This window comes from Nycticebus coucang, chromosome 6, assembly GCF_027406575.1.
Source record: "Nycticebus coucang isolate mNycCou1 chromosome 6, mNycCou1.pri, whole genome shotgun sequence".
Taxonomy (NCBI): Eukaryota; Metazoa; Chordata; class Mammalia; order Primates; family Lorisidae; genus Nycticebus; species Nycticebus coucang.
In genome coordinates this window covers 107,702,526-107,774,614 of record NC_069785.1, presented here as the reverse complement: position 1 = coordinate 107,774,614, position 72,089 = coordinate 107,702,526, and positions in this window count along the sequence as shown.

The following is a 72,089-nucleotide window of genomic DNA, read 5'->3' as shown; positions in this document are numbered from 1 at the left end:
TATGGGCCTTCCTCAGTGCTGCCCGCCTGGCTGTTCCATCAGCAGGGCACACTCAAAAGGGAAAGGGCATTAACCTGCTCAAGCATTCCAGGGGAAGTGAGAATGAATGTGGGAGAACAGGGGACAGGCCCACAGGCCAGATCCCATACCCCTAAGACTCAGTTGATTATGTTGCTCAGGGAGACACAAGGGAGATTTGTAATTTAATTGGATTAATCAGTGTCATTATCAGTGAGCTCTGCTAATTTGGGCTTCTGCTTGTGGCTAGACATCAGAAGGATACCTCAGGACAAGGGATGTGGGAAAAGAGCGAAACCTACTCCCTGTGTGTCCCAGATGGCCCCCTCCCACACAAGCAGACTTTCTAGCTTGGTGGATCTGCTCCAGCCCCTCCCCTCATGCCTCTCCCCTGCAGTATCAGAGGTGACCCTTGATACCTGCTGAGATAGCTCCTGATGCCACCTTCATGGAGCCTGAAAGCAGGTTTTTCTGTCCTCTCTTAATCCAGGAGGGCTTTTTCTCAACATTAGCATTTATCTTAAAATAGTTTGTTAAACTTGTACTCATGTCTTATGTCCTTTCCTTTATGTATATTATGCATTAAATATTTAGTATTAAATATTAGTACTTTGAAGTATTTTCAAAATAATAGCAAAAGAAAAACAATAGAATTCTGGAACATTTACCATTTACTAGCTGTCAGGCATTCTGCCAAATACTTCACTGAATTCACTCTGTGATCATGTAACCCTACCATCCCCACCATTGATCCCAAGAAGTAGCTACTATAATTCTCTTTTATGAATTAAGAAGCTGCCATTCTGAATGACTAACTTTTTTAAGGTAACATGGCTAGTAAACACTATAACTCAAATGAACAAGTACATCTGTCTAATTCTGGTGCTCTTACCCATTATGCAATACCAACCTTTATTTTAATCATCTTGCTTATGTGAACTCTAGCTCCTACAATTATAAAGGAAAATAATAATTCTACCACCCTATGCTGCTTCTATTGATGAATTAAGACACATATTTATACCATTTCCCATTATATGGAAAATACATTATCATAAATACTTTTTGTGATCACTTTATACAGAGTTGATGAAGTGAGTACAGATGGAAGGTTTTGCTTCAAAATTGAAAATGGCATCAAAGTCTGAGAACCCCATGATGAACATGGATAGAAGAGCTCATGAGAAAAAAAAAACCTTGAACCAACCTTTAGCCACTCCTATTGGTCTTCACTACTTTGTTCTATAAGCTCCTCTCCCAGGAATTCATAAAGATACACATATCAGCTCATAGAGATCTGCTCAGTGACTACAATGGCACACAGTGGTCATAAATGTAGAGAAGTTAGTGAGATTTTGCATCTGCCTTCTCAGCCTAGTGGAAGGACAGACACTTTAAGGTACAATTATAAGGAAATGTGAGAAGGGCTATGAACAACTCCCAAACTCAGGCTTGAGAAATCAGAGATGTATTTCAAGGACAGCAATAACTTTGAAAATTAATAATACTCAGGTAATTTTTATCATTATTAAGTATAAATATATTAATATATCTTTCTTTGTGTGTATATTTGACAGATGCAGCAAGAATGGAAAATCCATACAGGGAAAACAGCATCAATAAAGGTGTAAACTTGAGGGAGGACACGGGGGAGAGTAGCAAGTAATAATGCTAGCCTAGGAGCGAGCACCAGAGCGTCAGAGAATTGTTTTCCAATGTCATATTGTTTAGTTATTTAAGGTTTGAAGAGATTTAAGTTTTTCATAATTCGGGAGAGTTTTTCTCTTTTGGAATATTTAGTGTATTTATTTATCACACAGTAGCAGTTCACTGAATGCACCACAATATGTTGTCTGTTCATCCATGAGTGGGCATTCAAATCATTCTCAATATTTAGCTGTTAAGAATCAAGGTACTCTTTAAAAAATGTGTTTGGATAAATTATACTATTAAGTAATACATAGGTTCAAAATGGATAAAAATTCAGATACACCAGGTCTGACAGTTAAGTTCATGAACTCATCCTAGAAAAAATACATTTCTCATTGTTGAGTATCACTTCGGTAACCTTCCAAGTGCTCCCCTTGGGAAGCTATGCACCAACACCAGTGCCTGGTCCACCCTGCAAAGGAATTTTAGACCTCTTTATCTGGTCTTAAATGGCCACCAGGGCTGTTCTTGTATTACCTTTGATGAACTGAATGTCATCAAAATATCTTCTGTTTGATATTTCCTTTATTTCCAGGCAAACAAAATTCATTGGGGGCCAGATCAGGTGAGCAGGGGGGGTGTTCCAACATGGCTATTTGTTTGCTGACTAAAACTTTCCTCAAAGTCAATGCCATGTGAGCCGGTGCACTGTCACAATGCAAGAGCCATAAGTTGTGGGCCAAGTCTTTCAGCTAATATTTTCCTATTTTTCTATTGATGTTTACTTGGTCTGCTATGCTTCTCAGTTAGCTGGCAATTTTTATGCACAGTTCAACAAATTCTTGCATTGTTTTCATCAGTTCTTCTTGTTACTGGCCACCCTGAACTCTTTTCATCAGTGATGCTTTCTTTCCCCTGAGAAAACCATTTAACCCATTTGTACTGTGCTGTTTTCTTCATGGCATTATCCCCATAAACATGGACAATATATCCCTGATTTCACTTCCATTCTTGCCAAATTCAACAAGAATTTTAATGTTTATTTTTGCTCTAATTTGACTCCCAACATTCTTATGATAGTACACAAAACACACAACAATAAGGAACACCACTCAGCAGGACATGGCCACACATTGACATGAACACAGTTGTAAGACACTGGTTTAGCAAGTTCACGGAAACTGACCAAGTTGTTTTACAGTGCTGCCAAAGTAAGCACACATTGGCAAGTTCATGAACTTAATTGTCAGACTTCCTTATAACTTTCATACAACATTCAAATTATAGGAGAGAAAAAAACAGGTTTATAACTTATAAAGCATAATTAGATATATAATTATAATAAAATGTATTTATTAAACAGATATTTATCAAGACTAGTTTGTATCAAGTACTGGGGAAAGTTGCCAAGGTGAATGAAGCAGACACGTTCCAATTCTCGTGTAGCTTATAGTCCAGTGTGGAAAATCATTCAACAAAGTCAAATCCTAAACATTTTACTGAAGCTTCTCTGTCATGAGTCCCTTGTGCCTCCCAAGTCAAGGTCCCTGAAGGTCAGGGCACACCCTGTGTTTGCAAATATCTCTCCATGCACGTTGACGTCCACCCACGTTGACAATCCCTCATCTAGGGCCACTCACACAGGAACTGAACCTCTGATTTTACACCCAAGGAGGAGCTATCATATGGGGCAATAATCCGTAAATATAAAGCTACATATCAACAACACAAGACTTTTTATGTGAATTTTTTTTATTTTGGGAATCAGAAAAATTAGCAAGAGTATTTAAGGAGTCACCTCATAAAAAAACTTACATATGTGTACTTTGAATTCCAGATAGCATAGGTTTTTATAAAGTAAGACAGTGTCTGTACTGAATTAATTAATATGCAAATTATTGACTTTCTTAAACCAGCGAGCCATCATTGAAAGCAGGTAAATTTCACAATGAGAAACTAATGACTAGCTATTATTACAAGGTACTTTCTCTTGTCTAGCCATTAAATAACAAGCTTTATGTTCATCATCTGATTTTATTCACAAACAAACCTATTAAATAAATAATCTCATATCTCCTTTGCAAATATGACAGCTGCAGCTCAGTGTTGTACAAGCCCACAACAAGTAAATGTTGGCACTGGGGTTTGAGCCATTTCAAAACCATTCTCTGCTTTCAGGTTTATGTTTTAGCTTACTTTTTATACCTCCTTAAAAAAGAAAAGAGCAAATGATCTTTTCCCAAATGTATTTCTTCTAAGTGACCCAGAAAAGACAAGTAAAATAAAAACTATGTTTTCCACATCTGGATATTATAATAAGGAATGAAGTAGAACCAAAAACGGTTACAAAATAGTTGTCTTGTTATTCATTTTAACATCTAGAATAAGAATACAACCATACAATGGCAATATTTACTTCCTTTATTTCTACAAATTTGCATTCAAAATATATTAATAATGTCATTATTCAAAAAATGCATTTAAAATTATTTGGTATTGTATGAATGTCTGAAATGATAATAAAAACAACATAAGAAACTTGAGATTTACATCATTATTAAAAAAACTTTGTTTTTTAATTTAAAAAGTGCATATTATATATAATTGAATTATGTGCATATTATATATAATTGAATTATGAACAGAGTTTAAAGAACTCGAAATAGGCTAGAAATTTCCCTTATGATAACCTACGACAAATCATATGAAATTTTAATTCATGCATTTCCCTCTTTCTTCTCCCACTGAAGTGTCCTCCTTTCATAGAGCGGAGATTTTGGAAAAATGAAGTCCCATCCCCATCTGAAATGCAGTGTGGCCCAGGGGTTATTCCCAGGAGAAAGGCCAGCCCCAGGACAGAATTCACGACTCTTTCAGAGGGGACTGACTTTATCTTGTACAGAGGAGAAAACCTCAGGCTTAACAGCCTTGTCGGAAACAAGGGAGAGCTCAGTGGAGAGCAATTAAGAGAAGGTCGACAGCTCCATGATTCAAGAAAAACAGCCAGGGTGGTGCCTGTGGCTCAAAGGAGTAGGGCACCAGCCCCATATGCCGGAGGTGGTGGGTTCAAAACCAGCCCCTGCCAGAAACTGCAAAAAAAAAAAAAAGAAAAGAAAAGAAAAACAGTCAGAGCGGCCAGAAGTTTAATAGCCAGAACCCAGGACAGAAGCCGCTGATAAGAGCTCTCCTGAGGTGGCAGTGGCTCTGTGCGTGGAGAAATCTGTGTGCACTCATGTACTCAGGAGAAATCAGAACAGGGTGCAGGGCAGACTCACACTTGTGCCAACTGCACATAAACCCATCAACACAAGATGAATGTCACAGGCACAGACCTCTCAAACGAAACTGGCAAATCACATTCACCCAAACCCATCTGGAAGACCATGTGCCTGTACCAAGTAGTGTCCTGCCAAGCACAGACAGAGAAAAGACCTTCAAACTGGGAATCCCTGGCTGGGAGTAGGCAAAAATAAACTCCCTGAAGTGTGATAGTAGGCTTCAAACTACACACACACAATGGTAGAAGGTAAAAGTCTAAGCTTTGACTTTGATAAGTGGCATGTCCAGGGGCAAAACTGAGTTTGCAAAAACCAAAACCTAAAAACTAAGGTAAAACAAATCTAAATAGGACCATTGGAGGCTACTGGGGGAAGGGTAGGAGGAAATCAGCATTCAGAGTTTCTACAAATCATCATCTACTTTTCAACAAAAAAATATTGGAGGCATAAAAAGAAACAGGAAAGTATGATCCACACACAGAAAATAAGCAGACAGCAGAAATCACTTCTGAAGGTACCCAGAGGTAAACACAGAGACAAAAACCTCAAAGCAGCCTCTATAAACATGTTCAAGAAAATAAAGGAAATCATAATTACAAAACTAAAGGAAGGTAAGGTGACAATGTGCCACCAACCAGAAAATTATAAACAAAGATGTATAAATTATCTTAAAAGGGACAAGTTTAAGTGCTGGAAAAATATGATAATCCGAAGGAAAAATTCACTACAGGGTTTAACAGCCGATCTGTGCTAACAAAATGATCAATAAGCATAAAGACAGATCAACAAGACTATGCAATAAAAGAAATAGAAGAAAAAACGTGAAGAGCTATGAACACAGCCTCAGAGAATGGGCATGTTAAGCCAGTGAATATGTGTGTCGTGGAGAAACAAAGAGAACAGAGTAGAAGAAATGTTTAAATAAACAGGGCTGAAATGCTCCAAATTGGATTAAAAGCCTTGATCTACAGATGAAAGAAACCCAATGCACTCCAAGTAGGAATAGATGCATAGGGATCCACAAGCACGTGATAAGACAAAATATTGAAAGCTGAATATGAAGAGAAAATCTTGAAATTAGCAAGAACAAAATGACTTATCAAGTATTAGGGAACCACAATAACTTCTAACATGCCTCCAAAAATAATGGGGGGGGGCAGAAGGGATGGGGAGAACATATTCAAAATGCTGAAAGCAAAAAACTGTCAGCCAGAATCTTATACTTAGCAAAAAGGAAAAGTTACATAAAGGCATCCCCAGATGAACAAAAACAGGATTCATTGCTAGCAAACCTGGCTTCCAAATAACAGAGTAAGCTCTTCAAGATGAAAGCAAGCAGAACTGAACAGCAACTTGAAACCACGTACAGAAAAAAGGAGTGCAAATTGTGGTAATTTGTCTAAGTAATTATCTTTCCCTTCCTAACTTACCCGATTTTAAAAGAAATTATATAGAACAATATGAAGGTAATTGTACTATCGGACCTACGACATATGAAAAAGTGGCTTACTTGATAGTAACAATGCCAAGGAGATGAGCAGCAGCAAAGCTTGTTAGAGTAAGGAAATGACAAGATGGCAACTTGTGGACGAATTGACAGAACTGTAAAGAGAGAATAAGAAGGTTAATAGAAAAAACATCGAGAATATATGCACTTGCTCTGTTTTCTCTCTCCAGTCTTTCAAAAGAGATAGTGTCATATGAAGGAATAATTATAATAAGGTATTTTAGATTATAACACACATCAATATGTATAAAATACTAACATTTAAAAAGTTACAGAAATGAAGAATTCTAAGATTAAATTGTTTATTTTCATTAGAACTAAGGGAATAAAAGCCTGAAGTCAATTCTGATAGATTACAGTGTGCATTGTGAGGGCTAGATCCACCAGTAAAAAATGACCAAAAATATAATTAAAGTTAGAAAAGAAATTAAAATAGGAAAGTAGAAAATATCCACTTAATAGAATAAGAAATGAAGAACCAAGAAAATAAAAATAAGACATACAAAACAAAGCAAAGGCAGATGCAAATGCAAATCTAATAATAACAATAATACCATCAAATTTGAATGGACTAAACAGTTCAAATATAAGAGGCTGATTATCATATTGGATTTAAAGGTACAGTATCTAAAGATGTGCTGTTTGCAGAGCACGCAGTCTAGGTACAAATATATAAATGTGTTTAAAGTAAAAGGATGAAAAGTGATACATCCTGAAATGGAACCATAAAAGATATATAACGACTGTACTAATATCAGCAAAAATAAACTTTTAAAAATGTCATTAGAGATAGTGAGATGTTTCATTATGATAAAAGTATCAATCCATCAAAATGATAGAGCAATTGGACATATGTAAAACTAACAGCAATCTAAAATAAAAGTGGGGCTTCAGTACTCCGTGTACAGTAATGAACAGAACACCCAGAAAAAGGTCAACAGCAAATCAGAGGATCCCACGGAGCTCTGCAGACTTGCAGAGCACCCACCCAGAGTAGCCCACACGTGTCGCTAGCGTACAGGTCGTGTCCAAAGAACACACTACACGCTCAACAAAATGAAATGACTCAATACAAAGTATGTTCTTTTACTGTAACAGAATGAAATTAGAAATCAATGGAACTGGAAATTTGGAAATCCACCAACATGTGGTTAATGACAACACACTACTTAATAACCAAGTGAAGAAAGAAAATACAAGAGCTTTTTTAAAAATTGATTTTTAAAAAATTCAAAAAAGTGACAAGCATTTATCTAGACTGATTGACAAAAAATATATAAGGGAAAGCATCAATCACTAAAACTATGAATGAAAGAGAAGACATTATTACCAACATTATAATGGATCATAAATGGATCCATCAAATCCAATTATAAATGGATCATAATACTATGAGCAACCAGGCCCCATCCCAACAAATTAGCTGATTAGGTGAAATGGATAATCACCTAGAAATACACAAATTACAAAAAGTGCCTCATGAATCAAAAGAAAAACCAAACGAGCCTATAATGAATAAATTTAGTTAATTTTATAACTTCACTAATTTTAAAACTCCCCTACAAAGATGGCCCAGGCCCAACTTGCCTAACTGGCAAATTCTACCAAATGGTCAAAGAAAAATGAATATCAAATTTTTGTAAAGACTTCCAAAATTTAAGAGAGTAGTAAACACTTTTCTAACTCATTTTATGAGACCAACATTATGCTAATCCTGAAATCAATGTCAGCACAAAAAAAGATGGACTATTAATGCAAACATTCTTCACAAAAAGCTAGCAAACCAAATGTAACAACATATGAAAAGAATGATACACAATTGCCACGTGGCTTAATCTCAGGGATGTGAGGTTACTTTTATGTTGATGATTAAGTAACGTAATACATCACTTTAATACAATAAAGGAAAATGTTATATAATCATAGACCCAGAAAACTAATTATAAAACAAAACATACTTTATGAAAATTAAAAAACATAACACTTAACAAATGTAAATAGAAGATAACTTCTTAAGGCATCTATTAAAAAAAAACAAAAAAACCCAGCAAACATTACACATAATAGTGAAGTTAGAACACTTCCATCTGCCCTAACATCAAAACATTAAGTCTATTCAACATTGTACTGGAGGTCTTATCCAAGGCAGTAAGTCAAGAAAAATAAGTAAAACACACATAAAGTAGGGAAAAACATAACTATATTTATTGGCAGATGGCATAATCTTATTATAGCTAAAAAAAAAATTTTCTTTTTGAGACAGAGTCTCACTATGTTGCCCTCGGTAGAGTGCTGTAGCATCACAGCTCACAGCAACCTTGGACTCTTGGTCTTATGCTATTCTCTTGTCTCAGCCTCCCAAGTAGCTGGGACTACAGGTGCTTGCCACAATGTCTGGCTATTTTTGTTGTTGTTGTTATTGTCATTGTTGCTTAGCAAGCCCCAGCCAGGTTCGAACCTGCCAGCCTCAGTGCATGCGGCTGGTGACCTAACCAGTGAGCTACAGGCACCGAGCTTACAGCTAAAAATTTTTAAAGAATTCACTACAGAATTAGAAATCTTGCAAAGTTGCAAGATAAAAGATCAATATGCAAAAATCATTTGTATTTCTAAGTAAGCTATAAAAATTCCAACTTACCAAAAATAAAAAAAAATTCTAACAAATACAATTTTAAAAGTAATTTTTCATAACATCAAAAAGAAACTTAGAAATAAATTTTGCACAACATATGAAAGACTTATGTACAGAAAGCTATAAAATACTGTCAAAAGGAATTAAAGTTTATTTAAAGGAATGTGAAAATACCCTGCATCATCCAAAGACTTACTATTGTTAGAATTGAATTATTTGTCAAATTGACATACAGATTCAATTTATTCTCTATCAAAATTCCAACTTTTTCCAGAAACTGACAAGCTGATTCTAAAATGTATTTGGAAATGCAAGGAACCCAGAATAGACAAACTTGACATAGAGAAATAAAGTTAGACAACTAAAACTTACCATAGAGCTACAGTAATCAAGACAGTATAATATCAGAATATGAAAAGCCATAGAGATCAGTGGAATAGAATTGATATTGTTGAAACAACCAGTGTATTTATAGTCAATTGATAGTCAACCAGTGTCAAGACTTCCCCTCTCCACATATGAAATTCCTTCACAATGTTCAGGGCTGAGCAGATCTTAAGACCGTCATACTGATGCAGGATACGGCAGCACCACAACCTGGTGCCTTAGCCCTGGAGGTGTTGATGCTCCTGGGGACAGAGGAACCAGCTTGCTGGAAGGGCCAGACACCTGCAGGGGAGATACTGGCACCTTGCTGTCTCCTCCACGTGGACTTCTGACTGGTCAGTTTCAGGGATGGCTGCCTTGCTGTCTCCTCCACTTGCACTTCTGACTAGAAACTCCTGTCAGTTTCCAAGGCCTGAGAATTCATTGGACAGTTGATTGTAACTGACAAGACTCACACCCTAGCAGAACAACCCCCCTGCCACTATATAAACCCCTGAGCAGAGAGCCCAAAGACAGACTGCAAAGAGGGAGCAGGAGAGTTTGTTCCCCTCCTGTGTTCTCTCTGCCAGGAGGTTTGGTTTTTGTAGTTGTTGTGATTTTTGGTTTCTATAAATAAATCCTAATTTACCACTGATCCTGTGGTCCATTGATTTATTCTTCAAATTACTGAGACCAAGAACCTGACATTCCGGTATCATATTTGGCGAGCCAGCCAGGAGAGAAGACAAAATTCCGGTAACATATTTGGTGGCCCGTTCGGGGATGGAAAGAAGACATCTGTGGTCAGCAATGAGACCTCTTACCTCTATCCTATTTTTCTCTGTAGCTATCCTACTGGAGATTAATAAATTCAATGCCCCCCAGCATGTAACTGGGCATAGTGTAGATGCTGACCTCCAGGTCACGGGCAAACTTTCTCATTCCCCTTGGCTTCAGGAAAGAGGCAAATGGTCTGTTGAAAGAATGTTGAACCTATTCTCTGTTTATTTCTTTTCCCTGGTGGAGAGCTGAGTAAGGAGGTTGCACCCAGAGGCCCTGGGGTCCCCAGCAATGGTTCTGACCCCAGGACTGGGGAGGGCCTTCGAAAACTCGTGCTCTCCCAGCTTTTCCTATCTTCTCTTCTCTTCCATGGTCCCAATTTTTTTCTATTGATTTCTGTAGACCTCTTCTCGTCCTCTCCCTATCCTTGATAGTATATATGCTTTGTTTGAATGTGGGCAAGATTTGTTTATATATTTAGTTACTTTTGTAAGGGTATTCTGTTTTTTTTTAGAAGTGTGTATTAGATGTTTTAAGGGGATTTTGAATGCTGTAGGTAGGTTGAGAGTTATTACTGTTCATTAGTGGTTTTATGTCCCTAAAAACACAAGGGCTGACCTTGTTAAAGAGAAGTCAGCCCCAAACAAGAGGCGATATGAATCTCCTCCACAGTTTGTCTGGGTAACTTCCTGTGAAGGGAAGCACTGGAAGACTCCCCAGGGTAGGACTAGCCCTGAACCTTGGCTACCGCTCAGACTCCTGAAAATAAAGAAGAGCAATGAGGATGACCCTGGGTATTTAATTTCTTCTGGTATGGGGAAATTTAAGATAATTCTAGGTTTGTCTAGGACCTCGGCTAAGTGCAACTAATTGCAATACAACAAGTTTCACAGGGTCACTCAATTCAATCCTGATTTATTGTTGCCTTGCTAACCTTTGGGAAAGGAAGGGAAGTTAGAAAAGCATAGCATTTAACACCAATACTACTCATGATGGAAAGCCTACTTTCCTTTTTGTTACAGGGAGTTTAGAAAAAGCTTGTACAGATTCTATAGAGTTAAATGTGCAAACATCACACAGCCATTTTCTCCAGGATGGGGCTCATCTCCCCTTTGATTGACACTTTGAGGCTAGTGTGGGGAAGGGGCAGAAAGGGGCAGAATATATGCATCAGGTGGGACCAAGGCTCCCTGATACCCAATTTTTTGGAGCTGTGCTGCCAGAACGTTATAGGCACAGGAGAACTAGTGGGCACTAAGTGCTACACTGGTAAGAGTGGCTAATTCCAGACAAGCGCAGGGCTGAGGAGGCTGGTACTCTTCCCCAAGCACTGGAAGGATGCTTCCTTTTGTTTGGTCAGAAGGCTTCTTGGGTTGGTCAGAAGATGCTCTGACGACTCAGGAATATGGGGTGGGATTCTCTGTCCACTGGGCTGTATTCTGGAGCACTGGGACATGTTTGATTCCCAGGTGCTGAAAAGAGAATGTATGGTTTTCTTCTGCACCCAGGCCTGGCCTCAGTATCAACTCTCGACTGGTGAACAATGGCCCCCAGAGGGTACTCTTAATTATGACACCATTTTTCAGCTAGATGCTTTTTGTAAATAGGAAGAAAAGTGGTCTGAGGTTCCCTATGTGCAAGTGTTCTTTTCCCTCAGGGACAACCCCCAACTATGTAAGACCTGTCAGATAGATTCTGCTCTCTTAGCTGCAGTAACTTCCCCAAATGGTCAGGGATTCTCAAGGAAGACACCATCACTCCCTAGTTCAAACCCTCCATCTACTTCTCCCACACCTTCCTCCATGTATTCAGAAAACCCCAGGAGGGAGGCTATCCCAAGAATTTTTACTGGTCCTATTGGGACCCCCAGAAGGCAACCATATCCTTCTTTGTGTCCCTTGGTGGAGACCGTGAGTGGCGAAGGGGGAAGTGTGTGAGTATACACTCCATTTTCTCTAGCAGATTTAAGGCAAATTAAAGTTGATTTAGGAAAATTTTCTGATGATCCCGATAAGTACATAGATGTTCTCCAAGGGTTAGGACAAAGCTTTGACCTCTCTTGGAGAGATATAATGTTACTATTAGATCAAACTTTAACATTTAATGAAAAAAAATGAAGTCCTGGATGAAGCTAGAAAGTGGGGTGATTTGTGGTTCATGTCACAGGGACAGATACCACACAGGAAAACAGGCAGTTCCCCTTCAGGATCCCGAATGAGACCCTGGGAAAGAAGGTGACTGGTGGCGTAAACATTTTCTAACGTGTATCCTAGAAGGTTTATGTCAGTCCAAGAAAAAGCCATTAATTATGCCAAGTTATCTACTATTTGCCAGGAGCAAAATGAGAGTCCCTCAGCCTTTCTTGAGAGGCTTAGGGAGGCAATGAGGAAACACACCCAATTGACACCCGACTCCATAGAGGGTCAAATTATTTTAAAAGACAAATTTATCACTCAAGCAGCTCCAGATATCCAAAGAAAACTCCGAAAATTGGCTCTAGGCCCAGATCATAATCTGTAGAATCTTCTTAAAACAGCCACTATGTTTTTTTATAACCAAGATCAGTAGAAAGAGGAAGAAAAAGAGAGAAGGGATCAAAAAAGAATAACAGCTCTAGTAATGCCACTCCAACAAACAAGCACCCTTCAGGGGCGGGGGAAGCCAGAGAAGCTAAGAATAAGTGCTTCCAATGTGGTTAGACTGGCCAAGAAAAATGTTAATATAGGTTTCTTTTAACATCACTAAATTTGTGCTTCTAACCTGACACTGCCCTACCTTTGCTTTGTACTGATTATACTAATCATATTTATATTTCCCAGAAATGTCATCAGGACACACACAATAAAGATGGTTCCTGTCCAAGACCTAATTCCATCGTGGACCCCTGGATCACTCTCCCTCCGGAAAAACCTAACTGTCCCCTGCTATCATCGCCCAATTCAGCAAGAAGCAGTTAGATAGAGTCTTGGGCCTTTTCCCTAACAGCAGTTAGAATTTCCACTCGGAGAGGGAGAATTGATGCAGGACAAGGCAGCACCATGACCTGGTACCTTAGCCCTGGAGGTGTTGATGCTCCTGGGGACAGAGGAACCAGCTTGCTGGAAGGGCCGAACACCTGCAGGGGAGATGCTGGTGCCTTGCTGTCTCCTCCACGTAGACTTCTGAGCAGATGGCACCTGCTGTCTCCTCCATGTGGACTTCTGACTGGTCAGTTTCATGGATGGCGCCTTGCTGTCTCCTCCACATGCACTTCTGACTGGTGGATTTCCTGTCAGTTTCCAAGGCCTAAGAGTTCATTGGACAGTTGGTTGTAACTGACAGACTCACACCATAGCAGACAACCCCCCTGTTACTATATAAACCCCTGAGCAGAGAGCCCAAGAACAGACCTCAAAGAGGGAGCAGGAGAACTTGTTCCCCTCCTGGGTTCTCTCTGCCAGGTGGTTTGGTTTTTGTAGTTGTTGTAATTTTTGGTTTCTGTAAATAAATCCTAACTTACCACTAATCCTGTGGTCTGTCAATTTATTTTTCAAATTGCTGAGACCAAGAACCTGAAATTCCAGTATCAATATCACCATTCCCAACCACTGCAACAGAAAGCAAATGGCCTGAATTTCCATTCTGTGTGCTGGAGAATCAGGACACCTGCTGCACACGTCTCACACGTGAACTTTCCTCATTTGTTTGTGTCTTCATGTAACTTCCTCAGTGCATAGGAAGCAAGAAGGAAGTGTGGTGTCTAACATACCTTTCATTAAATGGCTAATGGAAAGGTAATGTATAAAAATAAACCAACGAAAGGAGGCAAATATAGTTCTGGGGAAAAAGTTTTTACAAATAAATAAGCATGCATCATTGATATTGTACTTCTCACGAGACTAGGCAGCCCTCTAGTCTCTCTAGTCCTAAGAGTTCAGGACAGGTCACGGAGAGTCCTAGAGTATCACAAATGAAAGATCTTCTAGCTATTCCCTTTCTTTATGGTATATCTTCATTACAGAACCATCAGTCTGAAACAGAAATTCAGGTCTTTTATTTTCTTTCCATCACACTATTCTAGTTCACTACTTTCATAATAAACGTGGGCATTATAATTATACTTCAGTAAGTATCTACACAATGAACTAGGCTTTATTAAAACCCTAAACTTCGTTCATGTAAGTCTATACCTCACTGCTTGCTACTCATTTTGCATCCTTTCCAGCTCACAAATTAATGGGTCCTTCAAAATAATATTGCATGCCCCAAAGCAGTATTCACATTTTTCAGGACTTAAATTTGTTTGCTGGAAAATCCCAAACACTCATTAGAAAAATGATAAGTTTTACTAGGAAAAAAATTACAGGAGGATGCTGCAATCCAGAGTATAAATTGAAATCACTAATGACACAGCTGGATGACCCAAGTTTTAGAAACTTTCTATTTTTTTCAAAGCGTTATTATGTAGCCTGTAGCATGATATCATGATAAAAACAAATCAAGAAGTTCTCTGCAATTATTTTTTTTCTGTATGATATCTTTGGTTCTAAACTTTATTTCACAAAACAATTCCTTGCTGGTGAGAAAGTCCATCTTTGGACTTTTAAGTATTGAATCCAAGATACTTTCATAGTCTCTTACCTAACATCGATCCCTGGGTCTTATAATTACCTATAATACTGATGAGGTTTGTGGTCACAGATGACGGACTTTCCACACATTTTGTAGAGCCTTTGCTGCACTTGCAGTAAGAGATAAACGTGAGAAAGACTCATTTTCTGCTGTCTAGTCACTTACCAGGTGTCTTAGTCTATTACTGATGATATAGCCAAACATCAGAAACTGGGTACTTTACAAACAATGGGAATTTGTTTCTCCCCATTCTGGCAGCTGAGAAGGTCAGCACCCCGGCATCCACTCACTGAATGTCTGATGCCTTCCTGCTTTCTGGTTCATAGATGAAGGCTTCCTGCTGAGTCGGCAGATGGCAGACGGTGCTGACTAGCTCTTATAATCTGGTAATATTATAAAGACACTGATTCTGAGCATAGGGCCTTCACCATCAGGATCTAATTCCTTTCTAAAAAACCTCCCTTCCTAACACCATCCCCTGGAGAGTTAAGATTTTAACATTTGACATTTGCGAGGACATTAAGACCAAATTAATCCTTATACAATAATTCCCTCAATGTGTCTGCACTTAGGAAGCTAACTCTTCTCTTAAAACAACTACTGTACTGATATACATGACAAAGAGAAAAGCCGTAGTTGGTAGGCTGATACCTTCTATTCAAACTGCAATCCAAGGAAAAAAATCATCAGCAGCTACAACTGAAAGGTCATTCAGAAAGCAGAATTTCAGGCTATTGCCCCAGACCTACTGAGTGAGAATGTGAATTTTAACAAGACACCCCAGCAATTTAAAATTTGAGAGGTGATGCTCTAGCTTACCCAGTCACTTGTTTCTTCTAGTTGGGGTGTATGACCACCATGTGTCAGCTGTGTCTGTTCCCAGGTGTGCAACTCCTTACACACGTTTGTGTGTTTGTTGCTATAATGAAAAACCATGAAATGAGTTTAAAAAGCAGTTATATTTGTATGTTGGAAGTTATATACTGTGTCAAGATTTAATCAATATGAGTGGCTACTGTAATGGGCACTGAATTAGCTATACACAGAACAACTATTCATGAACAGGTGGAACTTGTAAAACCTATGGGGACCCTGAATTTGGATATGGCTCTAAGTCCCCATACTAATGTAAGTATACCCAAACAGGAAATCATAGATGTTTCACAAAACAGAATTTGAACTCCTTGATCTACATAAAAAGGTTAGTGAATGAGGTGCTTCCCTGCAGTATGAGTAATGCAATAAATAGGCCAGATGTCAGAGGTTCTTCAAGAAAAAAGAAATAGGTCAAATGTTATTCCAATCTTGCTTATATAATTTTCTACATGGGAATAGTAGTAAGCAAATGACTCTAAATGGGAATATGAAACTCATGAAACAGAGCATGGACTAAACTGAGTACTTTGAAAGTCATTCATTCAGCAAATGTACTTGGAGTGTCTGCCAGATATTGGTGGGTACTGGAGATACAACGTGAGCAAAAGAGACCAAGAACCTACCTTTACAGAGGTTCCATCACACAGGGAGATATAACCTGTCAAATTGCTGACTTCCACAGAAGATCAAGTTTCTCTTCCATACAAACAGTAATGGCCTCTACCCTGGGGAGTTTCACTGAATGGCAATGGGATTATACAAGTGCCTAGAGGAGGGTGGAGAACCTGCCTCCTCCAGGCCACATGTGGCCTCCCAAGCCCTTAAGTGAGGCCTTTTGACTGAATCCAAATTTTACAGAGCAATTTCTTTTTACTTTTATGAATACAGTTTGGTATATATTTTACATTTTTATTTTATTTTTAAAATGAATGCATTTAAAATACCAAAGAATAAAAATGAGTTTCAACAAAATAATCTTCCCAGATTGAAGAACACGATTAGAACCTTAGTGATTCATCAGGGCTACACTAAGGGCCGTGACACTCATAATTCAGAGCTTGCTTCCCTGCCTCACTGGCACCACTTCCACACCAGGGTGGGAGGGGAGAGTTCATGAGGGTCAAGTACCCCAGTCTGTTATCAGCTTTTTAAACAGTGCACTTTCTGTGTAAAGTGGAATTTGTGAATACTTGCACACCTCAACAGTATCTTTTAATTCTGTCTACTTAACAGCCCATCATTTAAAAGAATATCAAGAGAAAAGAAGAAAAAAAAAGATTTTTTTATGAGAATTGGGAATTGCAAAAATATCTTGTTTCTGCTAAAGATAAGATGATTTGCATATTTTGTGATACTGCAATATCAACATTAAAGAAATTCCATGCTTATCACCATTATAACACTCATAATGACCACAAATATTGTAAATTAAAGGAGATGCATGAAAGGTTGTATTGCAGAAATTAAAATATGAATAGCAAAAGCAAACACAGTTCTCTCAGGCAGCAATAGAGTGAGCCAGACCATGGCCATCTTAGGCTGGATTGCAGCTATTTTAAAAGTTAAGTTTCACTTTCCTGTAAGAGCAGGCAATTCCCTGAAATCTTGCAAGTGTGACCTCCCAATTAGAGACCACCCTCTGCATCAGAGCATTTGGCAGCCAATCCTGAGATGTCCCCTGTCCTGAAGCCTAGCACATCCCTCCCTCTACCCCATATTATAAAAACCCTATGCCCCAGAGCTCAGGGCTCCTGGCAGCATAGCCCCCGGGAGCCCAGGCTCGAGCTTGTTACACTAAAAGCTCTTTTGCTTTTGCATTGGAATCAGCTCCCTAGTGGTCTTTGGGGACTTCGTGATCTGGGCATAACATTTGAGGGCTAGTCCAGGATCCCCAAGACCCCCTGAGGACCCCCAACCTGGAGAGCCGATAAGTGGGAAGTGTTTGTCTTTTCTGTCGTGGTTGTTTTGTAAATGAGTGGCCGGCATGAAGTCAAGGCAGACGTGCTGGTGGCTGCTGGTCCGGGGTCCCATGGAGACGTCCCAGTCCCTTCTTGGAGGGATCTGACCCCTTCGAACTGGGATGTGGAATCCTCAGAATGTGTGGGAGAACTCAGACCCTCCAATGTTTGTTGAGGAGATTGCCCTACTGGACTGGGACGTGGAATCCCCAGGGCGAGGTGTGGACGTAGTTCCCCTTGTGGTTCTTTTGAACGGACGTAGTGGGTCACTCCTGTAACATGGTCAGGGACTGTCGTCCTATTTTCAGTTTCATTTCCACAGATTGTCGATTTTGTGTGTCCTCAATGCGTTGTGTGTCCTCTGTGTGTCGTGCATGTTACGTTTGGGGCAACTTTAACTGCCAAAAATGGGACAGACTCAGACAACCCCTCTATTTTCCTTGATCATTTCTCAGAAGGAAAGACTAGAGCCCTAAATCTGGGGCTTGTGGTGAAAAGAACTAAACTGATTACTTTCTGCAGGAGTGAGTGGCCAACCTTCAACGTTGACTGGCCTTCAGAGGGAACCTTTCACCTTCCCATTATTTTCCAGGTTAAGGACATTGTTTATAATCCATGAACCAGTCACCCTGACCAGGTTCCATACATCACCACCTGGCAGGACCTAGTGGAAGATCCCCCTCCCTGGCTGAAAGCAATTATGTCCCCAGCAGATAACAACTCAAATAGTTCAGCAGTTCTCGCGGTGGGCGAGAAGCTTCCCCTTGAGAAACCTCTAAAACCCAAACCCTCTGCACCGCTCTACCCTGTCTTGCAGGATAATACAGATCAGGATTTCTTTTGTCCTCCTCCGTATCGCCCTCCTGCCCCTCCGCAGGTTGAGCCTCCTTCCCTTCCCTCCCAGGGAAGCAGCAGCGGGGGAGCCTGCTGCTGAAACAGGGGCAACAGCAAGACCTGTCGCTGAAAGTCTGCCATTCACCAGTGAGCCCATAGAGAGGCGACTGCCAACTCGACCATCCTTCCCTCGAGGGCCACGAGCCCCCCTGATGCGAACAGGTTTCAGAACATTTACTATCGGCCCTTTGCCACTAGTGACTTGTATAACTGGAAAATGCAGAACCCTAAGTTTTCTGAAAAACCCACTGCTTTCATTGATCTCTTAGATTCTGTCCTCTTTACCTATCAGCCCACCTGGGATGATTGTCAGCAACTTTTACAGGTGCTATTCACCACGGAAGAGAGAGAAAGAATCCTGTCAGAGGCCCAGAAGTCGGTCATGGGCCAAAATGGGACTCCTACTACCAATCCTGCTGAGGTTTATGCTGCTTTTCCCCTTACCCACCCTAATTGGGACTTTAATAGGGAAGCAGGTCAGGTGAATCTCCGAGCCTACCACCAGACTCTAATGAGGTGTCAGCAGTCCGCAAGCTGACCAATTTGGCTATGGTGGGGAACGTGCAGCAGGAAAAAAATAAGTCTCCCGCTGTCTTCCTGGAAAGGATCATGGAAGCATTCTATATTTACACACCCATGAATCCTGAGGCAGAGGGTAGCAAAGCCACAGTTATCACGGCCTTTGTTAACCAATCTTCCCCTGATATAAAGAGGAAACTCCAGAGGGTAGATAGGCTGGCTGAGAAGTCCTTACAGGATTTACTTGCAGTGGCTGAAAAAGTATATAATAATAGAGAGACATCAGAGGAAAAGCAGACCTGGGCTCGGGCCAAGCAAACTCAAGACCTGGCTAAAATCTTGCTAGCCGCCACTGCTGTCGAGCCTCAGGACCAGCATGCTCGGCTACGGCAACTAACAGAGTAAAGTGAGGAAAAACCTTGGGGGGCGGGGGGCGCTGGCGACTAAAGAAGGACCAGTGCGCCTACTGCAAGGAGATGGGGCACTGGGCCAAAGAATGTCCTAAAAGGAGAGCTGGCAAGCCCACCCCCCATAGTAAGACCCACATACTAGAGCTGGGGGAACTGAGTGACTAGAGGGGTCAGGGTTCAGCACCCCTCCCTGAACCCAGGGTAACCCTCAAAGTGGAGGGGACACCGATAGATTTCCTAGTGGACATGGACACCCAGCATTCAGTACTTATAGAAGATCAGGGTAAACTAGACACTAAGAAGTCTTGGGTTCAAGGGGCAACTGGGATGAAACAATACTCATGGATTACCTGAAGAACTGTGAACCTGGGCATGGGCTGGGTATCCCACGCATTTATGGTCATCCCAGACTGCCAATACCCTTTACTAGGTAGAGATCTGTTTAATAAAATTGGGGACCAAATATCCTTCAAGCAGGACTGACCTCAGGTCACAGATAATCAAGGGTGCCCTATACAAGTTCTAACTGTCCAGCTAGAAGATGAGTATGAGCTTCACCAGCAACCACCATGAGCCCAAGCTGACATTAGTGCTTGGCTCCACTCCCATCCTTTGGCATGGGCTGAGACAGAAGGAATAGGGCTGGCCATTCATCGGCCCCCAGTTCTAGTAGAGCTTAAACCTGGGGCAGAACCCATACAGGTAAAACAATACCCTGTGGCCGTGGAGGCAAAGAAAGGCATACTACCACAAATTAGACACCTCCTACGGGCAGGAATTTTAATCCCTTGCCAATCAGCATGGAATACTCCCTTGTTGCCTGTGAAGAAACCCCTCACTAATGACTATCGTCCAGTGCAGGACTTACAGGAAGTCAACAAGCAGGTAATGGATATTCACCCAACCATGCCCGTATACACTCCTAAGTGCCCCAACTCAAACATGGTACATAGTTTTGGATTTAAAAGATGCCTTCTTCAGTCAGCCCCTAGCTCTACAAAACCAGGCTATGTTCGCCTTTGAGTGGAGTGACCCAGAGGAGGGCATCGGCGGACAACTAACCTGGACCCACCTACCACAAGGCTTCAAGAACTCTCCAACTATCTTTGATGAGGCTGTACATGAAGACTTAGGTGAGTTCCGTAAGTTACACCCTGGCCTGACCCTCCTCCAGTACATAGATGACATATTGATAGTGGCTGCCAATGAATAAGATTGCCTGCAAGGAACACGGGATCTGCTCGCCACCCTGGGAGACTTGGGATACCGAGCATCAGCAAAGAAAGCCCAGAGCTGTCAACAAACTGTAAGTTATTTAGGATATGTGCTTAAAGATGGCCAGAGGTGGCTGAGCGAAGCCAGGAAACAAACTGTGCTTGGAATCCCAACTCCCACTACTCCCAGGCAGGTGTGGGAATTTTGGGGAACAGCTGGATTTTGCAGGCTGTGGGTGCCGGGATTTGCCAAAATTGCTAAGCCCCTTTATGATGCCACCAAGGAGGGGCAGCTTTTCCAGTGGTCAGCAGACAGGGACCAAGCATTTAGAGACTTCAAGACTGCCCTGTTAACTTCTCCTGCACTAGGCCTCCCTGATATCATGAAACCTTTCCATCTGTATGTGGATGAACATAAAAGGGTGGCCAAGGGAGTATTAACCCAAACTTTGGGACCCTGGACTCGTCCAGTTGCCTACCTATTCAAAAGACCCAACCCAGTGGCCTTGGGATGGCCCCCTTGTTTACGCATTATAGTGGCCACTCCCCTCTTGGTAAAGGATGGAGATAAACTCACCCTGGGACAAGAACTGTTAATAACAATCCCCCCACACACCATCAAGGGGGTCTTGAAACAGCTCCCAGACCGGTGGATGAGTAACACACGGCTGACTCATTACCAAAGTCTACTACTGAATCCACCGAGGATTCAATTCTTACCCAGTGCAGCCCTGAATCCTGCCACTCTCTTACCCAACCTGAATGCAGAGGTGCCGCTTCATCACTGCCAAGATATATTAGTACAAATTCACAGCCTTCACCAAGACCTGACCGATCGGCTGCTGCCTGATGCTGAGGAAACATGGTTCACGGATGGCAGTAGTTTCATGAGGAACGGACACAGGTATGCAGGTCTCGGAAGTGGAAACATTGTGGGCTGAGCCCCTCCCGAGCAGTACTTCTGCCCAGTGGGCAGAATACATCACCCTCAGCAAGGCCTTAGTTCTGGGGAAAAGAAAGAAAGTTAACATCTATACTGACAGCCATTATGTGTTTGCCATGGCCCATGTCCACGGAGCTATCTATCAGGAGAGGGGGCTACTGACTGCAGAGGGAAAAACAGTTAAGAATAAACAAGAAATACTAGATCTCCTAGCTGCCATCTGGCTGCCAAAGAAGTTAGTCATCATTCACTGCCCAGGGCACCAAAAGCCAATCACTCCAGTGGCCAGAGGTAATCATCAAGTGGATGAGGTCGCCAAGAGTGCAGCCCTTAGTGTGTCCCAGGCCCTAACCCTCGGCCTACCAGACCTGGTACTGCCAGTCTTGCCAGAGAAGCCTGAGTACACCCCAGAAGACCTAGAATGGCTCCGTACTATCCCCCAAGCCCATAGCCTCCGCAATACAATGGCTGGTGGTGTACCGCTGATGGCAAGACCCTCCTTCCAGCACAACCAGGGATGGAGGTGCTACAGCGCCTGCACCAAGCCACCCATATGGGTAATAGGAAACCGAAGGACTTGGTTCACTATGCAAAAATTTAAATTGAACGATTGGACACCAAAGTCAACCAGGTAATTAGTGCTTGCAAAGCTTGTCAACTCACAAACACCAGGGCTGGGCCAACTGCCCAAGGGACCCGAGAACAGGGAGACAAGCCTGGTGCGTATTGGGAAGTAGATTTCACAGAAGTTAAACCAGGACAATATGGACATAAATACCTCTTAGTTTTTATAGATACCTTTTCCGGGTGGGGTGAAGCCTTCCCAATGAAACAGGAGACCGCCGAGACGGTGGCAAAGAAATTGATGGAAGATATCCTCCCCAGGTATGGACTGTGAGCCCTGATTGGCTCAGACAATGGCCCTGCCTTTATATCTCAGGTAACACAGGGGTAGCAACCACTCTGAGGGAACCCTGGAAATTACATTGTGCATACAGGCCCCAGAGCTCGGGTCAGGTAGAAAGAATAAACAGAACCTTAAATGAGATCTTAACCAAATTAACTCTTGAGTCTGGCGGAGACTGGATGGCTCTCCTTCCCTTTGCCTTGTGTCGGGTTAGAAATTCTCCTTATAAGCTCGAGCTTACTCCTTCCGAAATACTCTATGGGAGACAACCCCCATCATTCCTAACACTTGCATAGATATATTAACTGAAGCAGATGATGAAAATTTCCTCTTCTCCATTCGATGTTACCAGCAGATACAAAAGGACACTTGGAGCTGCCTGTGAGCCACTTATAAGGCTGGTCCTGTACCTGAACCCCACAAGTTCTGGCCTGGTGACTGGGTCTATGTAAAAAAGCATCGCCAGGAGACTCTGAATCCCCAGTGGAAAGGACCCTATGTTGTAATTCTAGTGACACCCACTGCTCTCAAAGTGGACGGCATTGCCTCCTGGGTACATCACACCCATGACAAGCTAGCAGACCCATTCGCCATTCAGGAAGACTTCATCCCACAATGGAAGATTCAACAGGACAGAGACAATCCATTGAAGCTCAAGTTGCAGCGAACTCCACCCGCTCCAATCTGATATTATTTCTTGTACATACCCCTTTGTACACCTCCCCCCACTCGAACCCTCACAAGCCTTACAATGTGACCTGGCAGGTGTTTGGGGGACCTGTCCGCGGGTTTGAGGGAGGTCCCTACACCCGATCTGCAGAATAGACATTACTGTACACTACTTGAGAAATACATCCCAAATATACCTGGTACCCTGATCTATATGTAGACTTAGATCAGATAGTAGGTTTGAAAGCCAGCCACTGGACTCCCAACAGGGCATATTACATCTGCCCAGGTCACAAGGAAAATAAGTGTGGAGGAAAAAGTCATTATTTCTGTCAACATTGGAGCTGTGTCTCCACAGGTCAAATTTGGTGGGCACCTCCTAATCGCCCTGACTTAATAGAAGCAGAAAGGAGTTCCAGTCTAGGGGGCACGTGGGTAGGGATTAGGGGTGAACAAAAGTTATGTGACCCAGTGCATATTCGGTTCACCAGCCCAGGAAAGAACAAATATACAACTTGGGAGTCTGGTAAAGTTTGGGGAATCCGGTTGTACACCCCCTGACGAATAGTGTACAGACCATACCCCTGGGATAAAGGAGTTTTTTTTCAAAATCAAGGTAGTATATAGCCCCATTGCAAGTGATGGACCAACCTGGTTGGGCCTAATCGCATTCTTGAGCCCCCAGTAAGCATCCTTGGGCCTCTCACAGGCCATCAAACCCCTGCCGAGCCGACGACCCTTGCCCCTGAGACAACTTTAATTAAAAATGCCTCCAGTGCACATTACCTTTCAGATTCCACCTGGGAACTACTCACAAGCATGTATCAGATGATAAACTTAACCAGGCCTGACTTGATGGTGGCCTGTTGGCTCTGCTTTAGTATAGAACCCCCTTACTATGAAGCATTTGCTATCCTAGGAAATTAAACATTTGGGGAGGCCACGGCCTGTCAAGGGCATCAGAATCATCCCAGACTTACCCTCCAAATGGTAATGGGGAAAGGCGTGTGCATTGGAAAGGTGCCCACCTCACACCAGCACCTATGCAATGCCACTGGCCAGTGGAACGGTTCTGGATATTTAATACCCTCCAGCAATGCCTGGTGGGCCTGTTCCGCAGGCTTGGCTCCATGCATACATGCAGGAGTACTAAAACAGAATCGAGATTACTGTGTCCTAGTACAGCTAATGCCTAGAATAATTTACCATGAGAAGGAATGGTGCTTCAGAGATTCTTAGACCCAGCCCCGCGCAGGAGGAGAGAAGTAATCACTGCTCTTGCCATCTCTGTGTTATTAGGAATGGGTTTGGTGGGAGCCGGGACGTGAGTGTCTGCCCTAGTCCTGCAGGATAAAAACTATGGAACCCTTCAAGAGGCAATTGACTGGGCTATAGAAAGTATAGAAAAGTCTATCACCCTACTCCAAGAATCCCTAACTTCCCTTTCTGAAGTAGTTTTACAGAACAGGAGAGGACTAGGCCTCTTATTCCTCCAGCAAGGGGGGCTGTGTGCAGCCTTGGGAGAAGAATGCTGTTTCTATGCCGATCACTCCAGAGTAGTAAAAGAGTCAATGGCTCTTGTAAGAGAGAGATTAATAAAGCACAAGGCAGACCGAGAAAGTAACCAAAGCTAATATGAATCCCTCTTCAATTGGTCTCTCTGGCTAACCACCCTAATATTAGCCCTGGCTGGCTTCCTAATACTATAGAAGGGGGAATGAGAGAGCCAGGCCACAGCCATCTTAGGCCAGATCACCACCATTTTAAAAGTTAAGTTTCACTTTCACTGCCATTTTGCTATATAAGTTTCACTTTCCTGTAAGAGCAGTCAATTCCCTGAAATCACGTAGGTGCAACCTCCCAATCAGAGACCACCCTCTGCATCAGAGCATTTGGCAGCCAATCCTGAGATGTCCCCTGTCCTGAAGCCTAGAACACCCCTCCCACTACCCCATATTATAAAAACCCTATGCCCCAGAGCTTGGGGCTCCTGGCTTGGATCTGTTGCAGCAGAGCCCCTGGGAGCCCAGGCTTGAGCTTGTTACAATAAAGGCTCTTTCACTTTTGCATCAGAATCGGCTCCCTAATGGTCTTTGGGGACATCATGATCTGGGCATAACACTATAAGATCTGGAAATAATGCCACTGAAGCAACTTGTACAGTAACGTACATACTTAGGGAAAAGGGAAGCTATTCCCTGTTGTAGAAATTGTGAAAGAATGTGTTGTTGAAGTTGCTTAGATGCCACTAATGTTTCAAAGTCTGAACAATTGCCCCTTCTAAGGAGAGCCGTAACTGATCAGTAGCATGAATGGACCTTCAGCTTAACACAACTTAGTGCAATACTTCAAAAGAAAATATATGTTATTCAATTGCTTTGGATGAAGCTACTGATACTACTGACTGAGCATGAGTTTTATATTTCATAACAAGATTTTCTTTGCTATGAAGAGCTACTCTCCCAAAATCCTCAGATCCACGACTGCAGAAGTAGCAACACTATTAATCAATATACTCGTGCTCTGAGTAGGGATCAGTGCCGTAAAACATTAGCAAAACCATTTAGGCTGATTCCATCCTTGGTGGAATTACCCTTTCAGCACTCCAGTCACCAGTAGTCACAGTACAGTATATGTCAAATCAGTACCTAAAAACTCATGATTTTGATGCAGGATTCCACCACTCAGGGATGGACATGGATTCCCCCATTCTCTAGGCCCAAGTGAGCTCAGAAATCAGACCCCCATTTCTAGGCACAAACAGGCTGCCTTTTCCAGGCCACACCCTCTGGGCTCTAAGAAGATCATGAACAAAGCAGCCTGAGATGGTTTTTTGGGTAGTTTCACCTTGAGTAGGGAGCACACACCCTAATACCTTCCCTAAGACAAAAACTGCAAAGACCAAATAACCTTGCCCCAGGGGAGGGACGGCGTTTGCTGGACTTTGAAAAGATATTTTTCCACCTACCAAATTCTAGCCCAAATGTAATTCTCCAGACAATATATACCCCCAGACAAAGGGCCGGTGAGATGTTGAAGAGATTTGTGAGAAGAGAAATGTGAGAGATTTCCAACTTAGGTCCTCCCCTTTGCCAGAGGCTGGGGTAGCTTTTTACTGCTTCTGTATTCCTTTCTGTCTAATAAAGTCCTATCTTACCACTGATCTACGGTTTGTGGACCAAGGACCTACTGAAGAAGAAATTCGGATATCAACTTCACATTTTTCTTATTTAGTCATGCATTACTTAAAGAGGAGGATATGTCCAAGAAATTCATTGTTAGGCAATTTTGTGATTGTGCAAACAGCTTAACTAAGCCTCCTCCACACCAAGGCTATTGGGTTGGCCTGTGGCTCCCAGGCCATAGTCCGTGCAGCATGTTACTGCACTGAAATAAATACTGCAAGCAGGTGTGACACCATGGCAAGGATTTACACATCTAAAGATAACCAAACATAGAAAAAGACAGTAAAAATACCAGTTTTATACTTCATTAATGTCATAACAGGAGGTTTTTTTCTTTGCTACTAAGAATTATTCACTTTGGGCACTCTTGCGAACAGCACACAGAGAATAAATATCTTCAACAGCTTTCAAGATAAATGTCATGAACTTTGACTTAATTTGCTCAATTTAGAGGTAGTGCACCTTCCATGATGGGAAAACATGAAGGGTTATTGCACAGATTAAAGAAATATTAACAGGATGCTGATTTCTTTTAATTGTATCAAGCATCAGCAAAACCTCTGTGCAAAGCTACTATTTTAAATGACACTTTGCAACAAGTTATAAGTATTGTTAACTATATTCATGCAAATGCAATGTGTATTTCTCATAGGTTTTTTTGTTTGTTTGTTTGTTTGTTTGTTTGAGACAGAGTCTCACTCGGTTGCCTTGGGTAGAATGCCGGGGTGTCATATCTCACAGTAACCTCAGACTCCTGGCCTTGAGAAGTCCTCTTGCCTTAACCTTCCAAGTAGCTGGGAATGCATGTGGCCACCACAATGCCTGGCTGGCTTTTCTATTTTTAGCAGGGACAGGGTATACAGACAGGGTCTCGCTTTTGTTCAGAGCTGGCCTCTAAGTCCTGAGCTTGTGCCTCTGCCTTCCAGAGTGCCAGGAATACAGGTGTTAGATACCATGCCTGGCCCATTCTCTCTTTTTATGGCAAATCCACAGCTAATACCTCATCATTCAACTTTAGCATTTAAAAAACTGAGACAAAATGCTAAAGCTGAATGATGAAGTACCAGGTGTGGATATGTCACACCATTCTAAAGTGCACTGGCTCTCTCAGGGACAGACATTAGCCAGCATCTTCTCTCTGTAAGAATAGTTAAATTTTATGAAGAACAGAATCAGCAATGTTAATTATTGAAAGATAATTTCTCAGGGAATGTAGCATTTCTGTGTGATATATCAAAATGACTTCCATATTTCTTTGCAAGTATAAACTAAGTCTACATACAATACGAGGCAAAAAATCCAAGCATTTTGAAATAAAGTTATAGTATGTTGTGTCAAAACACTTCTTCAAAAAGAAATTTAGGTGAATATTTTTCCCAGTTAGCAAAGGTCACTGATGAATAGGATGACATTTGTTATTTAAATGTCATTTAAAACAGTGTAAATGATGTAAAGAATATCCAGCTTTTATAGGCCTATTAATTGGAAAATATAATAAAAGCTTCACCGACTTTGAGAATCATGACATCACACTCAAATTAGCATCTCAGCCTCACTTGGTAACAGCACCAAGTATGTGAACAGCTGCTAATGGAATCACTGTGCTCTCAGGAGATGACAATTTAAAGTCACTGTTTGATGCAAATAACAACCCACTTGAAATGTGTAAAAGGGAGTAGTACACCCAAGCCATTAGTAACAAGCAAGAAAAATTCTTCCTTGCTTTTCAACCACTTATTGTTGTGAATTTATATTCTCTTTCTTTTTTTTTTTTTTTGCAATTTTTGCCGGGGCTGGGCTTGAACCTGCCACCTCCGGCATATGGGGCCAGCGCCTTACCCCTTTGAACCACAGGCGCCACCCTACATTCTCCTTCTTAATCCAAATTGAGATACTCTAAGGTCACAAATGAGATCAACTGAAACTACCTAGCTCCATGCTACAATCCATTATTCAAGTTCTTTCCAACAAAAAGCAGTCATAACAATGTCATTTAAATGTTATTTAACTTTAAAATTAACAAATAGGCTCAGCGCCTATAGCTCAGCAGATAGAGTGCCAGCTACATATACCGGTGCTTCCAGGTTCGAACTCAGCCCCGGCCTGCCAAACAACAATGATAACTACAACCAAAAAACAGCTGGGCATTGTGGTGGGTGCCTGTAGTCCCAGCTACTTGGGAGGCTGAGGCAAGAGAATCGCTTAAGCCCAAGAGTTAGAGGTTGCTGTGAGCTGTAACACCAGGGCACTCTACCCAGGGCAACATAGTGAGACTCAGTCTCAATAAATAAATAAAATAATAAAATAAAATTAACAAATTATTTATTTTTTGAAATTAAGTCCACATTAGTTAGATTTTTATAAAATAATGTACATTGTTAAGTGTTTGTACTTGAAATTTCTTTAATGCAACTTTATTTGATTATAGCTACATTAATGTAGACTTTCAACATGAAAAGTTTCCCTATCCTGGTCTAGAAGTTTAATAAATCAGTCCCCTTCTTTGCCTTTGTTCAGGATACAATGGAAATCATCGAAGTTTCTTGAGCAGAAAATGCCTATGGTCATTCTCTTAAGAAAATCAGTTTAGCTTGGAGAATAATTAGTTTTAATAAGAAGTAATGAATAGTGTTCTGTATTAGGGAGATAAGGGAGATAATTTATAGGAAAACCTTTGTTTTCCAACTGAAAAAGTCTCCTGGCTGATCTTTCTAACTGATCCTGATCCTGAAATGCCACCTAATCCCACTCCTCCCAGGTCTATCCCTCTAGTCATCTGAGTAGCTTTACTCTTGACATACAAATAAAAAGCAAATAACCTCTCTGGAATATTTTTCATGTCTTAAAAGTAATAAAGTCACATCTTCTATATGATTTTTTTGTGAGAAATGTTTTTCAAAATGTAGACTAGCTATATGGACACAGCCCAGTTATTGGTAAGAACACCTTATACACAAAACTCTCTCCTTCCCAGGAAAACCACAACCTGCATGGATATGTAACCCATCCAACACTCTCACCACCTCCACCCCTGCCCCGCTCTCCACACAGGTTCTCATTCTGTTCTCATACAGCTTTCCTGCCTTCTCTAATAGCATCTTTCTAGAGTCTTTATCATTAAGTTTCTTTTACCTACTTCTCACCTACTCACCAGGGTTCTTTTAATTTAATGTATTTCATTTAGTATTTGTAATAATCATCCTCTTGTTTTATAGTAATTAGAAAAGAAAGATATTTGTTCCACTAAACACAGTAAATAGTTTCCTATTTCTCTGACGCTGGTGTATCAGTTATGAAGTTCCAAAACGTTTCTGTAAGCTTACAAACCTACTTCTCTGTTAAATGTAGAGGAGACACCTATAAAAACTACCACAAATGTAACATAATTTTTGGAGCTTTTATCTCCAAAATAATGACTAGTTTTAGTTATTTTTTATAGATATACTTCTCACAATTAATTTAATTTTATTCCATTGGACGAGTATGGACTTTAGAGTGATGAAGAGCTGAGTTCAAAACCACACTCTGACACTGACTGGCTCTGTAATCACAGACACATCGCCTAACAACATTGACATTCAAAAATTCTTCATCTTCAAAGAAAGAGTTTACGATCATATAAAATTGTGAGAAAAGTTAAATGTAACTGCCATATGCCGTGGATGAAACAACAAATTGTGTGTGTTAGTTGGAAGGGGATGTTAGCTATTTTGTTTGACAAGGATTTTCTTCTGAGGAAAATTGATTTTTGTGCATTGCAAGGTATTCTGTCATCCTCTTTAAATTTGTGTAACTTACATATATCTTGACCAAACTCTGTGCTTATTGCCTGAATCAATGACCTTTCCACGTATTACAAAATACTCTATCCATATGTAAAGTGATTTAATGTAACCATTAAAAATTTTCCACATTTATACATAAAACCTGAAAACTTATTGCCTGTTTGAATTCTCGTTGTTCTTCAATGATTTGGCACGTAAGCCAAAACTGAACAAAATGGCGATATTGGTAGCTACCTCTTTGCTATCACAAAAAAGTCTCTGATAAATGTGTACTTCCAGGCATAATGTCATGTCTAAATAAACAACACTTATTTTTGTGATTTTACTTATCTCAACTTCCAACCATTTTATATCTTTAATTTTCCTATTTTACTTTAATCCTAATTTCTTTGAAGAAGAAAGGAAAAGAGCTTAATTTTCATTTTTCTATCACAAGGTCAGGGGATCAGTGTATTCTCACTGTGCCTCTCTACTTACTTTACTTATTCATGTTTCCTCTCTTTATTCATTTATAAAATATGTGAGCACCTGTTAAACAGTTAGCACTGCGATTGTTGCCATCTGCCACATGATAAAGTAGAGACGTTTTTCTCCAGTATGTTGCCTCAACAGCAGCAAAATGAAATAAGTTCCTGAGAGCATAGGTGCATTGTCTGCTAACTTGCAAACACCAAACACAACCACAGACAAAGTGTGCCTTGGAGTGAGTGTAGTCCACTGCCTCTATGGGCAATCTAAGAGTATTTGGTCTAGGACAACTGTATTCTCTTAACCTTGAAAAGCCGGAAGCAATTACTATATGGACAGAATTTGGCATGATGTAGGGCCAGATGACACTGCAGATATTACCAACTGACAAAATTTCCACAGGTCTCAAGGTAGGTTTAACTGTTGATGAAGAAGCCAATAATAATAATAAAAGTTTTTTCCTATTTATATGTTAAGTAATCAGATGGTTAGAATAATACATAAAAAATTAAACATATATTATACATTATAAAATTAACATTTAATGATAGTGATTGCATTCTGTGGTTGATATGTATCAAAATCAATGACTTCTGGTATAAATTATAATTTCATCACAATTATTTCTCAATTAATAATTGAAACTCAGAATAAAATTTTCATAAGTATAATATGAATTCTTATGCTAAATAAAATCAACTTCATAGGGAAAAGTCACAAGACATTCAATTTTCTAGGATTTATTTAAGAAATAATGCATTGCCAAGTGTTGTGGCTCATACCTCTAATCCTAGCACTCAGGAAGCCCCGCGCAGGAGGATAACTTGAGCTCAAGGGTTTGAGACAAGCCTCGGCAAGAGCAAGCCTTCATCTCTATAAAAAAATGGAAAAAAATTGGCTGGGCATGGTGGCTTGTATCTGTAGTCCCAGCCTACTTGGTAGGCTGAGGCAGGTGCAACTTTTGATCCTAGTAGTTTGAGGTTGCAGTGAGCTATGACAATACCACTGAACTCTACCTGGAACAACAGAGTGAGACTCTGTCTCAAGAAAAGAAAAAATAAATAATGCAAATCCCCCCATTTGCTCTAATTTTTTCTTTTAATACATTGTGAATCTGGCTCTATGAAAATTGGTAGATATTTGAAAATTCAACTCTACATTTGGGTCCATATGTACATCGATTCTTTCTTCACTTGATAACAAATTATTCAATTGAAAATGCACCACTAAAATCCTTAGCAATGTGAATTAAATCAACAAAATAACTTAGAAAGGTTTGCCTTGGAAAGAGTGAGTTCAGGCAGCTGTTCAGGACGCTTGTTTTGTTTAGTCAATCTCTAGCAGTATAGTTATATTTAAGACGTTCGTTGCAAACTCCATTTTCAAGTGTGAGAAAACTCAGCAAGACTTATCACCAAAAGGTGAATATATTCAGCAAGCTAAGAAATGGATATTAATTGTCTTTCTAAACCCAATCAAAATAGCATACTGCGTCATATGAAAATCAGGAAATTCAGTTGTAGGAATTGATATGAAATGCTGTCTGTGCCAATCATTTGCTCATATTATAATTATGGAGTATGATTATAATTGAAAAAAGCATAATGTAGCCATAAAATCTTTCTTCAGAAAATGCTAGTGAATAATTTGAAAGATAAGGTATTATTCTATGAATTTCTCTTCAATTTCTGAAGGTCAGGTTTTTCTACAAAGAAAATGAGTGTCAAAAAGAACACTACAGGCCACACGCCAACTGTAAGGTAGGTGCTACAATGTTTCATGAAACCAATTTCAGTGACCTCCTCATTTTAATATAAAACACCTTCAAAGAACAGTGGTTTTACTAAGTTAAATATTACCTTGGAAGGTTTGGAGAATGTTATAGAAGTTCAGTTTTCTGTTTTTTTTTTTTTTTTTTTTTTGAGTCAGACTGTCACTTTTTCGCCTTGGGTAGAGTGCTATGGCATCACTACTCACAGAAACCTCAAACTCCTGGGCTTAAATGATTCTCTTACCTCAGCCTCCCAAGTAGCTGGGACTAGAGGCACCTGCCACATACCTGGCTATTTTTAGAGATTAGGTCTCACTCTGGCTCAGGCTGGTCTTGAACCTGTGAGCTCAGGTAATCCACCCACCTTAGTTACTTTTTTTTTTTTTTTTTTTTTGAGACAGAGTCTCAAGCTGTCACCCTGGGTAGAGCTGTGGCGTCACAGCTCACAACAACCTCAAACTCTTGGGCTTAAGCGATTCTCTTGTCCCAGCCTCCCAAATAGCTGGGACTACAGGTGCCTACCACAACACCCAGCTATTATTTTTTTTGTCACTGTTGTTCAGCTGGTCCGGTCCAGTTTGAACCCACCAGTCTCAGTGGATGTGGCTGGCGCCCTACCCACTGAGCTATGGGTGCCACCTTAGAATGTTGTTAGTATATAAATAATGTAATCAATAAATGTGTTTAAGCACCCACTGTTTACCATGCCCTGCAACCAGGTAAGCTTTGGGATACAGACATGACTGACTGGAGTGGCAAGATGGCCGACTAGAGCCAGCTTTCCACAGAGGTTCCCATCCAGAAGAAGAGATAAAGGACAGAAGGTTCTCAAGAAAGCTGATGGTTAGGACAGAGATGCAGCTTCTGTGAGCTCAAATTCCACCTGGCCCACCGCAGAATGCAGCTGAGACAGAGAGACAGACTCCGTGAAAGTATGCATGGCGGTGGCTCTCACCTGCAGCAGGAGGGGGCTGGGACTGAGTCACAACCACTGAGAGCGCAAAATACACCCAGTAGCAGTATCCGCCCCCAGCAGGTAGGGCTTGGGACAGAGACACTGACTTGGTGAGTGCAAAATATGCCCTATGACAGTGCCTACCCGTGGATGGCAGTGAACATACCCAGGGACCCTTGTTGCTTCTGCGCTCCCCAGAAGCCGTTGAGCACTAAAGGAAGCTGGACTTCAGCCCCACGAGGGTGCCCTAGTGGCAGAGTAGATATGGAGGAGGCTGTGACCCCCTTCTCTCGGGTAGGCCCATATCCCTGTTGCTTCCACCCACTGAAGGGAGCCAGGCCACAGCACCACTGTGTTACCAGGGGTGGGGGTGAGGCTGTGGCATAGGGCGGGGAAGGAGGCACCAATTCCGGTGGCTTGACTCTTTGCCTGGGTGAGCCTTCCTGACCCTACCAGAGAGAGCCAGACTCCAGTATCTTGGGTTTCTGGTCTGAGCTGCCTATGGAACCCTACAGCCAGGTTGCTGGGCACCAAACTCTTGCAGTTGAGCAGTGATTTGTACTGCCCAGGATAATTGGTTTTGGAACTATCAACTTGGGCTGTCCACCCAGGGACCCTCCAAGGTTAACCAAGGTTGTCTTGAACTGGGAGAGACTAACTCCTCCTTCAATGGTTGCTGGGCAGGGAGGGAGATCTCAGTTACCTGTATCTATCCCCAGCTGAGATTTTAGCCTGATTTTTGTGACTCAATAGGATCAGATAGAGGCTGGCTGACTCCAACTCAGAGCCAGCTAACCCTAGCACACCAATTTGGTTCTCAGAGTCTCTAGCTGCAGGTCTGAAAGGGACTTTTATAAGGCTGTACGGAAAAAGCCAAAATCATTAATCCCAGATTTTTGGTAAAGGGTTAGTTAACTACAATTTCTGGAACCCCCAATTCAATCACACCCTACCAGTTTTAATACCCAAACTATGGAAAATAAACATGGGGCAGAAGCAGAGGAAGCACTCTGGCAACATGAATAATCAGAGTAAATCAACTCCCCCAAGGAATGACAAAAGGGATACGTCAGAAGATGCCATTCATAAACAAATGGCCGATATGTCAGAAATAGAATTCAGAATATGAATGGTAATTAAGATGAATTGAAGGAAAAGATGGATATTGAAATCCAAAAGGTTGTGCAAAAGTCATCTCAAGAAATAAATTCAAAGACAAATCTACCAAGGATATGGACATAATGAGAAAGGAGATTGCAGAGCTCAAAGAAATGAAAAAAATATTTGAGGAGCTCCAAAATACAGTAGAATCCTTGAGTAATAGAGTGGAGCAGGCAGAAGAAAGGATCTCTGAAATCGAAGACAAAGCTTTTGAACATGCCCAAATGCTCAAAGAGGCAGACAAATGGAGAGCAAAGCCTGATCGTTCCCTGAGAAAGTTGTGGGACTACTCCAAAAGATCAAACATTCATCTATAGGAATTCCCTGAAGGTGAATTGGATGGTTATAAAGGCACAGAAGCTCTACTCCAAGGGATTATGAAGGAGAATTTCCCAAGAATTGAGAGGGATACTGAAATTCAAATAGCAGACAGTTTCAGAACCCCAACAGAACTCAATCCAAATAAAGCATCTCCTGGACACATTATAATTAACTTTGCCAAAGTTAGGAGGAACAAAATTCTACAAGCAGCCAGACATAAGAAAAGCATTACATACAAAGGGAGAAATATCAGAATGACTGCAGATCTCTCAGTCAAAACCTTACAAGCCAGAAGAGGTTGGTCATCAACCTTCAATCAGAAGGTATTTAAGATTAGAAGTGATGCTTTACTAAGAATAATGTCTTCCACTTCCATCCAGGTTAATACGAAGGATGTAAAGTCTCCATTTTTTTTAATGGCTGAATAGTATTCCATGATATACATATACCACAGCTTGTTAATTCTTAGTAAAGCATCACAAGAATGGAGAAGCATGAGTCCTATGTACTCAATTTTGATATGAGGACAATTAATGACAATTAAGGTTATGGGGGGGGAAGCAGAAAGAGGGACACGGAGGGAGGGGGTGGGGCCTTGGTGTGTATCACACTTTATGGGAGCAAGACATGATTGCAAGAGGGACTTTACCTAACAATTGCAATCAGTGTAACCTGGCTTATTGTACCCTCAATGAATCCCCAACAATAAAAAAAAAAAAAAAAAAAAAGATTAGAAGTGGAACTCACTTACTCAGGTATTAGTTTGGTTCAGAAATAGTATAAATTTGTGGAGTTAAAATTCCTAGGCCTGTTCCTAAGTTGAGAAAGCCAAAGCCTAGGCCAGGCCTGTTCTACCCTCTTCCTGTGTAACACCATAACCACAATCATCTCCACACAAAATATTTTACACAGAAAAAGACAAGGTCAAAGCCTACATTTTAGAGTGTGTATTCAGTGTTTGTGGAAGGTGAGGAAGTATCTCCAAACCTAACTTTTTTTTTTTTTTTGAAAGACATCAAACTTTTCAGTCCAGCAAGAAATCAATTTTCTCCCACCAATTGCCTCCTCATATCACTGCCTATCTACTGGAACCCACGACAGAAAGAAAGCACAGAACTGTACAGCCTGCCAAACAGGCCTTGTTTCTGGTCCCCCCCTCACTAATTCAAAAGGAAAGTTAGATTATGCTTCTATTTATACCTGGTGATAGAGCATCTTAACCACCTGAAATGCATCAGTGCTTTGAGTCAAACTATAACCCAGAGATCAACACAAAGAAGATGGGCACAAGGTGAGGGGCACACAAGGGGAATCCCTGATGAACTTCAGGGCTGCCTTCCTGGAGGGCCCTGGGAAATCCATCTGAAGAACTGAATTCCACAACAACATCCCTGAATGAAACACAAAGGTCCCTCCCTCTATGCCTGGCACCATGAGGAGAGTAGATTCCCATCACAGAGCTTTTGAACTCTAGGCTCCCTTGATTCTTCATTGAGCTAGATTCCTATTTAGAACCCATTAAAGAAATTGTAATACATTTAGGTTCAGTTAGTTCCAGGTATTTTAATGTGATTTATGTTAAAAACCATGTGTATAGTCAAATTATACTTGGTAGGATTTCTGTATTACTGGCATCTATATTACAGATGAAGTAATTGTGCCTTGTGGCACAATCAAATAATAAAAAAGACAAAATATATGAAACAAAAAGTCAGAGTTTTGACAACAGGCAGGTCAATAATCCCAAAAGAAGGAAAGCAAACAAGGTGAGCACTACAGTGACCAAACTTGAGGCCTGGAGAAGTTTCCAGACTACTGTATGGGAGGAGAAAGCCCAAACAGAGGCCCATACTCAGGCAAGTGATGTGAGGCCCAACATTAAGCTGTTCTGTGTCCCATATTTCCCAAGGTGGAAGTTCATTAAATTTATAGGATAAATGGACATTTTGTGGAAATTCGTAATAGGGCTGGTCTGTATTTAAGTGACAGGAGGTAAACTGAGATTCTCAGCACGAGGCAAATTTGCCTGCTGAGGCAGAGAAACTACAAAGTAGAGTTGTTGGAGAAAACCTACCTTTCCACAGGATATGGAGGTGGATGATCTGAGGATGGCATGATTCATGACTGGCAGGAAAATAAAATAGGTGTTGAGTCACAGATTTCTCTTTTGTTCCTGAGTATACAGACATTAAATTATGTCCCGTATGATTTGTTCACCTAGTAATTGCTGTTCAGTTTAATAAGACTCAGGATCTCATATTTATTCATTTTTATTTCTGTAACAGATGATTCTTTTTGGTACATGGTAACATTCTCAATATAATTACCTAAAAAAGAGAGAAAATGAAACTTTCAGCAAGAGCAAAATTTGAAATAAGGGCTACATTTAAAAATGCAGGTGTTCCTTTCTCTCCACATGCACGCCACCACCTGCAGCGTTAGGATTTTGTGATTTGGGCTATTCTCAGTAGGGTTAGGTGATAGCTCAAGGTGGTTGATTTCCATTTCACTGATGATTAGGGCTGATGAGCGATTTTGTGTGTTTTTTGGCCATTTATCTGTTTTCTTCAGAAAAATTTCTGCCCAAATCTCTTTCCCACTTATTAATGGAATAGTTTGATCTTTCTTGATAATTAGTTTGAATTCTCTGTAGATTTTCAGCCCTGTATCATATTCATAGCATGTAAATATCCTCTTCCATTCTGAGGGCTATTTGCTTTACTTGGTGCACCCTTAGCTGTGCAGAAGCTGTTTAGCTTGATCATGTCCCATTTGCTGGTGGGACTCCAAACTAATACAGTCTCCACAGTAAGAATTATGGAGAATCCTCAACAGCTAAAAGTAAACTTTCCATTTGATCCAGCAATTCCATTACTATGTATCTACACAAAAGAAAAAATAAATCATTTTACCTTAAAGAAATTTGCACTAGAATGTTTATTCCAGCTCAATTCCCAATTGCCAAGATGTGGAATTAATCCAAGTGACCATCAACCCAAGAATAAATTAACAAGCTGTGTTATATGTATACCATGGAATACTACTCAGCCATAAAAAGATGGATACTTTAAATCTTTTGTATTTACCTGGATGGAATTGAAACACATTCTTCTAAGTAAATGGGTAAAGGGGAGAGGGGTGGAGGGTGATTGGTAACCTCTTACCTAAAGTACACAATGCAGGGTACACAGCACACTCCCAGGTAAAGGACTCAACTGCAACTTAAACTTTACCTAAGAAACACAATGTAACCTAATGCTAATTTTTTTCCTCATACTTATGTGAAGTTAAAAAAATAAAAATAAATATGGAGAGGACACAGTGCTAAAGTCCAGTGTCCACCAGCCTTGCTCTGCAGGATGGAGGATCAGAGTTTATGGGGCAAAAAGATCATCCAATTGGAGTTTTAGAGAATATAAAGAATCCATTCATGGATTGATGGGGATGTGGGTTGATTTCACATCTTGGTAATTGTGAATTGAGCTTCAATAAACATTCTAGTGCAAATTTCCTTAAGGTAAAATTACTTTTTCTTCTGGGTAGATACCTGGTAAAGGGATTGTGGGTTCAAATAGATCTACCTTTAGCTTTTTTGAGGATTCTCTATACTTCTTTCCAAAAAGACTATATTAGTTTGCAGTCCCACCAGTAGTGTGTAAGTGTTCCTTTCACTCTGATCCTGCCAACATCTGCAGCTTTGGGACTTTGCAGTGTAGGGATTTATGGCACACCTCCTGGGTGAAGCTCTTAATGACAACTTGGACTTTACCTAACAAAGGCAAACAATGTAACCTAATGTTATATATCCTCATATTAATCTAAAATAAAAAAATATATATTAGGAGAGACTGTACCTAACAAATGCAATCAATGTAACCTGGTTCTTTGTACCCTCAATGAATCCCCAGCAATAAAAAGAAAATATAAACAAAAGACAAATCCAAAATGAGGTATGAACATAAATGTACGTTTAGAAAAGAAAATAAATGACCTATTTTTAGAAGCTGACAGATATCATTGTTGCATACAGGCGTGCGAGAGAGGGACCTCTTGCGACCCTGAGTGTAAAGGCGGGAAATGAAGAAGACGGACACACCCGAGAACAAAACACACACGAGAGGGGAGACAGGACGGCAGCAGGGGACTGACAGAGCTGATGGCTGCAGCAGCACCTGAGGCCTAGCAACAGCTTTATTTATACAGTGTCTTCACAAGTTTGCATAAATCTTAACACATGCGAGAGAGATCATCCTTAAAGAGGAACGGTGTGCTTGCTGATAACAAGGAAAGTATAGATGGGCTACGTGACTTCTATCCTTCAGCTGACAAGGATATTGTTAAGGGAGACGTGGTTGGGAGTCGCTCCCTGAGCATTTCCCAGGCTGTGGGTGTCCTGCCGCCCACAGCCCACTCCCCACATATCCTTCTGTTTTAATTTATATTTTTTCCAATTAGTGACTTAACTATTTTAGTGAAGGAGTTGTTTGACTCTGCCTCTACGGAACACAAAAATGTCTTTAGCCAATTGTGCAGGACTGCAAATGTCCAAATGAGACCCACACCTAACATGGCAAACAATAGTCATCAGTAACAGAAAAACTTCTCTGGGGCGACTGGCTCGCTACAACGCTGCACACGTCAGGGTCCTCGCACTCCCAGGTCTTGGCTCCACGATGAACCTCCCAGGGTGTCAGTCTCAGTTTCTTTAGGAGGTTCCTTGGGCTCCAATTCAGGGAGCCAGTGAGGGTCATCAGCTGTTCTAAGAAAAAACATAAACGCATCCTCTCCCCCATAACAGAACAGGGTTAGGCTTATGCAAGACGCCAGTGTTAGAGGATCTTTCCATAGGACGTTTAGAATTAGATGTGTTCCAAAAGTGTTCTACTGCTATTTCTGGATATCAACTTCAAAGTGGAAAGGGCATGGGAGAGAAGGTTATGAGGCGTATTGGGGTATATCTCCCCGCTTTGTAATTTATAAATTTGAAGGTTTTTTTTTTTTTTTATTAAATCATAGCTGTGTACATTAATGCGATCATGGGGCACCATACACTGGTTTTATAGACCGTTTGACACATTTTCATCACACTGGCTAACATAGCCTTCCTGGCATTTTCTTAGTTATTGTGTTAAGACATTCACATTCTACATTTACTAAGTTTCACATATACCCTTGTAAGATGCACCATTGTCTGTCCTAATGAGTCATGGAATTCCTAAAACAGCAAAAGCATTTAAACAGTGAGCAATAACATGCTTAACAGCTTCACCAGATCATGCAGAAGCAAAAATGAAACTGGAGTAGGTGTCAACTTTAAGATGAGCAAAAGAAAGTTATCCAAAAGGAGGAACATGGGTCACATCCGTTTGCCATAACTGATCTGATAAAAGACCACGGAGGTTCACATCAAAATGAGGAACAGATGGTAAGCAAAATGTGTGCAATCTGCAGGATGGAAAGGAATAGTACATACTGAGTGGGGGAATCCTGTATCAGTCTTCCCTCTCCAAATAGAAGCTCTGACTGCCATCAGGGAGCCAGGGTGCTGACTGCTCCAAACTGCTTCCTGCTGAAGATGAACGATGATATAGGGGGCAGTCAGAGGTTCCCCAACCTTAACTCTGGAGGTAGGTAGCTTTCCTCAAACTTGTAAAGCTAATTGATTAATTTGCCGATAGGCTTCAGGTGAATCATGTAATTAATTTGTCATAGAAGCCCAAGCCCCTGTACAGTAAAAGGAATTATTTTGTCTTTCTTTCTGCCTGCTTGGCAGCCTAATTGGCCCATTCTAACCTCCACAATGAAAGATCTCCTCAGAAAGGCAACCTTAGCAACTGGCCTTGAGTCATTAAGAAGGGGAGTCTCACCAAAGTATCTACCGAAGCCAAAGCTAAAGAGGCCGTGGAACCCCACCAAGCACACGTCTGTTTTCACTCTTAAAGACACTGATGCTCTCCAGTTACAGCCGCCTTGCTGATCTACAGCCTCTGGCACTGGGAAGTCAGAACAGCTATCTAGACATTTGGGCTTGTGCAAGGGTCTTTCATAATGGAGATGTAAGGGAAGATTTTAACTTTAATCCTTTGCTTTGGTGCCACAAAAGGAAGCCACATTCACAGTCTCTTCCTCAGGAAGCCTCCTGAACAAAGCGTTTCTAGTTTTACCCTTAGCTTTATGGCTTCTGCGTTTAACCTAACAATTTCCAATGAAATCACAGGCACATAACATATACAAACACATAGACATACAGATTTGCTCCCAACTATGACGACCACCCCCCCAGACTTACTAACTGTACAGTTTCACTTTTTTTTTCTCACTTATCTCACTTTTTCTCACTTTTCTCTTCTCACGGGGGCTTTCTTTACCTGCTTAGTTCCACTTTCCCATGCCCTGGTCCCTGTTTAACCAGAGGGGGAAGGTGGGGAACAAGGATTCCCTGACCTGCTTGAACTCACTTTTCTGTACTCAGGTCCCTGTTTAGGCACATGTCATGTGCCAGCAGAAGAGGGAGACCTCTCACGACCTGGGGAGAGGAGGGAGAGCTGACCTGAGTGGAAAGGTGGGAAATGAAGAAGAGGGACACAGACAAGGGACAGGATGGCATCCGGGAGAATGACAAAGCCGATGACTACAGCCAGCGCCTCAACCCTGGACCGGGGGAACCGCTTTACTTATGCAGTGTCTTAACAAGGTTGCATATATCTTAACACATGCGATAGAGATCGTCCTTAAAGAGGAAGAACTGTGTGGTTGCCAGTAACAAGAAAAGTACAGATGGGCTTTGTGACTTCTGATAGGTGGAAAGAATGTTGTTAAGGGAGGGGGAGTAGCTGGGAGTTGTTCCCGAGCATTTCCCAGGCTGCGGGGGGCCTTGCCGCCCACAGCCCGCTCCCCACATATCATCATAAATGTTAAGAAATAAAAATATTTTTAATTAATTATCTGCTTGATCACTTTCTATAGTAGTACTTTTTTCTACAATCTTCTGGCTCAATACTCTTGATTTTCTCTTCATATGATAATGATATTGTAATATTTTCCATAGGGAAAGTAGAAGGATCATTCAGATGTTCCTCTAATTTGGCTGTCATTTGTTTTAAATTACTAATAAATTAGAAAATTAATCTGAAATGAAGGCATACATGAAAATAATTCAAAAGCATTTTAAATTGCTGCTATGCTGTATTGAACTACCTAATATGTAATCATGAGGGGTTTGGGGTCACGAGAAGAGAGGGTCTTGGCACAGGAATGAAGAGGCTTGTCACAGAGTCTGTGTGGGGGGTTAAGGAACTCTGGGAGGAACCCTCCGAGTAAACCTCAGGTCATATTTATCATCATGAAGCAGAAAAAGTAGTTAAAAATTACTTATCAGACATCAGCATTAGAAAAGGGAGAATACGGAAAGTGTCAGACAGAATGACTCCAATTTGTTTTACAAAATCTCAGATCCTAAGCAAGATCTCTGCCTCTAGAGTCAAGAGACCTTTGGAATCTAGAGAATCTTTACTGGAACTGTGAGGTCTGGTCTGGTCACGCCTCATGCACGCACCCTCCCTTGGAGACCAGGTTTCTGATCGCCCACACACACAACCCACATGCCATTCTCATGATTCTCCAGGTCTCTCAGCAGGAAGTGAGATGTATGCTAAAGATGCAGGCTTAGTTTCCTCTACCTAATCAAATTGCTCTCACTCTACATTGATTTATCAATGAGTATGTACACAAGTTTTGTTGCTAGAACTCTCACTTCTTCGTGTAATTTAATTATGTTGATGGTCACTCTGCAGGCCACTCTTGTCTGAAAGTACCAAATTTCATCAGAAAAAAATGTGTCAACATGTCAACTCTACTAAGATGCAATTCAACATGTATCTTAGGGACAGATGAAATCAGGTGGTTGACAAAAAGATATACTAGGTATTCATAAAATTGCTGCAAGTTTGTGCCCTTCAAACACAAGTCTGGTCCAAAAAAAAAAAAACTATTAAAAAGTATATTGCATTTATAATTATAATCACGGCTACATCAAGAACATGACTAAAATAAAATCTTCATTATAACCAGTTGTTAATGACAATCGAATCCCTCACTCTTATTTTAGACATCTAATGATAAGATTTCCATAGGCCAGCTTCTGGCATATACATTTTTAAGTCCACTTTCTCATTCACTGCCTATAAACTTCTGGTTCTGAGTGTTGTAGGACACATATATGTACAGAAATAGAATCTAACTCTACATTTTTCTAGAGGTTTTTATTTCTTTGTGTAGAACCAGATTGCTATTTAATATCATTTTCCTTCTTCTTGAAGAATTTTTAACATTTCTCATAGTGCAAATCTGTAAGTGCTTTCACCTTTAACTGCCCCAGAAGGTTCTCATTTGGCCATTACTTTTTTTTTTTTTTTTTTTGCAGTTTTTGGCTGAGGTTGGGTTTGAACCCACCACCTGCGGCATATGGGGCTGGCGCCTTACTCCTTTGTGCCACAGGCGCCTCTCTGGCCATTAGTTTTTAAAGATATTTCCACTGGGCAAACAATACTGCATTGACAAGGCCTTTGTTCTTTTCCATTTGTTTGTTTTCTCCTTTAAACATGTTGCTAAACTGTCTTCTGGCTTACGCTGCTTATACTCTACTTATATTTTACCCACTTGATTATTAGAAGAATTTTCCATCAGCCAGCTTCTGCTTCAAATATTTCAAAACTTTTAGTTCTTTTCCGCCACCTAGGAACTTCTGTAATGAGTGTCTGCTGTCTACATACATCTGTACATTATGGAATATGTCTTTTTTCTAACTTCTTTTAGGATTTTTCTCTTTATAACTGGTTTAGGGTAATTTGATTCTGATGTGCTTCACTTATCTGGTGGTTGATTTTCTTTGCACTATTGTGAGATTATACTTTGAACAACTTTGTATGTTTTTCAGCTGTTATTTCTGGCCTTCATCTTCAGGGACTCCAAAGATATACATGAGTTTGCTTATAGTTGCTCTGCAGCTCAGCAGGGAGATTCTTTTTTTATTTCAGTCTTTCTTCTCTTGTTTCTGTTTGCATCATCCCCATCTTCACGCCTCGGTGGAGCCTTTCAGATCATCCATGACTCTCCTTAACAACTCGTACTTTCTCCTACCTTGTTGAAAACCCAGAATATATTTATATTTAAAATCATGGCCATGAATTTATAAGCTTTAAATAACTTTGTCAACCAGTTATTTTATCTATGTCATTTGTTGATTTCCTCATTATAATATTTGTCTCTCTATCTGCATGCCTATTATTTTTTGATTGGATGACAGCTATTATACATTTTACCTTGTTGGCTGCTGAACATTTTTTATATTTCTTTAATTATTTCATATTCTTGAGTTTTGTTATGGAATGCAATGAAGTTATATGGAAACCCTTTCATTTTTCATGACTTTCTTTTAAGACTTGTCTGGCTAAACCACAACCATCTTTAATCTAAGGCTAATTTTGCTCCACTGTTGAGGCAATGCATTTTAATTACTCTACATGGAGCCTTGTGTAAAAAGGCTTTGTGTGAGTGTGTGAAAAAAGCATTTTTCCACCTGGCTTATCAGAACACAAACAATGCCTGGCCTTGTGTTGTATCCAGGGATGTTCCACTCATTTTTTTTTTTTTCAGGTGGTTCTTTCTCAATGCTTAGATCAGTGTTTTTCAACAATTTTTTATCTCATGGCACTCTTGAACCTATAGTTAAACTTCTACAGTACACTAATAGTATGTTGATTTTTAAAAAAGAGTAACTTTAAAAAAAAAAAAAGCTTGACTTTAATTCATGTTTTTTAAAATTTCCATGGCATCCCTAAGACCCTCTTATGCCTCAGCAGTGCATAGCGGCACCCTGACTGCAAATCACAGCCTGACAGAGTCAGGAATCTTTACCCAGCACTTGCTGCTCACTGCTCAGTTGACGACACGCAGATCTGACTTCTCTCCTCTCTATGCAGCTCTTTCCATTTCCCTCCCTATGTTTGCCCTGAATTTTCCAGTCTGGGAGACTACTGGTCTGTGTTTGGGTTTGCCTTTCCCATGGGGCAGTCTGGAAATTCTCATCAGGCATCAATTTTGGTTATTATAGTGCTCACTTTAATTGTTTCCCCTTTTCTTAAGGATAATTGTCCTACCTGCTGTCCAATCTCTGAAAATTTGTTGTTTTATATACTTTGTTTCAATATTTGATTATGCCAGAAAAACAAATCTTTCCTTGTTACTCCATCATGGTCTATAATAGAAGTCCAATCAAGCATAACTTGACTAAACGTAGGTGTTAACTATAAATCACATTAAAATGATTGAAATTGTATTCATTGCATTTGTCTATCTTCTTCTGAGAAGCTTCTGTTCATGTCTTTTGCCCATTTTTTAATAGGGTTATTTGTTTTTTTCTTGCTGATTTGCTTGAGTTATTTGTAAATTATAAATATTAGTTCTTTATTGGATGCGTAACTTGCCAAGTCTTTCCTTCCACTCTGTAGGGTGTATATGTGTTCTGTTGATTGTTTCCTTAGCTGTGCAGAAGCTTTTAAGTTTAATTACATTTAATTTTTTAATTTTTGTTATTGTTCAATGTCACTAATAATCATTGAAATGAAAATTAAAACCACAATGAGTTATCACCTTAGAATTCCTTTTATTCAAAAGTGCAAAAACAATAGATGCAGGCATGGATACAGACAGAAAGGAACAATTAACACTGTTGGTGGGACTGCAAATTAGTGCAACCCTCACAGAACATAGAGTCCTCAAAGAACTAAATGTAGATCTACCATTTGATCCAGCAATACCCTAGAGGGTATTTATCCAGAGGAAAAGGATTTTTCCTCAAAAAGACATCTGAACTCAAACATTTATTGTAGCACAATTCACAATTGCAAAGATGTGGAATCAATCCCAGTGGTCATCAATTCATGATTAAGTTAACCCAATAGGGCATACATGTACCATGGAGTACTATGCAGCCATAAAAGATGAATCAATACATTCTGCAATAATCTGGATAGAAGCAGAAACCATTCTCCTAAGTGAAGTATCTCAAGAGTGGAGAAACAGACACCCATGTGCTTACTGTTAAATTGGAACTAATACATTTGCAAAGAAGGAAGTAGAACTCCATGGAAGACAACCAGAGGAGAGGAGGGGAGTACAGTGAACACTATTTGGGTGATAGGTGTTGTGCCCAGATCTTGAAAACTCCCACAAAGACCACCAAGAAGCCGTTGCAAAAGCAAAAGCAAAAGAGCCATTTTATTGCAAGTTCCAACTTGGACTCCTGGGGTCTCCATTACAATGGATCCAAGCCAGGAGCCCAGAGTTGTGGAGCAAGGGGTTTTTATGGTCCCGCGCAGCGGGCGGGCATGCACAGCTTGAAACAAAGGGGGCGCTTCTGGATTGGTTAGGTGGGGGGGAAGGGTCCCTGATTGGTGGGCAGTTGTCTCATGATGCCTGGTCTTGCCTGGAAGGTGAAACTAAATGGCCGGGGATTGGGGGGCGAAACTTAACTCCTAAGATGGCGCTGGTTTGGTTCTTTCATTCCCCCTCTACTTGTAAATTAAAGGCCCAATCATGGGCCTTGCCCCTACACCTGTGTATCCATCATCTCTTGTTCTGCTAAGGGCCGGTACTGACCTTGAAGAACCATTAATTGTACAGCCCCTACACATTCTCTCACAAATGTAATGAGCCTGTTGATAATACAAGGGCCTATAGTTAGAAGTAACAGTAATATTATTAGAGGTCCTGCCACTGCTGATATCAGTGTTGTACATACCAGGTGACATTATACGGCTGATGGGGATTAGGGTAAGAAAAGGCATTCAAAGGGGTACATACAATCAATATTAACAGCGAGTAGGTGGGGAGCGCTTTAGTTTGAGTTTTAAAGGATTGCCTTCAGCCTGCTGGATTTCCATTGCAGAATGAAGTCTTCTTGGATGGCGAACAGGTCTGCAAATTTCACGTGGGTGTGGTGTACCCAGGAGGCGATGCCATCTACTTTGAGAGTGGTGGGTGTTGCCAGGATCATGACATATGGGCCCTCCCACCAGGGTTCCAAAGTCTCTCTGCCATGCCTTTTTACGTAGACCCAATCGCCAGGCCGGAACTTGTGGGGCTCAGGTACGGGACCAGTCTCTAAGTAGCCTGCAGGCGGTGCCAACACTCTTTCTTTACCTGTTGGTAACACGGAAGGGAGAGGAGGAAACTTTCATCATCTACCTCAGTTATTAAATCTATACGAGTGTTAGGAATGACGGGGGGGGTGGTCTTCCATATAGTATCTCATAAGGAGTAAGCCCTAGCTTATAGGGAGAATTTCTCACCCGATATAAAGCAAAGGGAAGGAGAGCCACCCTGGGCAATGGGCCTGAGGAATGGTGCAGAGCCAAGCCAGGTCCAAAGGGGAATATGTGGGTTTTTTAGGTAACAGTGGTGCCCCTGGATCTGGCAAATGGAGAATTAGCTCCTGGGCCATTGTAAGGGCCACTTCCTTGGCTATTTCATCGGCTCAGCGATTCCCTCTGGCCACTGGGGAATTTCCTTTCTGGTGGCCCAGACAGTGAATGATGGCCAACTTTTTCGGCATCCAGATAGCTGTCAAGAGGTCTAGTATTTCTTGCTTATTCTTTACCGTTTTTCCCTCTGCCATCAGTAATCCTCTCTCTCGGTATATGGCCCCATGGATATGGGCCGTGGCAAATGTATAACGGCTGTCTGTATAGATGTTGACCTTCTTCCCTTCTCCCAGTACTAAGGCCTTAGTAAGGGCTATAAGTTCTTCTTATTGGGCAGAAGTTCCGCTTGGAAGACGTTCAGCCCACAACATTTCAGTCTCTGAAACCACTGCTGCCCCTGCATACCTGTGTCCATCTTTCACAAAGCTGCTGCTGTCCATGTACCAGGTTTCCTCAGCATCTGGCAGCAGCTGATCGGTCAAATCTTGGCGGAGGCTGTGGACTTGCACCAGTATATCTTGGCAGTGATGCAGCGGTACCTCTGGATCCGGGTTGGGCAGAAGAGTGGCAGGATTCAAAGCTGTACTGGGCAAGAACTGAATCCTGGGTGGATTCAGAAGAAGACCTTGGTAATGAGTCAGCAGTGCATTGCTCATCCACCGATCTGGGGGCTGCTTCAAAACTCCCTCAATGGTGTGAGGGGTTGTTATTAACAGTTCCTGCCCCAAGGTGAGTTTATCGCCATCTTTCACTAGGAGGGCAGTAGCCACTGTAATACGTAGATAAGGGGGCCACCCCGAGGCAACTGGATAGAGTCTTTTGGACAAGTAAGCTACTGGGCAGGTCCAGGGTCCCAGAGTCTGGGTTAGTACACCCTTTGCCACCTTTTGCCCTTTATGCTCATCCACATATAGATGGAAAGGTTTGGTGATATCAGGGAGACTTAGCTTGGGGGAGGTTAGCAAGGCAGTCTTAAGATTTTTAAATGCCTGATCTCTTTCCTCTGTCCATTGGAAGGGCTGTCCTACCTTAGTGGCATCATAGAGGGGCTTAGCCATTTCTGCAAACCCCAGCAGCCACAGTCTACAAAATCCAACCGTCCCCAGAAATTCCTGTACTTGCCTGGGAGTAGTGGGAGCAGGAATTCCAAGCACCGTGCACTTTCTGACTTCACTTAGCCATCTCTGGCCATCTTTAAGCACATACCCTAAATAAGTCACATTTTGCTGACAAATTTGGGCTTTCTTCGCTGATGCACGGTATCCCACGTCTCCCAGGGTAGTAAGCAGATCTCGTGCCCCTTGCAGGCAATCATGCTCTGTGGTGGCTACTATTAATATATCATCTATGTACTGAAGAAGGTTTAAGCCGGGGTGAGATTTATGAAACTCACCTAAGTCTGCATATAGAGCCTCATCAAAGATGGTCGGAGAGTTCTTAAAGCCTTGGGGCAGGCGGGTCCAGGTCAATTGTCCACTGATGCCCTCCTCTGGATCCCTCCACTCAAAAGCAAATATAGCCTGGATTTGTGGGGCTAGAGACAGACTGAAAAAGGCATCTTTTAGATCTAGTACTGTGTACCACTTTTAAGTCGGTGACAGCGCACTAAGAAGTGTATACGGGTTAGGTACCATGGGGTGGATGTCCATTACCCGCTTATTTACTTCTCATAAATCTTGTACTGGACAATAGTCATTTGTAAGGGGTTTCTTAACAGGAAATAGGGGGGTATTCCAAGCAGACTGGCAGGGGATCAAAATGCCCGCCTGAAGGAGGCGTCTGATGTGCGGGATTATGCCCCTCTTAGCCTCTACGGCCATGGGGTATTGCTTCACTTTTATAGGTTCTGCTCCCAGCTTAAGTTCTACTAAGACAGGAGGCTGATGAAGGGCTAAACCTACCCCTCCTGTTTCCGCCCATGTCAACGGATAAGAGTGGAGCCAGTCGCTCATGTCCGCCAGGGCTCCATGCGGTGTTTGGTGAAGTGCATACTCATCTTCTAACTGAACAGTCAGAACTTGTGTTTGTCACCCTTGCCCATCTGTTACCTTGGGGGCCATCCTGCCTAAAAGATATCTGAGCCCCGATTTTGGTTAATAGGTCTCTTCCAAGTAAGGGGTATGGGCAGTCTGGAATAACCATAAATGCATGGGATACCCGGCCCGTGCCTAGTCTACAGTTCTTCGGGTAGTCCATGAGTATTGCTTCATTTCAGTTGCCCCATGGACCCAAGATTTCTTTGTATCTAGTTTTCCTTGGTCTCTTAAAAGCACTGAATGCTGGGCACCAGTGTCCACAAGGAAATCAATCAATGTCCCCTCCACTTTGAGGGTTACCCTGGGTTCAGGGAGGGGTGCTGAACCCTGACCCCTCTAATCACTTAATTTCCCCATCTCCAAGATGCGGGCTTCACCACGGGGGACAGGCTTACCAGCTCTCCGTTTAGGACACTCTCTGGCCCAGTGTCCTATCTCCTTACAGTAGGTGCACTGGTCTCTCTGTACGTGTCTGCGTCCCCCCTCCCAGGGTTTCTCCTCACCTTCAGTGGTCAATCTCTTCAGTCGAGCCTGCCGATCTTTAGGTTCGGCAGCTGTGGCAGCCAGCAGGATTTTAGCCAAATCATGAGTTTGTTTGGCCCGAGCACGAGTCTGTTTTTCTTCCAGTGTCTCTCTGTTATTGTAAACCTTCTCAGCCACTGCAAGCAAATCCTGTAAAGTTTTCTCAGCCAATATATCTACTTTCTGAAGTTTCTTTCGTATATCAGGAGCAGATTGATTAACAAAGGCCATGATTACTGCAGCCTTGCTACTATCTTCCTCAGGATTCATAGGAGTATAAGTATGGAGTGCTTCCATGATCCTCTCTAAGAAGGCAGCAGGAGATTCATTCTTTTCCTGCTGCACATTCCCTACCTTAGCCAAATTAGTCGGCTTACGGGCTGCTTTCTGGAGACCCCTCATTAGAGTCTGGCGGTAGACTCAGAGACTCGTCTGACCATCCCCTGTATGAAAGTCCCAATCAGGGCGGGTAAGGGGGAAAACAGCATTAATCTCAGCAGGGTTAGTAGTCACAGCCCCATTGGCACCCACGACCGACTTCTGAGCCTCCTACAGAATTCTCTCCCTCTCTTCTGTAGTGAAGAGCACCTGTAAAAGCTGCTGACAATCATCCCAGGTAGGCTGGTGAGTAAAGAGAACAGAATCTAAAAGATTAACTAACACACTAGGCTGTTCAGAAAAGGTAGGGTTTTGCCTTTTCCATTTACACAGATCACTTGTGGCAAAGGGCCAATAATAAAAATCTTGTGCCCCATGTGCATCTGGGGGGCTTACAGCCCTCAGAGGAAGGACAGTCAGTCAGCATTTGCCTCCCTCTGGGCCCGCTGCCTCGTGTACGGCAGGCCCCCAGCGCCAGGTCTAGCTGCAGGCTCAGCTTCTGTGGCCAGCTCCCCTGCTGCCTCCTCTCCAGGAGATGGAGAAGCAACCTGTGGAGGGGCAAGAGGACGATATGGAGGAGGACAAAAGAAACCCTGGTCCATACTGCCCTGTAACACAGGGTAAAGCGGTGCAGAGGGTTTGGGTTTGGGTTTCTCAGTGAGGGGCTTCTCACATATGGCAAGAACTGCCTTACTGTTGCAGTGATTATCTGCTGGAGGCAAAAGAGCCTTTAACCAAGGAGGGGGATCTTCCACCAAATCCATCCAAGTGGTAATGTACAGAACCTGGTCGGGATGACCGGTCCATGAGCGGTAGACAATGTCCTTAACCTGGAAAATGATGGGAAGGTGAAAGGTTCCCTCGGGAGGCCAGCCAACGTTGAAAATTGGCCACTTGCTGCTGCAAAAAGTGATGAGTTTAGTTTTTTTTCACCATGAGTCCTAGGTCCTGTGCCCTGGACTTGAAGTCCGAGAAATGGTCAAGGAAAAGGGAAGTTGTTTGAGTCTGTCCCATGTTACAGTCTAAGTCAGAGTCGCCCCATCAAGGCCAGCCACAACCACACAAAAAACACCAATGAAACACACGGCACACAAAAGGACAAACCAGACAGACGGTCCACGGAAACAAAACCGAAAGTAATCTGACGGTCTCTGCCGTACTGCGGGAATAACCCGTGAAATTGCCCAGGCACAAAAACCACTTTTTCCACACCACGCCCTGGGGTATCCTCATCCCAGTCTGGTGGGATTACCTGTACAACATACACTGAGTTTCGCACTTCCGAAGAGGCGGGGACGTCTCCAGCTCTTCTGGCCGGCAGCCTCTAGCGAGTCCACCTTGACTTTACGTCGACCACACCAGGCACAGACCTTCAATCCCAAAAAATTAGCACAATAGACAAGACAAACACTTACCATGTATCGGCTGGGGTCGGATGTCCTCAGGGGATCCTGGGGGATTTTCCCAGCCAATGCACCAATGTTGTGCCCAGATCTTGAAATCCCCCACAAAGACCACCAAGGAGCCGAGTCCAATGCAAAAGCAAAAGAGCCGTTTTATTGCAAGTTCGAACTTGGACTTCTGGGGTCTCCATTACAATGGATCCAAGCCAGGAGCCCAGAGTTGTGGAGCAAGGGGTTTTTATGGTCCCATGTAGCAGGTGGGCATGCACAGCTTGAAACAAAGGGGGCGCTTCTGGATTGGTTAGGTGGGGGGAAGGGTCCCTGATTGGTGGGCAATTGTCTCATGATGCCTGGTCTTGCCTGGGCTTGCACGGGCATGCCTGGAAAGTGAAACTAAATGGCGGGGGGTTGGGGGACGAAACTTAACTCCTAAGATGGCACTGGTTTGGTTCTTTCAATAGGCACACCTATTAGCCAGGACTCAGGCATAACAAAAGCAATCCTTGTAACAAAAAGCATGTGTATCCCATTAATATTTTGAAATTTTTTTTTAAAAGAAAGAGTAATAAAAATAATAATAAAATGTCTGAACTAACTGAACCTCAGTGTATTCCAAATTCACCTTCCAATAGCTGGATCTCAATATACATACAGCCATTCTCAGACCACCCAACACTGACCAAGTACAGCACAGGAGAATTCAGAGTGGAAATAATACCCTTCAGGACTCTGTAACTCCCCTGTGACAGCTTCCAGGGTATTTTGTTTACATGTTTTCAACCTTCATTTGTTACTTCTGAATATCATGGGTATTAATCTGGAATTTTAAAGCTAAAGCAAATCTCCTAATGGGTTAACAGAACAAAGAAGTTTTACACATAGGTTGTAAATATCACATTATTCACAGACCAGAAGAGAAGAGCCACCTCACCTGCCCTTGTGCACCATCTCTGTCACCCTCCCAGCTGCTGGTCTAGTTTCAGCACTATCATCTGAGAATATATTGACCCTTACATTGTAACCTCTGCAAGCCATAGTGTGACTGGGACTATTCTATAGCAGGTACCTCATAATAGAATAGTATTCTCTTACAAATTTTCCTTATAACAGGGTTTCCTTTTACTTTTAATTTACTTTATCACTTAAAAGTTTACAGCCACAGCACAATTTATTCAATACCAAGCAATTGGAAAAGAACTGGAATGAATGAGATATATACCTTCACACCCCAAGAATCCTTATCTTTGAGGTCCTTCTCAAAGTGCGTGAATAGCACTACTATAATAGCTCTTTGCATTTTAAAGATATAAAAGAAAGACCGAGGTGACCTTTTGTGTGCATTACTAGAAAGAGGGGAAAGCTAGCCTCTGTGTGTGTTAGAGATAGCATAGTAGAGCCAGAGCCTGCAAATGCTCTTGGGACCCGAGGCAGCATACGAACCAAAGTAGGTGAGTGTGAATTTCTACAATCTTAGGAAACAGACAAACTTCAATGAGATTTTCCAGTGAGATAATGGGCATATCTACCCTGAAGAACAGCTGATCCCTGGGAGGGACACCTGACCAGTGGGGTAGCCACAGACAGCACCAGGCTTTAAAATTCTTCCTGTGTTCAAGGGAAGAGCAAGACATTTTACATAGTCTGAGTAAGACTCTGGGGTCCCTAAAGAAAAATAGGAGCAGGAGACCCTCCACACTGTGGTGCTGGATTTCCTGCTGCTGGAAAATGTGGCCAGGTCTCACAGAAATAATCCTACTTCCGTGAAAAAAAGTTCAATTGATCATTCTGTTACCATTTTTAAATTAAAATTGTCAATAGGATCCATCCAAAATACTATCTGAAGAAATTTTTAATTCTGGAACTTAATAAAGGCTAAAATTTTTTATTCCAAAATCCAAAGATGGAGAAAAATGTAGTATGCAGTTTTATATATAAGCAACTTATCCATAAAAAGTATTACATAAACATTATATGCTATAATTAATAGTATATACAGTATTAAAATTCTGATTATACCATCCTGTTCTTCCTTACTAAAGAACTGACGAAATAGATTGACAGTATAAATCGTGCTTTAATTTAGCATGGATTATTCTTTAATTTGGTTTGAGAACATCTATCGGGTGCTTACTCTGTGTCAGGTACAGTATTTAATGGCTTAATTATAAAGCTGAGTAAGGTTTACTCTCTCTCCCATGAAGTTTCTAGTTTCTTCTTTCATTTAAATAATTAATGTGTGTAAAATATTTAGATATGCTTGGGATATGCTTGGCTCATATAAGTGCTTAAGTATCTGTTGGCATTGACAGTGGAGGCAGTCACAGTCATAACAGCAACAATGGCACTGGCTGCACTGCTGGAGTTCTACCGACACTCTCCTCACCTCTGCTGCCTTTGACCAAGCTAACTGCACTTGGACCAGTCTCTCCCAGTTGCCAGTGCGCAAGGCAGCATCATTTAAATCTCCACCTAAAATTAATCAAAGCTTGTTTTAACTTTAATTATTTATTAATGTTTGCTTTAAGATTTGTTCCTTCTAAAACATTCTGCAAAACAACCACTTCTAATTTTTCATTACTCTATACATGGCTTCCTCTCCTGTGTTAGGATCTCAATGACTCAGTTTCATGATATTATACAAATTATCTCCCATAGTCACATGTAATAATAGACAATAATGTTCTCTTACTTTTGGTAAAAATAAAAATAAAAATAATAATAACCTCCAGAATGTGGTATGAGGTGAAAGAAATTCCTGTATTACAATGAAACGTAATTCCTGTAGACTGGGGAAGCTCCAGGGTACTACAGCATGTAGGCAGAGTTAGCACTTTTGCTGTTGTCTTTTCTTCCTGACCCTGAAAATCAGAGTGTTAAGGCTTTCCTGATAGTGAATGTCTAAAGTAGCCTACCTTCTCTTTCTCTTCTTCCAGCTCTTTCATATTTTCTATTATATCCCTTGACTGTTGTGGAGTTATGAGCTAAGGAAAGCTGTAATAGCACTTTCCTGGCAGAGTTTTTATTTGTTGCTCTTCACTGTTATGTGAGGAGCAGGACAGCACAAACTCAGTTTTACCCCAGCACTTGGGAACCTTCACACTGAAGCCGGCCAGGTGTTCTGCTGCCTGAGGGAAGGAGGTCATATCTAATAGTTTCAAGATCTTTTTTTATCTTATGTACACTGTTTCACAGAGAAACCTAAATACAATGTTTTTAAAAGGATAAATGGGCCAGGCATGGTGGCTCTTCCCTGTAATCCTAGCTCTCTGGGAGGCTGAGACCAGCCTGAGCAAGAGCAGGACTCCATCTCTACTAAAAATAGAAAAATTAGCTGGGCATTATGACTGGTGCCTGTGGTCCCAGCTATTAAGGAGGCTGAGGCAAGAGGATCTCTTAAGCCCAAGTTTGAGGTTGCTGTGAGCTATGATGATCCCATGGCACTTTACCCACAGTGAAACTCTGTCTCGGGGAAAAAAAATAAAAAAGGATAAGTAGAAAGTATTTTTCAAAATCCCTTAGCAAGTTAAAACATTATTGTTAATGAACCTTCAATGATCTAACACTGATTGATATTCAGACACTAAAAGTATTAGGTTACTTCAGCAAAAATACAGCCATCCCTCACCATTTGAATCTGCAGGGTTCTGAATTTGAAAAGAGGGATCTTGAGTTGTAAGAAAGACTCTTTTTCCCCATAGGTTTTACCTTGTGAGTTTCAAAGAGCCTGAAATGAAAATGACTGAACTCTGGAAATTAAACAGCAAGGGACGTCTTTATCTCTGTGGAGTGAAAAATCAGGAGAAAAGTTATCTAAGTTTTCTTCAAACTATGATTGTCTAACATTATGCTCAAATGCTAACAGTAAAATTAAAGTTATAAATTACACTACAAGCATGACCATTTGCCACATGTAATACTTTTACTTAGCGGAAGGGTGGATTTCAAGTTTCCTTTCAATCAGACTTTCCTGTAGGCATTAAAATATTAATATACCTCTTGATTTACATATATTTCTAAAAGCACCCATCGGTACAATAAGGAAAATCTGCCTGCTGTCAGGGTTGCTGGGGGAGTGCACAGTCCCAGGAATGCACAAGTCTGCCAGGGAGGTAAGACGCACAGCCTGGTGTGCCGGCGTCACTGCACAACCAGGCAGTGCTATTTTCTTAGTGTCATCACCAGCTGGCAAATGATGTTTGAACAACTGACAAGAGAGATGAGCTGCAGGTGCTCTGGAGAAAGGAATCCATCTTTGTCTTTTTGAGAGTAGAACAGTTAAGAAAGAATCTTTCTCTAATAATGAGATGGGCATAACACAATGGAAATTAAGGAACATTTTGTCAGGAAACCAAAACCGGTCTTTCCTACTGTAGCCCATCCTCATGCATGTCGATGTCAGACTGGCCTCACAGGAACACGACTTTTGTCACCCCCAACACAGGGCACCAAGGCTTTGACTCCTTCCTTTCCACAAGGATCTACGATCCCTTGCTGCTACTCATCCTCACTGCCCCTCAGCCTCTGTCCTCCTTTCTGTCCTTGTCCAGTTTAGAGGACATCCCTCATTCCTCTCTGTCCTGTTGAACTGTCCAGCAAATGGCAGTCTCTGGTTAAGGCCACTCCCCATCTAGGCAGCATTTGCTCCAGGCCAGCAGACACGTAGCAGGACACACAGACCCCTGCAGATGGGTCTTGTCACAAATGTAAGCCCTGTGTGGGACTCGGTGGAACACCACGTGGGCTTCTGGTAATCATGTTAGCAGTCCAGAGACTTTGTCACTCGCCAGAAATGACAATTAACCTCCTTCTTATGTTTCCAAATGCTTCCCGCTCTCCTTCCCCAGCCTTACTCTCAGATGATAATCATGTTTTCGATTTCCCCAAAAAAACAGTAACAATCCAAATGAAAATTCCACAAGTTCCTTATAAGTACATATCCACCACCGTAATTTATAGAACCTTTGTAGCCCCTCCTTTTCCCATAGATGAACACTGGTCCATTTTCCAATCAAATACCAACCACTGATCTGTGCGGTGGGTTTAAATCATCACCTTTCATACAATCAGGGCTGTCACTCAACAATTCTAATCCCCTTCTTTTCCTGAGCAGCCAATTCCTTCTTCTCTGTTGTATTATTACCATTCTTAGACAGACATGCTGCTATTGTTCAGATCTTAAAATTAAGATCTCACACAGATACAACGTTCTTTCAACTGTTTTAAACTGAAATTCCTTAAAAGAATAGAGCTTATTGATTTCTTCACCTCCTATCTTCTCATTTTCTGTTGGGTTGACTCCAATTAGGCTGTAATTATGTTAACCCTACAAATCAGTTTTTATCATCTCATCAAGGATATCTACAGAGACACAATTTGGTATTCATCATTAGTCATATAAGCTGACTTCTACCCCATACTTTCTTGCCCTGGTCTTCTGTTTCCACTAAAATGGCATAATGCTTTCTATGAAATACTAGAGTTCCTTTTGATACATTATGGGAGCTTTCTCCTTTCAATCCAAACATGTTACGGCTCTGCCTACCCTTCCCCAGACCTGAGGTCAGAGGCTACCACTGCTACCCAGCCTCTCAGTGCCCTTACTACTCTGTCTAGCTGCTGTGAGCTCCTGCAGCACCTGTACCATCCAGCCCCATGGTTACCCGTGTTTATGAGTTAACCCTTCATACCATGAACTTCTTGAAATCAAGTACCATGTGTTCAACCAGTGTAGGTTCAGCCAAGGTTGCAGAAGTTCCTTTTTATTATAAATGTCATCATCTGCACACTGTAGGCACATATCAGTGGCAAAAAGTTAGTGGTTTTGCTTATTTGTTATTCATGGCTCTTTATAAAGTTCTGGCAAATCTTTGCTGACTAACTGAATTCAAGCCCTGGAATCACAACCAGTGAACGACATGGCATGAATCCTTGTTTTCATCTTGATTCTGAGATTTGCTTTGGCTCAATATCATGAAGACTCTAAGTTGAGTTCCAAAATAGAGTTTTCTACCACTCCATATATCTACTTTCAAGCGGAAGAGTGGTCAGAGAAAGCAGCTTAGCAGGGGGGATGTAAATAATAGTAAGTTTCCTTTTGTTCTGAATTCTAAAGTCTTCCAAGGTGGGCTAATTTGGAATATCTTCTATTGGAAATAACTGAAATTGTCTGGATACACATTAGCCTTTGTATTTCATCTGCAAACTCTGATACACATCCGTGAGGAGGACCCAAGCCAGACTAATCCAGGCAACTCATTAAATACATCTACAGCAACCAACTGCATAAGGCCTTGCATTTCTGCCCAGTATTGATTCATATAGAAGAGCAATCCAAGCTCTAGAGATGTCCCAATCATAGGAATTTTTTGTCCACAAGCAAACCCCTTAGACACAGAATTCAAGAGCATTCACATAAACCAGAATGATAGGAATAATTTCCTAATTTCCATAAGATTCTCTAGAAGACAGCAGTGGTAAGTAGATGCTTGTGACTGGTATTAGATCAAGCCCAGGATTTTACAAAGATAAAATGCCCTGTTCCATCACGGCTGCCAGATTGTCATGATGACCTAGACAGGCCCCATAGTTACCTAAATCACAAACATATCATATTTCCTTGGACCAACTGTCTGAGTTCGCCAAGTCACTGCTCTTCCCCTCTAGGGCCCAATAAGTCTTCTTTGCCTGTCTTGGAAAAGAAGAACCAACACATTACACCCAGATTGTGGTCATCCCAGAGCTCAGTGTGAATCCAAATTTGCAATTCATCTAGCCTAGTCATGTACTTCAGAGGGATGGCAGAAAGAACAGAATTGGAGCCATGTTTTACTGCCTCACTGGATTCAAGCAGATTACCGCCTAGGGAGAAAGTTTTCAGGCTATTTGGAACATTCTTATTGTCATACACATGCAAAACTGGGCTGTGAAACAAACTAGAGTTAAACAGACTGTTGAATGTGATGATAGTTCTTGTTAGAAGTCAAGCAACTGAATCTTGCACCTGAAATTATCATATAGCATTTTAGTATCTTGCTGTTTCAAAGGTCAATAGGCAAGCCCCATATGGTGCCTTGGGGTGTGTGTGTGCATGTGTGTGAAAGAGACAGCATGTGTGTGCATACGTGCAGAGGCCTCTGCCTTAAAACAGCCAACTACGTACATTTGCATCCTGGGACCCATCTGTTCCAACAGCAGTAAACAGTCTACAGAGGCTTAAAGCATATGGATGGCAGAGTTGATGTGACTTAAGGGCAGAGCATTTCCCTAGAATTCTGCATGCTTGATCAACAAGTTCAGAGCTTGCTTCACCATTCTCATTATCATTTACTGCAGGTGGCAGGGGTCCACTCAGATCCTTTCTGCTGGCAAGAATGTCCAGAGGGACATTCTTACATAAATATTTATAGGGCCCCATTGCCTTCCTGCCACATGCTATCCACTTTACTGGGGTTTTCTGGGTTTGTATGTTTGTGTGCTTTCTTAGTGCCTAGAATAGTGAAAATATATTCCCAGTTTACGTGCTCTGAAGAACCACCTACATCCTAGTGAGGGCAGTGGCTATAACAGAGAACACGGCAATGTCATCCGGCTGTGTTTCAATTCCTGTTTAGCACCAAAGAAGCTCAAATGCTGTGCTGAGCTCAAGGCTGGCATCTGCGCAGGTCAGGTGGGTATGTGCAGCAGCCTTTTGGGAACAAATCGCCTTCATAAAGAATGGGGAGTGTGGCTTCGGCTTGTCCTCAGTTTGTGTTGGTCTCTCTGCATTTCACTGGAAGCTCCTTCAGTGGCTCCATTTTTAACCCAGTCTTCTTCATAATGACTTGTTAGAATATGGTCATTTATTAAGTCAATAAGAATTAGCTTTTTATAGCACTAATTACTTCTTATAGAAAACCTCAAAAGAGAGATAACTCAATATTTTTTCCTAATTGTTAATTTTGGAGCCTGTAAGAAGAAAACTCAGGGCAGCCAGGCAGTATCAGCATTCTGTTTCTTATCCACATCTTCACAGAAAAGTATTATGTTTAAGACACATTATATTGTTATAGAGTAAATAAAATGTGCTTTTGCAATCTTCTGGAAAATGTTTAGACTCTTTAAAAGTCACATTTTTCCGCTGCAAAATAATTTTCAGAAATAATTAGTGGAATGAAAATAGACCATCACAAAATTTATTTCATTGTTCATTGGTTATTTATTATTGGGTGGAATGTGACTAATTCCTAGGTTTGATCACTTAAAGAGAAAATAAAATCACCTTGAGTCAACGTTAAGCATATGTGAAGACAACCATGCCAATGTGACCTTCTTTAGCTGAGCCAATTTCCGCTGTCTTAAATACGCCAGAGTGCTCCAGAAGAAAGCATGAGCAAGGGTGGGAAGCCTATTGGTTCCTGTCTTACGTTAACAGTGACATGTTGTATGCACACAGCTAATTCATGATTCCTGACTGGGATACATGTAGTCACTAATGTGACTAGTGTGACAAAATTCAATACTGATACCTAAGCCATCACTCCACAGACTGAAGAGACAGCGAAAGAGCCTTCCAATGTGAGAGCTGCACCAAGGTGCTACAGCGTCTTTGAGACAGATGGAAGGTACAAACCTGGGTGTGTCACAAATGTCACTATTTCCTCATAGAATGAGCCTTGGGTACAGGAGTGAAAATATCCAGGGAAATCTTTCTGGTCCAAGGTTGGTAACTTACTATGTAATGATTGCACAAGGGTGCTGTTTCCTCCTCCCCCTGCTTTTCACTGCTGAATAAGTGATGATGTGTCTGTGGAAGCTCTGGACAGTAAAGTTCCCCACACATCCAGGTTTTAACTCATGCTAGTTTTCTTTTTTTCTTTCTTTTTTTTTTTTTTGGCAGATTTTGGCCAGGGCCGGGTTTGAACCCACCACCTCTGGCATATGGGGCTGGCGCCCTACTCCTTGAACCACGTGCATCGCCCCCACATTCAGGTTTTAACGGAGCTCTTCATGGCCCAGTCCTGCCTGCCAAGTGACTTGCCTCTGACCACTGTCCTTTGCCCTCTCTTTCACTCCAGCCTCACGAGGATCCTTAACAGCACCAAGTGCCCTCGTGTCCAGGTATCCTTGTGCAAGCATTTCCCTCTGCTGGGAATGTTTTGCCTGACTCATGTTGTAGGCCTCCTGCTGATTCAAATCTCAAATAAATGACTTCAAATAAACAGGAATTAGAATAGTCACCAACACTTGCATAACACTTACTATGCCTAGCACCATTCTAAATGCTTTACATGCATTAAGTCATTTAATATAATTTACAAACTTACCTACCACGTCGCACACATGAAGAAACCAAGGCAGAGAAAGGTGAAAAACACTGCTCAAGGTTCAACACTCTTAAGTAATGAAGATCATTTGACTTCATGTCTGAAGCTTATTATTTTAACCACTTTCCTGTTCTGCCTCCCCAAAAACTGACACCCAGTGACCCTCTTTCTTATCACTCCTTTTTAATTTTCTTGTTTATTTATTTATCCATAAATGTATTTCAGTACTTTTTCAAATTATTACCTATTTCCTTTTCCTAATGGGAAATTCTGACAGCCAGGTGGGCTTTTGCTTTGCTTCCTGCCTACGTGAGGGAAGCACCCACTGAACATTTGCTGAAGAATCAGTTGGCGTCCTGATGGGTATGTTCCTGCCTGGAGGTCAGCTCCAGCCTCCAGGGTACTGAACTGGAGCTGGCTCTTCACCTTGGGGTGGAGGGTGCAGAGTCTTTCTCTATTAGTTCACCTGAGGGGCTCAAGCCTGAGGAGTCATCCTGACCCTGCTGAGGAGACACTGCCATCAAATGAAACTGATTAATTCCCTGTGAATCATGTTCCTGTCAGCCAGAAAGCACTTTCACTACCTGCTAGGGAGGCCTCAGTGGGAAAGCAAATTAAGGTCAGAAGATCTCTCAGCAAATATAAAATCAAAACGAGGGGATCTGGAGACTTTGTGATGTATTTTAATGAAACAAAGGCAACTTGACACATTGCCCTTCCCAACCGCCAGGTAATATTCACCAACAGGCCTGATCGTCTCCTCAGTGGGCTCTGTTACCCGTTTACAAGGACTAGACATCCTCACTCTCCCGCTCTCCAGGAATCTTCATTCTCCAGCTGATCTCAGACTCCTTGGTATTTGTCTTGCCTAGTTCTTTTTGATCTGGAAAAAGCTGACTTCAACTATCATCTCTGGGAGGCACCACACTAGCCCTGCCTGGGTCCCTGTGCTGGGTCGTTTCATCTCACCACCTCTTGTGGGATTCAGTTCCCAGATGACTCAGTTCTGAGCCTCAGGACACAATCCAGTAGGTGCAAGATGGCTTATGGATTGGTTATTTTGAAGTCAGGTTTCTCTACCTTGTCTAATTATTGTTGTGGAGTCAGTGTAGACAGAGACAAAGAGTTGTGCAAAACGTCACCTGAGGGGATAGAGGAAGTTTCTCTCAGAAAAGGACACGTGCAGAGAAGCAATGCCCATCATACAACACCCAGTAGGTCTGTGTCACTCTCAGAGAAGCCATGCCCATCATATCACACCACACAGTAGGTCTGCGTCACTCTCATAGAAGCCATGTCCATCATATCACACCGCCCAGCAGGTCTGCATCACTGTCAGAGAAGCCATGTCCATCCTATTACACCACCCAGTAGGTCTGCTTTGCTCTCAGATTGACCAATGTGGAGTTTCCATTGTTCACTTCCAAATAAAATATTGATTTTAGATTTATTGTAACAGTATGTCTAATATTTATAACCATTCATAGCGGCAGAACAGCATAATGAATGAAGGACATACAGTGAAATAAAGCGGCTGTGTTTGATTTCCAAACCCAATATTTACTTTATTAGCTTTGCTGAGCCTCAGTTCCTTCATAATCACAGTACCTACTTCATAAGCATTGCCATGAAGATTAAATAAAATAATACTCATAAAGTCCTTAGCACAGTGCCTGGAACATACTAAACACATATAAAATATTGTATATTAACAATAATAGTTAATATTTAGCCAATGAAAGAAGGTTTTGGCTATGTCTATATAGTATAAATGTTTCCAAATACACTGAGTATTATAAAATACATCCTATCTTTTGAAAGAAAAATAAATTCTAAAGCAGATCTTGTACAAGTAGATAAGACAACATTTAAATAAAGCCAGGGTAGATTTTTCTTGCACCTGTCTGCAAAGCAATGAAAGGCTTCATCCAGGCTGCCAGACAAGTATGTTGCCAGCACACTGAATGCCTGGACCATCACTTGCCAAGGTTAATTCAGAATCCCTCAGAAAACAAAACCTCAGTGTTCATAATCAGCTATGATTAGAAAATATCTCATACCTTTTTGCAAATCACAATGCACTTCAACATATTAGGGTAGTAAGTAACCGTTCATTAAAAAGAACTCAGATTGAATTTGCTTTATTTACCTGTCTCATTTGACAACAAACATGAGCCTTCCTATACAAACCCATTTTCTTTTATTTTATGTATATTATCTCACAAACATAATGCTTAGAAGTTATTTAAGTAAACATTGCCCTAGGCAGAGATTCTAGAATAGTTGGTCACTTCCTTTTCACTTGGTAATGCATACAGAAACTGAACCCCCCAACACACACAACCCCCTGACAAATGAAATGATTTCTGACCTTTAAATCTTGCCTTCACCCACAAGGCTATCAACATGATAGTAAGCAGAATAATGATACCCTCACCTCTAAAAAGATTCCCCTACAACAGTCACTGGAACCTGTTAACATGTAACATTACTTGCCAAAGGAACTTTGCTGCTGAAGGGCAAGGACTTTGAGAAGGAAAGATTATTCTAGATTGTTTAGGGAGACTCTAACACATGAAACCTTAAACTTGATGAATATTTCCCAGCTGGGATAGAATGATCAGAGCTGCCCCATGGAAATGACTTGGCCTCCTGTGTTGGCTCTGAAGATGGAAGCAGGGGCCACATGCCAAGGAATGCAGCAAGTTTGAGAAGCTGGAGGCAGCCCTGTGCTTACAGCCAACAAGAACACAGAAACCTAGATCCTACAGCCTCAGTGTTTTCTGCCAACTACTGAAAAGCACAAAGAAACAGATCCACCCCTGGGACCTACAGAAAGGAATGCAGTCTGGAGAGGCCTTCATTTTAGCCTAGTGAGACCCACATCAAACTTTAACCTGCGGAACTGTAAGATAACAAAGTTGTCCTGGCATTAAGCATCTAAGTTTGTAATAACTTGTTAGAGGAAAAATGGGAGGCGAGTATGGTCATCTTCATGAATAACATGCTTGAGCACTCAGCCTGCACCTGACTCTGTTTATGCACTTGGCACATACACAGATCAACCCATCAAATCCTCACGACTACCCTGACAGGCAGCCATCATACCATGCCTATTTGGATGGTGGAAACTGAGGCACAGAGAAGTCAGGAAACTTGCCCAGGGTCACATAGGTACTGAGAGGTGGAGCCGGGATGCAGGCCGAGCTCACAAGGAGCTCCAGCTCAGCGGAGGTCACATTCCAGGAAATAAGGAATAGTGTAGTCTTCTTCTAATGCAATAAACTCTTCCATTAAAATTAGATTATAAATCTCTAATTTATCTTCATATTTAATTTAGCTCTAATTTTTCTATTGCTTTTCAGATGGTACAAATTATGGGACCAAACTGAACATGAATTGTACTAATTTTATCAGCCTAATTTCAATTTTACACACAAACAAATTTATGCATCCAATTAACTATAAACCTGGGTTTGAGGAAATATTCTTCATACTATGTTTTAAAACTCTCATCCATAATTAGCAAAATATTGAAAATATGAGTTTTCTATTTAGGTAACTTTTTACTATTAACTCAGGCAACTTAATTAATTAATTAAACATGGCCCTACTATGTGCTCAGTGTGGTGGGTAAAGACAGAGGAGTATAAAAGAAGTTTCTGAGGTATAGTCTTGGCCCTAACAACCTATAGGAGTTTTTTTGTGGGGTTTTTTTGTGTGTGTTTTTTGGAGATAGCCTCACTCTATCACCCTGTGTACAGTGCTATGGTATCATAGCTCACAGCAACCTCAAACTCTTAGGCTCAAGTGATCCTCCTGCCTCAGCCCCCAGAGTAGCTGGGACTTTAGGCACCTTCCACAACACCCAGCTAGTTTTTCTATTTTTAGTAGAGATGGAGTGTCTCTCTCACTCAGGCTGGTGTGGAACTCCTGAGCTCAGGCAATCCACTTGTCTCAGCCTGCCAAAGTGCTAGGATTACAAGCTTGAGCTACTGCGCCTGGCCATCTGTAGGAGTGTAAGAAGATAAGACACATCAAAATTCATTTATATGAAATTCTCAATTTACAGACATCTTTTCAACTCTACCTTAGGAATAAGACCACTCAAATATTCCATGATTTGAAACTGAACTATTACTACAAGCCAACCTATTTGTTACAATCTTTCTTACACCACTTTTTTTTATTTTGAAACAAATAACAAATTTTATTAGATGAGTTAATTTTTGTGTCCAAGCAGAAAGATAATGAAATACATTTTCCATGCAAACTATTATATACATGAAATAACATACAGTGGTAACAATGCAGGGTAGGTTTCCTGGGAAGCAGACTCTGAGATAGAAATATACATGCAGGAGGTGTGTTTACTGGGCAGTGCTGTCCAGATGAGGACCAGCGAGAGTGGAAGAATGAAGCAGGACAGACAGAGCAGGAAGCTGAACTCTATCAAAGTCCCGACCAATGTCTCAGCTGATCCCTGGGGGAACCTCTGAAGTTGGGAAAGCCCCTCCAAGATGTCTAAATTGAGACAATCATTCTCCTTACCACTTAGAGGCCTGGTTGGGGGATTTGTTTTTTCTCTCTTACATTATTTTTATCAACTTTTGAAGTAAATTAAGTAAACGTTATGTCAACCAGGTCTGAAAGACAGAATATAGTACATGGTTGAACACACACATAAGCACATTCGAGCATTGCCCTCCTCCAACCTCACGTCACAGACACAGGCCCCCTGAGCTCCCCGTTGGCCCCTAGCTACATTCAGCAAAGCCTGTACAAAACACGCACATGTGCGAATACTCAGAGTGTAGGACTGTTGGGAACATCTGAGACCACAGGCCCTGGAATGCCTTCTGAGATGGGCCCTTCATGACCAGAGAAATAGCCCTAAAGAAATCTCTAAAGGAACATTGTAAAATTCCCCAGAAAAACATAAACAGCAAATGTAAAACGGATGTCCAGCATGACATCTCTCCTTTCTTTGCAGGCAAAAGCAGCCAGCATCTTCCTGAGCCTCTCACAGCTTCCTTCTCGTGACATCACAGGTCTGTCAGCCCCGTAGGTGGCACCATCAATGGTTCTCCTTGGAATTCCAATAAATGATGCTGTTAATTATTCAGAGTCCCTCTCCACAGATAGTCCGAAAGGAGATGGAAAAGTTGCCCTGTCTTCCCAATATGAGTAAGTACAGGCAGAATTTATTTCCTGAAGGATTAAAAAGATTTGCAATAAAGAAAAAAAAATTAAGGTTCTAAGTATTGTGAGATTTTTAGAAGACACATGAAAATTGGGCCACTCTTCAGGGTGAAGAGAGGGTTCTTCCACGGCTGTTTATTTGATTCCTGGTTTAGCTTCTCTAACTTCAAATACACATGCCCTGCCCCCACTTCCTTCAGATCTTACACAAAATCTCTGCCTCCACTTGAGAAAAACTCCACTTCGCTCAGAGAAAAAGGCCATTCTTCCTGGATGCTTTCCTCTTTCTTAAAGCAGATACCACGGAGTCTACATTTTATAAATTTAAGTAGCATTCCAAGGCTTCAGCAGGGTGGACACTAGTCATTTGCCACCCAAGCCCTGAAGCAAGAGGGATAGATGGAGTTTTCTGTGTGATAGGGAATTAGATACTCAATCTAAGTTCTCTTTGATGTTCTTCTAAGCCTGAGCAAAACTGCTGGTTCCTTTAAATATAGATCTTTCTGCTCCTTCCCCCACTGACAAAACAGCCTGAAGTCCAGGTAGTGGTACAGAAAACGGCACCATTAGCAAGGTATCTGCAGCAACTTCCCATCTCTCCTCCCCCACCTCACCCCTCCTCCCAACTCACATAAAATTATTGTACTGTTTGGTGAAATAATCTCAATTTTATTCCTGCTCCATCCTGATATTTTGTATTCATAATTAGCTGTATTTATCTCTAAAGACAGTTAAGTTTCTCACTTAAGGAAATATTCTATAATTAATGATATTTATTCAAATCAATCATCTTCCACTAAGGGTAAAGACTACAGGTTCTGTCTACCACTCAGAGATGCCTTGCTCGCCCTTTGGCCATTTTTTCTGTAAATAATATCTACTTCCTGCTCCACATTCTACCACAGACTGGCAGCTGACCCCACCTTTTCCTGGAATTATGCAGTAAAAGTCTTAGTTTAGCTTCATTTTGCTTGCTCGTGGTTGGAAGCACAACCATGCACCAGGTTTACAATGATATACAAAGGCCTGTCGTCCTTTTGAGCGGCAGACTTCTTGAATAAGATCATGCAATAGAACCACATAGAGGAATCTGGAGTCTTGGAAATCAGGACACAAATGTCTCAGGATTACTTTCGATGTACCCTTTCCTGGCTGCACTTTCTTGGTGAAAGGGGAGGTTCAGATGTTGACACCAACACCTGGGGGAGCCCTTGTTTTGTTATGTCTAGTGTATCTGTTTTAATATGCTATTTTTCCTAGAGTTAGATGTAGTATCTCTTCTTTTTAAGTAACATATTAGGATTTTTTTTTCATTTAAAAAATCTATAAAAATAAAAAATACAAAGTGCATCTAAAGAAAAATAAAGGTCCAATGCCAAGATCTGTGGCTAAATAGAAAGCTCCAGAGCCCACGACTAGACATATTCCCTCAGAAAAAGGCTTGTTCCTACTTCTACTTGGATTTCTAATACCCTTCTCACTGATTTATTCTCTCTGAGACCTCCTTCTAAGCTTTTTTTTTTCTTTACAGGAACTTCCATTGGTTTATTCAGAAAACCAACTCTAATCCAACTGCATATTACCTTGTTCAAGGCAGCTTGGTGACTTACAAAATAAAACCTTAAGATATCCCGAGTCTTGGTGTAGAGGAGGCTTTCACTTCTAATTGTTACCATGAACAATAATGATGCATCTCACATTTTTCATTTAGTTTTTCTCCTGATTACTACAGTGTTTAGTGGCATTTTCATAAATCATTTTTCCTTGTGGTTGATTGCACATGTGTATTATTTTCTGATAATGCTCCTAGTATATTAGAATTCTTTTCTTCTTTTTATTTTTTTTTTAGAGACAGAGTCTTACTTTATCACCCTGGGTAGAGTGCCATGGTATCACAGTTCACAGCAACCTCCAACTCCTGGGCTTACATGATTCTCTTGCCTTAGCCTCCTGAGTAGCTGAGACTACAGGCTCCCACCACAATGCCCAGCTATTTCTTGTTGCATTTGGCCGTGGCCAGGTTCAAACCAGCCACCCTCAGTATATGGGGCTGACACCCTTAGCCACTGAGCCACAAGTGCCGCCCCAGATTAGAATTGTTTAGGTTGTTCATTTTGAAAAGATTCCTGGAAAATGAAATAGTAGTTTAGACATCATCACTACTTTCCACTTCTTTTTAAAATTGTAAAAAAATAATTTTAGACTTACAGCAGAGTTACAGCAGGATTACAGAGAATTTGAACAATGATAGAGATGTTCCTAACAGAACTAGAGTACAATTGCCCAAACTTACATTGGTACTACTAGGAGTTAAAGTATAGACTCTACTCTGGTTTTTATCAGTTTTACCTTTAATGTTCTTTTTCTGCTATAGAATCTAATCCATGATCTTCAAGATGACATCACAATATATCCTTCATTTCCCCCACCTTCAAGATGACATCATAACATATCCTCATTCCCCACCTTCAAGATGATGTCATAACATATCCTCATCTCTCCCACCTTCGAGATGACATCAAAACATCTTCATCTCCCCTAGTCTGTGCAGGTTTCTTAGTCTGTCTTTGTCTTTCATAATCTTGAAACTTACACTAATTAATTATTTTTCAGAAGACTCCTTTATTTAGGTTTGTCCAATATTCCCTGACAGTGAGACTAAGCCTATGCATTATTGGAAAGAACACCACATAAATGAAGTGCTTCTCTTAATGCATTGTTTTTGTAGGTACAAGACGTTTGCATATCACCTTCTGCTGATGTAAAACTTGATCACTTGGTTGATGTAGTGTCTGCCATCTATTTCCAGTATAAAGTTACTATGTTTTGCCTTGTAATTAACAAATATTTGTTTTTAGGAAAGTATTTTGAAACTTGTAAATATATAACTTTGTCCTAATAATTTTGCTTACTAATTATAGCACCCTTTGTGGATCTTGCCTACTGCAATAACTAGCATGGTGTGCTAATTGAGATTTTCTATTTCCTTTATTTCTTTTGCAGTTATTAACTGGATTTTTCTACATGGAAAAATTATCTAGTCTTTATTCATTTACTTATTTTTATATCAATTTGGACTCATGAATATAACTTATATTATATTTATATATTATTTAGTTTTGATCCAATATTGCTATCTATTTTGTTTTATTTTGTTTTATTTTTTATTAAATCATAGCTGTGTACATTGATATGATCATGGGGCATCATACACTCGATTTTCTATCTATTTTGTACCACACATATTTTTTAACTTTGACCCTTAGGTGCTGCTTTTGTGCCTTTTGAACTATCCGTATCTTTTTCATGTTGGTCAAACACTACTTCATAATCTTGCATCACAAGATTCTACAGAATATTTTTAATTGCTGAGTTGAAGTCCATTTAAAGACATAACCCACCATTGATTTATCCTTTAACTAACTGAATGGCACCTGAGTTGTTCTGAGTTGCACCTAGTTATTTGGTTTTATGAATAGAATTTCTATAAACATCCATATACAGGTTTTATGCAAACATAAGCTTTCATTTCTCTTGGGTAAATACACAGTTGTGGGAATGCTGGGTCTTCTGATAGGTACAACATCAAGCTGTTTTCAAAAAAATACCATTTTTCTTTTCTTTTCTTTCTTTTTTTTTTTTTTTTTGATACCGTCAGGGTTTTCGCCTTATTTCTGTTTCTATTAGGCATTTGTTAAGGTGCATAGTGGTATCTCCTTGTTCTAATTTTCAATTCCTTAATGACTAATGATGCTGATAATATTTTCGTGCAATTACTTGCCACATATTTCTTAGTTGAATGTCTATGTCTTTGCCCACTTGCGTAATTGTATTGTTTGTTTTATTGTGGGAAACAATAAAAACTCTTCGTCGTATGTAATTCGTCCATAGCTGTGACACGTCTCTTCCTTCTCTTCACAGGGACTTTCACACAGCACCTCTGACTTGTAGGAAGTCTAATTTATGGTGTTTTCTTTTATGAATCCTGCTTTGGCATTATATCCATAAGCCTTTCTCCTAATCCAAGGGTGGCATAGTTTCTAGTATTTTCTTTCATAAATTTAATGGCTTGACATTTTGCATTTAGGTCTATGATCCATTGTGAGTTCAGCTCTGTATAAGATGGGAGGCCAAGTTTGTGTTTTTGCAAACAGACATATTGTTTCAGCGCCATTTTTGAAAAGCATATTCTTTCTCTATATAATAGGCTTGATAACTTTATAAAAAATAAATATATAAAATAAAAAATGCATATGTGTGTGCATCTATTCTCTGGACTCTATATACTATTTCATTCATCTATATGTTTATCCTTTCATCAACACCACACTGTTTTATTAGTGAGCTTTTAAAATTTCAATTGTTCATTGCTATTATGCATAAATACATTTGAGTTTTGTTTATTTTAACCTTGCATCTTGAAACCTTGATGAACTCTTAAAACCTAGGGGTTTGTAATTGGCCTTGTATTACTTCTTTAGCTCTAGCCTGTAAAGATGATATGTTTGATTTTTGTTTCTATTCAGAGATTTTGAAATTTTTTTCTTGAGTTTTCTTATTGAACCAATTAGTTACTTAGAAGTGTATGTTTAATATCCAAACATCTGGAGACTTCCCAGATACATTTTGTTATAAATTTCTAGTTTAATTCTTATATGACTGAAGAACAAACTTTGTGCAATTTCTATTTTTTGAGTTTGTTAAATGGGTTTTTTTTTAATGACTTATAAAATAAGTCTGTCTTGGTGAATGTCCATGTGAGGAACAGAATATGTATTATGGTGTTTTGGAGTAAAATGTCCATTTATTGAAGTGGCTTATAGTGCTGTCCAAGTCTTCCATATTCTTCTGATTTTCAATCTTCCTGGTACATCAATTACTAGGAGAAGAGTGCTGAAGTTCTAACTATAGTTTTGAAGGTATCTATTTCTCCTTTCCATTCTATTACTTTTTGCTTTGCATATTTTGAAGCTCTGTCATGAGCATACATATTCGGAAGTACTATGCCTTCTTGAGGAACTGTCTCCTTTATCACAATACACTATCATTTCCTACCTCTGACAACATTTTTTGTTCTAATATCTACTTTGTCTGATATTAATATATCTGTCACTCTAGCTTTTATTGGTTGGGGATTGTACTGTTCTGGTTGCAGTGTTGTGTTGAGTTTTTGCATCTTTTTACTTTTAACCTCTCTATATGTTTGTGTTTAAAGGAGATTTATTGTAGCTAGCATGTAGTTGGGTCTTGCTTTTTGTTTAATGAAAATCTCTGCTTTTAACTCCTATTGTAGATAATTCACAAGATTAACATACAGATATTGCACATAATTTGTTAGATTTATACCTAAGTATTTCATTTATTTTGGTTTTATTGTAAATGACATTTTAAAAAATGCTCAATTCCAGTTTACTTCACACATTCAAATTTCTTCCTCTTCTAAGGACACAAGTCAGATTGGATTAGGGCCCCCACATGACCTCATTTTAATTTAGTCACATCTGTAAAGGCCTTATCTCCAATTACAGTCTGAGGTACTGATTAGGATTTTAACATTTGAATTTGGGAACAACTGATCTGATCCATAACAGTAGAATTTCTGTTAAGTTCTGAGCCTCCTTCAAGTTCTCTACATCTCTGAGCAGAGACTGAATGCAGATAGTGAATCTGCACATGGAGTGTTCTTGACACATGGAGCCAAATTTCTAACTAGTATCTCCTATATACATTACTTCCATTACTAACATGGGATAATGTCTATTTCTCCTTTTTCCTATAATCAAATATATAGGTAAATACATGCATATGTACATATATGACACACACACGTATATATGAACACACATATAAAATTTGTGAGTTTTCACTTAATGTTTTTAGAAGTGA